Raw genomic sequence first — 72,089 nt, 5'->3', positions numbered from 1 at the left:
CTGGAGTTTGAAATCCTACTGAAAATACCTGTACAGACACTGCTTCTGTTTAAAAAGATGTATAAATATTACCTCTAAAGAGAAGGGGTTAACTTCTAAAAGAAGATATAATTGCCAAACTTTCATGGTTTTAATTTAAATATCATGGCCTTTATAAATTAAGCATAAAGGCTGGGCCCTGCTGTGTAGATGTAGCATTTCATTAGTTAATCAGAGATTAATTAAGAGAAGAATTTAAATAAGAATTAGAAATCACCATGCTGTTTGGAGCAAGATTCATTGTCATCTACTACATGCAGCTGTTTTCTTAAAAAGTATTGCTAGAACATGCAGGTACCTATTATTTCTGTTAAAACAGAATGTTGGTATATGACTGCCCCTAAAGGACACCTTTTTAACAGCAATGAGTTTATTTGTCCTTTTGTTATGAACATTGATCATAAAGCTACATTCAAATGTGCTCTAAACACTAAACAGTTTTGTCAAGTAGCCCAACTTCTGTCAAATAAGCAATTTTATCTAAAAGAAAATGATTTGTTTTATAACTGAAGGATTTTTCAACACTTGCCATAAAACTTCAGGCTGGGCTGCTTTGTGCTGCTTGATCTTGCTAGGACTTTATATTCACAAGCTCAGGAAGTGGTCCATGGGAATCTTGTGAGGTTTAACAAGACTAAGTAGGAATTGCTGCACCTGGGTCATAGCAATATCAGTACCAACATGGGCTGGGGATGAAGAAATGGAGAACAGTCCTGCTGACCAGGATTTGGGGATGCTGGTGGAGGATACACTGGAGGTGACCTGGCAATGTATGCTCACAGCCAAAGAAGCCAGCTGTGTCCTGGGCTGCATCCAGAGCAGTGTGGGCAGCAGGGCCAGGGAGGGGATTCTCCCCTCTGCTCTGCCCTCTGAGATCCCACCTGGAACCCTGCACCCAGCTCTGGGGTCCCAGCACTGGATGGACATGGACCTGATGGAACAAGTCCAGGGGAGGCATGTCACATTGATCAGAGGAATGGAGTACCTATGAGGAAAGGCTGAGAGAATTGGGATTGTTCAGCTTGGAGAGGAAAAGGCTTCAGGGTGACATAATTGTGGCCTTTCAGTGTCTGAAGGGATCTTACAGGAAATACGGAGACAGACTATTTACAAGAGTATGTAGTGATGGAAAATGGCTTCAAACTGAAAGAGTAGGTTTAGATTAGGTATTAGTGGTAATTTTTGTAACTGTGAAGCTGGGGAGGCACAGAGGAACAGGCTGCACAGAGAAATTGTGAGTGCCCCAGCCTTGAAAGTGTTTAAGGCCAGGTGGGATGTAGCTCTGAGTGACTGATTAAATGAAAGGTGTTCCTGCCCATGGCAGAGGGACTGGAAATAGATGATCTTCAAAATTCCTTCCAACACAGGCTATTCTATGTCTCTGTGCTATTTTTTTACTAAGAACAAGGAAACACAAGACCACTACAGACCCCCAGTGTCACTAAGGCAAGATGCCTGCACTTAAAGAGCTGGAGTCATCTCAACACAATTCAGTCATCTAAGGATAGTTATCTCCTCCAAGGATCCTGGATGCAGATAGAGATTCCTTCTATTTAGAGACCTACTTTAGTCTCAACCTGAGACACAAATCTCTGGCTGTAGAAGGACTATCAAGCTTCAGAAGTTTCTAAAGAAGTAGATTTCCTTTTTTTTTTTTCTTGCAGAACATTCTTGGGGCCTTTCTTAGTGTGCAGCCCACAACACAGGCTGGGTATTAGGGATGTGTTTTGGTTCACTGTACTGGAAAGAATGAGCTTAACTAACCAGAGCACAGTAATTAAAAAACAGAAAGGGGAAACAAAAAAGAGCTGGAGAATGTGAAACAGTATCATACAACTCTGTAGGGAAAAATAGTGTCCCTGTTAAAACTAGGCTAATAAATACATCAGCTAAAAAGCAAAAAAGATACTAGGCTTATATGGGATTTCTCTTGAAAGCTTCATGTGTCTGAAAGATTGACTGTTTTTCAACTTCTTTAGTTGTCCTAATATAAAATATTCCCTGTGTAATGTTTTCCTGTGACATCCTTAATCTGAGAATGCTGTTGAGAAGACACTGAAAACATATGCTTCTATAGGGTTTTGAGTTTATTTTTTACTTTTCTCTCTGCTATTTTATGTAATAGCTTTAAATATAACAAGTTTCAAGGAAAGATTTGAATTTCATGAGGATTTAATTTCCTATTTTAGAAACACAGTAATATTAATCTTGGTGTACTCTTATTTAGACCCTTCTGGATTTTTCTGCTTATCTAAAATTGCCTCTCCTTTTACGGCTGAAAAATACACATTCCATTTTAGTAAAGCCATTGTGTCTTGTTGTCATGTGTAAGTGTTCACACCAAGCACCTTGAAATCCTTCTGCTGCTCTCCAAAAATTCCCTTTGCAGAATCAGAGTGGCTGCTTCAAAGGACAATTTTAAGCATGGCATTTCACTTCTAATTTGCATAATTCTGTGTCAGAACCTCTCTTCCTGAATAAAATGAGAGTCTGAGAAGATTAGGTAGTAAGTAAGAAACCTTAATTGGATACCTGACACTAGAGAGTGCAACTGCTCTTTTTGCTATTAAATAGATAGTATGAATTGCTTTAAATATAATTAGGAAAGTATTTCCGTATATAGTCTTCTTTGTAGTGGCATTATGGCAGTAAAGCTATGAGACAGACAAGCTTTACACAAGAATTTAATAACTTTATATTATTAAGCCATAACTGGGGAAAAAGCACACTAATTTTTGAGTCAACATACTCTTTAAAAGTGTTAAAAATTGAAATGGCATGGAAGCCATTTACACCAGTTCAAGCGACCCTGAGAAAGCCAGAGGAAGGGAAATTCATAAAGGGTTACTACCTACATAGAAACCATATCTAGCTCAGGAAATCCCAGAGCTTCAAATGTTTGAAGGCTGGGAGAGCATTCAGGAAAACAAGATATACGTTTGCCCTGTTCTTATAGTTTCCCTTAGGCATTTGCTTTTGGTCACTGCCAGAAACTGGATACTGTGTTAAGCAGACCTTGGTTTGACCTAGAACAGATGCTGTTATGGACATACTTATGTTTTTTTAAGAAATAAACCATAACACGACTTACAGTTTCTTTTTTTATTATTTTTTTATTATTTTTCTAAAAAGACAGACATTTCACAGTCCAAAAACATCTTCCAGGTGACATTTCAGAGAACTTGTCTTTGCAGGCATATAACATTGATAATTCTTCATTCTTTGAAATAATTTACTTTTTTGCTCAATAAATATCTTGTTGATAAAAAGCAATAGATTTAGAAAGGCATGATATTTTTTAGGGAGGCACTGATACATTCTGTTTACTAACAAAGTACTTCAAAGCCTTTAGAATGCATCTTTACCCTAATTTAGCTTGCTGTTTCTCTAAAAAGTTTAGGAGATGAAAGCAGAGCTAATCTGCATCCACTCACCATCCTGGTTATACAGGCAGCACCAATACAATGCCTTCTTGATTAGAAGAGAATCAGGTGCAGAGTGCAAGGAGAAGACATCAATAGGAAAGATGTAGATTTCTATTGTTTCAGTTGGGAATGGACATCCTCTCAAGCCTAATCTATGCAGTGCTATCAGGTGCTAAAATATTCTCTTGGAGGGTACAGCAGCAAACAAACAGGGTCTTCATTGTGCTGCTCCCAAGTCTCTGCTGCTCACTTGTGATCACATGCTGTTACAAGAGGAATGTGGAACAATAACATGACAGCCCTGGTGAACACATTCACAAGATTTACCTGTCAAGAGGACGTGCTGCACTGAAAGGCAGGGATGATAGCTCATTTCCTTGTTTTGTCTTGTTTGCAGAAAACAGCTCCATCTGAGGGGCCTGCAGTGAGGAGAGGGGGAGAGAGAGTAGCCTCTGTTTATTAAGTTGTGACTTGATAATGCTAAGGGAATTTTCAAGCATGTTCTGTTTGATCTGCTGCTTAGGCCAGCTGAGAGCATAAGATGCTTAATGATTGCCTTATAACTCCATACTAGTGTGATGCTACCTGACAAATAAATTGAAAGCCTTCAATTACTGTAAGCTGGAGAAACTAGAACAAAAGCTGAGCTCAGTGATATAAACCATGGGCCTGGCATGAAACCTTCTCCTTTTGAACTATTTACTTACTAAACTAAAACTTCAAGGTGATTCTTTAAAAAAAAATAAAAAATAAAGCCCTGTTTGAGCACAAAAAACTAGATGTTTTAGCACTTACTCTACCTGCAAAAATCAGTAGAGAACCATGAAAAGAATAATTCTTCTTTAGGAACTGGGAGCTACTGTAAACAATAACAGAAATCAATTACTCAGGCCACCAGCCTCCAGAGAACAACTTTGTTAGAGAAGAGACTGAAGGCTTGGGGTTCATTGCCATAATAATTATTAATATCCACCAGTTATATTCTTATACAATTCACCTTTAGACTAGACCTAATAGATTGTGCTGTAGTGCAAGTAAGATAAAACCTGGAATGTCCTACAAGTAGAGACTGAAGAAAAAGATTGTTTCTCCTCAGGCTGGAGAGGAAAGGCTGAGGGGAATGTGGCCAAAGGTTATCACAAAGACAGTGAATAAGGTGCATATGACAAAGCTGAAATGGTCAACCACCAGTTCTGCAGCAACAGAACAGGAGGAAATTTATTGGAACTACTAGAAATGGGTTTAAAAGAGGTAAAACATTTCTTTGCACAGCAGGCAGTAACTTTGTGAGTTTGCTGGAGGCAGTTGAGGCAGTCAATGGCAGCAGGTTAGAAACAGGTCAGTCAAATTCATTGGGAACAGCTCCATAGACAGGTTCTGAAGGGAATAGGCAGACACATCACCTTAGACATCCTTCATGCAACAGCTGTGTCTGTTGGGAGGTGTGATGGGAAAACACCACAGGATGTGGTTGGGCTTGCAGACCTTTCCCCAGGCACCATCTCCTCTTGTCTTGTTGGAGTCAGACTGTGGGCACAGGCCATGCTCAGACCCTGCAGGGTATTTCTCATGTTATGCCATGAGGACTGAACAGGAGCTTTTTCAGTCAGTGAATCTTCCTTCCCCTATTTAAGCCACAAGCCTGAGACTTGTAGGGAAAGGTCAATGTCTGTCAGCCAGCTTTCCTTCATATGCTACCCCCAAAGGAGAATGCACTTATGCTTAAACACCATAAGGAAATGTGTTGATTTTAGTCTTGAAGTTTAGCACTTGTGTACCTGAAGTACCTGGCATTCAATCCTTCTGTGAAACAAAGAGAATCTAAGAATTCACATCTGAAAGATAACAGATAAAACCACAATGAATGAACAAACCAAAACATCATTAATTGCTTCCTATTACAAACAGTCCATCACTTTCCTTAACTGAAGTCTCTTTCCTCTTCTTCCATCTTTGACTTTCTCTTACTAGTGAAGTAAAAGCTTGACCTGATGTTTCTTCTTTTCTCATTCTAGCACAATTACAGGACTGAGGAATGGGGATCTTGACTAAAACATGTAGTATTGTGGAGAACTTCCATGGGATCTCTGGATCTCCATCAGTGAAGAAAGCCCACAGAATTTCTTCTAAAGGCACTCATTGCAGTGTTTGCCATGTGCTTTTGAGGAACTTTCAAGGAAATGCTCTGTCAACTCCACATACTGTTACTAAAGTCCAGAATACACAGAGGATTGCCAAGCTCAGCAGTAACATGGTGTGTCCTTGTTTCCACATTTTGCTTACTCTTCCTGGGTTTTAATGTTATACTGGTATTTAATTCAGACTATTAGGGGCTGAGCTGTCTCTCAAACATACTACATAGGTCATGGATCCACACAGAATCCTGCCTCTGAAAGGGAGTGAGCACCAAATGATTTAAATAATAATGAAAGGAGTCCCAACTGCTCACAACTGTATATACAGGGAACAGTTTCCACCTAGGGTTCTAAATTAGAGCTAGCATAAGCCAAGGCTTGCATTCCTTGTAGAAAAATACAGTCATACTTTTTTTACAAATGTCTGATTCCATTTTTGACATGTAGGAACAAAAAGGATGAGAGAAAATAGTGATTTCTCACATTGTCTGGCTAAGATCTGCTGGATGATAAGCAGAAAGGTGAAAGGAAAAGACATGCATGCCTGCTGTTAAAGAAAAGCCTATTTGCACATAGTGCTCTGGAGAAATTATTGAACATTTCAGGCACACAAAGTACAAGCCCTGTCACTCTGCCAGGGTCAGTGAGACCTGGGCCAATCTATTGAGTCATTTCTAGTTATGCAAGTTAAACGGTTTAGTGGTTGCTTTAATTAGGAACCACATTTTATTTACAAACTCACAAAAAATGGTAGCAAAGAATGTTCCATGCCCATGCTGACCAGCTCCAGCCCTTGTCCTTACCCTCATCCCTCAGGAAGGGTTTCTTTGCCCTCTCCCACCCATGCCTGGCAAGGTGCCAGAAACACATCCCTGAGTGTAATCAACAGGTATCATAGCATAAAAGTGAGATGTAGCACAAAGCATCTCTTCTGTGAGAATCCCATGCAGGACAAGGAAGGCTAAGACATTACTGGCACTGTAAGGAAAACAACAGGAATTTAAATTAAAGAACAGTAAAAAAAAAAATTATTCACATCTTCCTACATCTGTTAACAACATCACTTCAAATGTTTTCATTGTGACATCAATCTTTCCTTCACATAATGTTTTTTTTCTCATTTTTATCTCACAAACATATCCGCACCTTCTTCCATGCTGCTCTTTCTTGCATTCTTTCGTAATCTTTTTGTCCAGTTCCACCTTTACCTGACACATACCCTGGCCAAAGGGACCTTTTCAGAATCTTTCTTCACTAAATTTCTCAAAACTTTGAACTCATCAAACATCTCAAACACTAAAGATTTGAAGAGTGGCAATGGAAGTGACTTTGTGACCTCGGTGCCCAGCCAAGTTGAGGCACTTAGCATTACTGCAGGTGACATGATGAGGGAATCAATTCTAAACAACCAATACCATGGTCAGTCATGTAATTTTGCAGTTTGCAAACATGCCTAATGAATCAGGAGAATGACCCTCCAAGATGTACTGAAATCCAAAGAAAAATACAACAAAATTTGGGCTGCAGCAGGACCAGACATCCTGTTCAGAGAAGTTGCTCTGCTGTGCAGCTTCCTTTCCCCACTTCCTCTTGGCTTCTAGTCCTGTCCTCAGGTCATTAGACCACATCACTTCCCTGTTGTTAGCAGGTTATAAATACTAAGCAAGATGCCTACTGACATGATACTGATAGCAGTTTGATAGCAACAGATCTACATTATCAGCTGTAGCACTTGCCTAAAAGCTAACAGATTTTTTGAGTTCCCCTTGCTACTAAATACCAGCTGCAAATTTGCAACTCCTTTTCTCTAAGCCTTAAAAGTCTTTACCTAATGTAAATATTCACTCAGCCTTGTAATTTTTCCTACATGGCTGAAACAGAGCACAGATCTGACAACCCACAAAGAGTACTCTGCTTTGAAGTACATTTAAAAACCCAGCAGTTAAAAAACCAAGCAGTGCAGCACATTTATCACATGATAATACAGGATTCTTAAACCAAAGCACTGCTGATCAATACTGAAGTACCTAACTCTTAACTTTATTGATTATGTCTGCACAGGCTTAATTCACAGGTTAACTGTCCTGGCTCCCCAGATCTCTTCTTTGCTGAACTTTGACACAGCTTGCACACACTGAAGGGTATCTCCCCATCACATTCTTGATCTTTAAGCCAATCATTACATTCTAAATCTGTGTTGGCTAGTGCTAAAAAATTTGGTGCTGGTTTAGGCAGAGAGAAAATGGTTTCTCAGCTTGAGCTCAGTTTTCAGCACACACCACAAAAAAATATGGTCTTGTTTCCGTCACATAAAAGATGACCAATGAACTGATGCTGTCTGATTTTCTCCTTGTAAAAATCACCTGAATTATTTAGATTCTTCCTAAAAACAGAAGTGATTCTTCTTTAAACTGAGAACAATGATAACATGAACAAAGCTTCCATCAATACACCACGAATTTCAGGAAAAACTCAGTGTATGAAAAGGAGAAAAATGCCAACACTGTAAGAGATTTCAGAGGACACTGAACACAACTTCTATATTTGCAGGAGGAGTCTAATCAGCAAGATATTACCCAGATGGCTGAAGAAGTGAAGCTGCAATTTGTGCATTAAAATCAGGTTCTTGGCAAATTTTTCAAGTTCTTCTCTAAGTACATGCTCTGTAAGCCAGTAAGGATGTTGGCATTGGTTTCAAGTATGGGAGGAGATCTCTGCTGTGCAGAAGTCTGTGGGAGTGAAGGATTTGGGTGAAGAAAAAGGAAAGAGTGGGAATTGTAAATCAGCAGTACATCAGTTTATTTTTCACACCTATGCCAACCAAGGCAAGGAGGGGAAGATACATAAAATTTTTTCCCAGGTCTTAGCCTGCATTCATAAAGGGTATTTGGGGTGAAGCTTCTTCTCTTGGTGTACTGCACAGCTTTCTGGAATAAGTATGCTGGAAAATCATTTGAGAAGGGAAAGAATAAGGACTTGCAGCCTTTCAGACAGCACTCACTACATAGATGTGCTGACTGTATTGGCTTTACTGCCCTTATCACATTTTTGAGACCAAGGGTTTGATATTAGTTTCTGCCAAATGAAAGTTTACCCCAGCATCTACATTTTCACATTTTTTAAGCAGAATTCAGCACCACATTGTAACAACTTCAGAACCACAGCAAAGAATAAAGCAGTTGACACTACACCTACAGATACTTGGGTTCTGGCTTAACTTTGAGTGTGACCATTAAAAAAAAAACAAGATATTGAAAATCTTGAAAATCACACAGGCTGGCTTTGTTAAGGGACATCAGTAATTGAGGCAATAGCACAAGGTCAGTTTGCAAGCCAGTCCTGTACAGCACAGACTCTATTTTTACACATCTTGTGATTCCTTTGCAAACCTTGGTTCAGGATTTCTCCAGTCATGTCTGGGAGAGAAGAGTCCTGTCTGGTGACTCTCCATGCATCACATTCTGTCTGTTCATATCTCCCACCCAAGCAATTTTAGGCATTCTTAGTTTCTGTATCCAATATCTTATTTGAGGTTGGCATATTGAGCTGTTCCATTGAACATAGTTCACGCCTTCCAGGCAATGACCTAAATGGTTTTTAAGATATCAGGTGAATTACAGTTGTCATTTCAGAAACTACCCAAGTTTATAAGTAGATGTTGAAAACAATCTGCAGAGTCATGAGCCTTGTTGTTTCTCTCACAAACTCTACAGATTAAATTACTTATCTGTTTCCTGGAGGTGGAGCAAGACATCTATTCCCAAAAGGCATTTCCCTCCCAAGGCTAAGTGATTTCTTTAGATGTTCTATTTAATGGGTGGAAGAAACTGGACAGAAAGCTGCACCCGCCAGGGACTGGCAGTCCTGAAGAATGGGGAGAGCTTATTGTGTGAAGTAATAGCTGTAGCTCCCCAAGGAGAGTGAAAGATGGAGGGGAAAAGAAGGGAGGGCAAGTGAAGCCCATGGCAGATTAAGATCTTTTTACCTCTTGCTTCTTGTTAGCTGCAGCTGGGTCTCACCCACTCTCCCTCTTGAAACTGTCAGCAAGCCAATGCCTGGCACAACGGCCAAATAATTACTGATGACATGTGAGCAGTATTTTCCAGATTGGCTTTCCTGCCTTTCTGCAAGAAAAATAAACCAAAAGCTGTACCCCAACAAACATGACAGGAAAAATAACAGCACTTGTATGGGACTGATACTGGAAACATGCTGCTCCCCCAGCTGCAGACTGGAGAGAACTGCCACCACCTTCAGCCTTCATCATCTCAGCAAGGAAGGGAAGGATTGAAGGCAGGATGGGAGAAGGGTTCTTTCCAAAGGTCAGTACATCTCTTTTAGTCAAGCTCAGTGCCACACAAGAGCAGGGACAAGGCAGCAATATAGAAACCTCAGGGTATGGCAGTAACTAAGACAGACATAGAACTGCTTGTATTTGATTTAGGAAATAAAAGAACAGTATTGATCACTCCTTTCAATCTGAGTTATGTGACTCATTCTGCCATCTTTTAAAGACTAGTAAACTCATGTCTGACTGTCATGCCAGTGGGTCCTCCCAAATGATAATTCTACAAAAATTTTTCTCAACACTCAATCTCTCCATTTTAAGATGAAAAAATAAAATATAAAATTCCCCTCTATATTAACTGGCCTCAATGATTCATACAGATCTAGCCTATGTAAAATGTTGTCTTATTTTATCTCTTTAAATCAAGACCAGAGGTCCCACTATCTGAAGAGAAATCAGTGTGCACAGACAAGATCTCATTTCTACCCAGAAGACTGCCTCTTTTAATTTTTACATGGAACCTTCATGCTATGATTCTCAGCAGGAGCCATAGAGAATAGATTTCTAACCTTCACCTTCTGAAGCCTGTGAGATTTGTGGACAACACAGACAGAAGTACTCTGGATGGATGGATGGATGGATGTAAGGATGGATGTAAGGATGGATGTAAGGATGGATGGATGAGGTTCATTTGGTGGTCTTATGTCTGTTTTTACAATTTAAAGACATTGTTTCTTTTCCCCTCATACCTACAGATGTTAGATTCAGCAGAGCAGCTCTGAAAAAGACTGTTTTGGTTGTATAGTTAGTCCTCCTGGAAAATATGAGGCCATTAGAATGCCATTTACTAGTCATGATTAGAAGATAAAAAATCCTATGTCATTGTATATGTCAATGAACGAGCACAGGAATTGGGATATGATTAGCCACAGGCAAATTAGCTATTTAATGTGAGATAAAGAAGAAAAAAAATTAAAACTACAAAAACTCAGATTGGGAAAAGATAATACCACAAATGTTAGAAGTTATTGTTACAGTTAGTGATAATTCTGCAAAACTATTCAAAATCCCTTTTTTTGTTTCCCTTAATGCTTCTCACTAGAAAGCGTTTTCAGGATTGTTTTGCATTCTATTGACAAGTTAATTTTCTCATTGATATTTTTGCTAACTTATTATGCAATCAATTATGCTAGAGCCATGCAAGAATAAAAAATCCCATTCAAAGAAAAAATTCCATGTAACTCTCTAGGCCTATGAGATTAATTCAAAATACATTGCATTTGAAAGCCTCAAATTTGGGGTGTAATCCTCCAAATGAGACCAGCAAGCCAAAGTACCTCTGATAACCAGTGGGGTATGTCATGTCAAAAGAGGCCTGGTAAAACTTTATAAAAACCTAGATTTCCTTGGTAAAATGGTGCAAAAGCTGGGCTTGCTCCTACAGAAGCAAGTTATCCAAATATCATACTTTAAGATGATTTAAACCACCCCATTGTCCTTAACACCACAATAGAGCACACACAGCTACTGTTCCTCAGCTGAAGGATAATAACTTCCTGCTGAGGGATGGTGACTCCTCTGGATGTGTTAACTCATTCATTTTCAATCCCATACCCATGTCTGTGAGCAATTCACCTGAGAAGCAACTTACCCAGCTCTGCATCCCTGAAATCTTACCCCAGTCTTTCTCCTGGTTCAAGTCTTTGGCTAATGCTCCTGCTGGATGAGATTACTCTCCATCTAATGGGGCAATTATCTCTGACCAAACTGCTAAGCTGCCTCCAAAGCAGTTTCTGAACCACTACAGTTTGTCCACAAATCTTTTACTGACAAAATATAAATCAGTCTGTGATTATTGATAGACTTCATCTGTACATGGTATTGTAGCAGGATAGGGTTAATATAGCTAAAAAGGACAGCTCTGTGAGACAAGAAGTCAAAATGAGAAGATAACCAAATGCTGTAGTCATGAAAATGCTGTCTTCTTTTTTTTTTTTTTTTTTTTATTTTTGACACGAATTCCACATGTAACTTCTCACAGCATTATGAAAACATAAGCAGATCTGTAAGAAAAAATATTTGCAGAAGCAAGCCTCTATCTGTGTTGCTCATGAGAAGTTTGGAACTTCTTCCTCTGGGATTCATTTCCAAGTGCTTTGACACACATAAACCTGCCCATGCAAGAAAGAAATGTAAAAGAAATGCAAAATGTCTAGTTCCTTCCTTTAGAAAAGAATCTACTTCTGCACTTTGCAAAAAAGCCAGGTCCTGTAGACATGCTGATGTGCACAGCAGCAAGGACATGCACTTGTTACAGTGCTATGTCTTCCACCTTTAGCTCAGGTTATAGAGCTCCTAATTCAAATATCCAGTGTAATCCCCACTGTGTCAACCAGGCCAGCAGTAACTCCCACTCCCTTAAGTACATCTGTTCTGGCAAGTGGATGGTATCTAGACTGTGGAGGTTTCTTCTCATACTTCTCCCCTAACAATGTCTGGAAACTGTTCCATAAATACTCTTCTATGCTAAGTAGTCAGAGTTCAGTTTTTGATTCTTCAACTCTTCAAATAACTGGTCTTTTTTAAATGGATGGTTTCTTTTTTGGCATGCTCCTTGTTTCTCACTGCCCTTTCTTTCAAAAAAGAAAATGTGAATAAGGAGATATATACAGGAATTTGCACTTAAAACAAATCCCAGTCCTTCTGCTCCAGTCACAGTGTCTTTTTTGCATAGTCTTATTAAGGATAGAGGTACTGGGATGAAGGAGCTGTATCTCCAATATAATAGACAGATTTAGATGATTTCTGTATGGTAGCATGAAAGAATCAAAAGAGAATAAATAAATAAACTAATGTACTAAGACGTGTATGGCAGGCTCTATATTCTCAAAGTTAGGTTTGTTTCATCATCTTTTATTTTACTTATGCCTGAAGACTTCTAAAGTTTTACCCTGCAAGCATCACATCTCCTTGCATGAGACAGATTCACCTGAGCTGCAGCAAACTTTAAGTCATAAGATTATATGAAGTTTGAGGTTACACAAGATACTGAAATCTCACTTGGAATTTTATTATGGTTAATAGACTCAAGCACTGTAGAGGGAGGGTTTCTCTCTCACTTCCCACCCTTCCAGTTCTTATTTTCCCCCGTTTTGTAGCACTCAGAAGTTGGATTTCAGGGTGTTAATAGAGCACTGAGCAGAATTTTGGAAGGTGTCCAGCTCTACACCCCACCCAGATGAATACCTGGAAGCACACTGTTAACATGGCTATCCTGCCAGACCAAAATCAAGTGTGGAACAAATGTTGAAAGGATGCCCTCTGAAACTCTGAAACAGGTAGCCATAGGACTGATATAGCTATATTTTGTTTACAGTTTTATACCTCTCTGGTAAATAATTTCATTTTACTCTACAAATCCTTTTGTGATAGGAACAGACATTTTACAAGCAAGTCTTAATGTCATCTGGTTTTAATGTACTTTAGCCTGCTGTTTTCTAAACCAATCTGATATTTTGGCAAAACATAGGAATTGATCAAATTTAGGACATAGGATTCTGCTGGAATATCTGGTATCAGCTGTGCTGCCAAGTATCTGACTAAAAAATATAAAGCATTTTCTTTGTGTGTCAGTACCAGAGGCTGCTGGGGATTTTGTAGAGCATAAAATGCTTTGTGTACATGGTATGTGCTTCAGAAAACTTTCACCAAGCCCAAGGCAGGAACCCAGTGGAACTCTCCAGCCCCTTCTACACACTAGTTTAGAACCAGGGATGGTAGTGCTCTCTTGGGTCCTTGGCTCTAGCTCCAGTATGCTGCAACAGAAGACTCTCTGCTTCTGAAGTCTAAGGTTTGAGTACAGCAAGGTTTGAGTACATACATCCTCATTTATGCCAGAGAAACCCCTAAAATCCCTGGCTCCAAAACCACTGTTCAAGGCTTTCTGATCCTGTACCATGGAGTGAAGAGGCTGAGATTACAGGCTCCCCACCAACCAGCACTGGCCTTATGGATCTGCAGTCAGGCCAATAGTTTCTGTGTGCCCCACCTTCCTTAAAGCCACCCTCCTGCCCCAGGATCCCATGTGTCCTCAGGAAAGCTGTGTGATGCTCAGTGTCATGGCTGAGTGGCAGGAGAGGGGGGCAGGAATTAAGGAGAGTTGTCATGCCAAGCTGCCATCCCAGGGAACACACTGTGCTGTGATGTGGTTTGAAATGTGATTTGGATGGGAACCACAACAAAGAAAACTCACAAACCAGCAGACAAAACCAGCCCAAGGTGTACATCAGTGCTAATTCAGCATCTTCCTTTCCAGTGCAGTCTGTCCCTCACCTGGACCCCTTTGCCCAAAGGAGAACCTGCTGTACCTTCTGTGCTGTGACACAGCAGTGTCAGGGTAATGCTGGACCTGCTCCCAGAGCTGGGCAGAAGACTCACCTTCCTCACTCCTCTTCACCCAAGAGAGGCCAGAGGGTGAGAAATGCCATGCCTTACTCACTGCCTTCCTCTGTTTCTGAGCCAAAGCACAGAGCCTTTCTCCATCAGGGTGGAAGGGTTTGATTTGTCCTCTGTGACAGATGGGGTTATATCTCTGGAGACAAGGTTCCTCCCAGGTCTTCCTCTGTGGCAGCTGGCTCCACAGAGGCCCTGCATCAGCCCCCATGTGTCTGGAACTGAGTCTGACTGTATTGATTTAGTACTCCATTGTCCTGTGGGAAAAGTGCTTAGTGGTAAATACCAGAACATGATCAATAGCACAACATCCAGGGCCTGTATTAGGGCTTCAGTGCCAGCCTTGGGCTCCAGAAACACCACAGGCAGCACCACTGAGAACTGGGCATTGCCTGGTGAATTTGATGAGAAATGGGCCAAGGACACACAGTTTGCCTGTTCCAGGTGCTGAAATGCCATAAGCCATCTGATAGTAACACATAAAGACTCTCTGAAAACTTGAGAGTTCAAAGGCCAATATCTGATTTCATGTACATGATTTTAGAACTTCTGAGGAGACACTGATTTCAGTTCAATTGATCCTGATTTTTAGAACTGTAAGGTCAGGCTCCAGCCTTTTGCTTTTTAAAATGCCAACACTGCTGTCACCAGCTCCAATCCTGGAAACACTGGCAGTTCATGACAGATGTGTCACAGCCTCCTTCTCCTTTCTGGACCCCATTCCCTGCTACCCACTAATCCTCCTACTACAACACAAGTAAATCAGGAGCAGTGTGATATATTCTTGTAAAACAGAATAGATGAGGTTTGAAGAACGTAAACAGCAACGCACTAACCCAGTTCATCGCATGATCCCAGGCTCCAAACAAAAGGGCAAGGGTGGGGCCCACAGACCAGTCCAAGTGTCGGGTGGGTCCATGTTTTACGAAAGATAAGAACATATTCTATTAAAAAAAGTCTTTTGTACAGTTGCTCTGTGCGACCCTGAAGGGGGAAAAAATTATCTTTGTGCACAGACTGCAGTGGAGTGAGGCGGTGCACGCACATACCCCTGCCCTTGCAGTGGTGTTGCCAGGCACTGGGATGTGTACAGTGTTCACAAGTCAGCACTGCCAAGGGAATGTCGATGGAAACTCCACCACCCAACAGCAGCGTGGCAACAGATTTGCCCTATGGTATGTTTTTATCTTGTTGTGGTATTTTTTTAACTTCTGCCTTTGGTTATTTTTGTAAATGACAGTTCTAGGATGCTTTTCCTATGGCCAGGATTTACAAGGACTGGACATTCATGTGAATGAGGACATCCACCATAAGGATTCTGCCACTGAGACAAAGTGGAAGTTTTCTTGCTTTAGGACACTACTGTTGAAGTGACTCATGGTCCTGATCCAGAGTGAGTTTATTTTATGTAGACCTTGTGAGGCCCTCAAATATGAGGTGTCCCCAGTCCCTTGGGGGCAGCAACATGGCCCACCAACCCTGCTGAGCTGGGCTGCAATGCTCCCAATGCCCAGTGCCCTAGTGAAAATATGTGGGAAAAGGAGCAGGGATGCAATGAAGAGCGTGGATTAAATGCTGAGGCCAAGCAATCCAAACAAATCTTGCCATGAATTGCCTAGGGCAGAATTTTTATCAGTTTCAGAGGCAGAGAACAGAGAATTGATTGAGCCACAAGTATAAGCACAATCATAAACATAAGCACCTTGGAAGTGTTATATTTATTTGCTGTTATGTTGTACTCACTGCAGCTGAAATGCTTTAAAGGTAAATTGGATTTGATTTCAGTCCAAAAGAGCCAGACTTAAAATACTGATCTACACCTGTGTTCAGATTCTTCAAATATTTTTGACTGCTCAGATGTAAGAACTTGGGGTCAGCCCATCTTAGGAATCATCACCAAAAAAAAGTAATATTACTGAACAAAAAGAAAATTAACACACTCCTCTGAAATCAAAATGACAAATAAGTTAATTTTTTTTTACTCTCTCTCAGTCTGAATGAAAATTTTATGTGGTTGACTTTCTGCAATCTGTACATAACAGCAATTTGGCCAAGGAATTTATTCCAACCAGATGTTTATTCTTTTCAGGAGGGGTTAATTATGCCTAAACAAAATGTATGTTTCTTAGGAAATAACTTTAAGTGTTTAGGAAGGCAGGTTTGCCTGTTTATGCTAAAGAAAATCAGTCCATCAAATTTAATGACAAGCAATATTGTCCCTAAGAGAAGCTTTGTAATTACCCATCTATCCCTTTCTATTCTTTGTAATTATTCACTTGCAATTATCTCCATCCTGTCTGATGTTTTTCTAAATCCTGCACAAATATAAAGTAAAGCAACAGTCAGATAAATCATGATAGTTCTTTAAATTTCTGCAAGGGTTCCTGCAGTCAGAGAGAGAATGGTGTGGAAGGGGTTACACTTTGTGCTCAAGTTCCTCTTTTTGTCCCAAAGGAGAGGAAAGCAGCAGAATACCTCCAGAGGCTAATGAAACATGGAAACAATTTGTGTACAAGCAAAAAACCAAGGCTTGTCGTCTCTCACTGCCAATAATAATACTTTATTTCCTATTTGTACTGTATAATGTTCAGGATGAAAAACAAGTGATATTACTTGGTAATTCCCAAAGATGTCATTTTGTAGGTAGTGTGCCATCTCTCTTAGCTCACAGTGTGTAGAAATAACTCTTCTTCCACTCAAACAAGGGCTAGGAGCTACCTATTTTGTCTTAACTTGAGCACATAGAAATGTCCTTGATGCAAACTTCAGGAATTTTGGCTTCTTTGAGGAGTAAGACTTAGAAATTAAATTATTATAAGCCAATTTAGACCTCTACATCTGCAAAGGAAGCCCATTTAAACCTCCTTTACTGTTAGTATTTAAAACCTTATTTTTGTCCAAAACTAGAAAAGGTGGAGCACAGCACAGGGCAGGTAGCGTGAAGTTGATTATAGATCAGCACTTATTATCACTGATAGTTTCCTCCAGAAAGAATTGGTGTGAAAAACAGCCCAAGCTTAACCAGGATGCAGCCTCATAGTATTAATGGAAATTTCCCTCTGTTTTCACTAGATCTGGATGTGTGCAGGGAAGCAGCCGAAACTGCCTTCTAGAACAATGCACAAGGATGCTGAATTTAGACCCCCTGCAAATGGCCAGTGGGATAATTATAGCAGGTGTCAAAATCCCTAAGAATAACTGAGAAACAGGACCTCCCAGCCTGCCTGTGGTGTCAGATCAACAGAGATAAAACAACAAACAGGTCCCAGTGGGTCTCCCCAGGCAGGGCAGGCAGGGAGCTGAGCAGGGCTCAGCCTCTCTCTGGGAGTTTGTTTGCTGCTCCCTTTGGAGGAAACCTCCCTGCTGGTGGCATACATCCCCTCAGCAGGGACAGCAGATTAAGAGCCTGCTCTAGGAATGCAAGCTAAGGCAAACAGCATTCCCATAATGTGTTTCCAGAGTCCTGAGCAGCTGACGCTTGCTCCTCTTTACTCAGTGACTGCATATTTTGAGACTGCCTTGGCCCATCTGCACTTAAAGTTCTCATGAAAACCACAGTGGCCTTGCCTCTGACAAAATAAAGTATGAAAATAGCAGTGCCATATAGCCCTACATACACAGAGACAATTGCAAGGATCTGGTACTCTGTTATAGCCAGTTTGAAACTTAGAGAAAACTGGAAAATCGCTGATAATATCTCCTGGCTTGGCTGATCTCACTGAGAACAACCTGTACTATGTCCTGGTCTAGTGCAAGGTGTCCCTGGCAGATGGGTTGGAACTTGGAGGTCCCTTCCCCAAACCATTCTATTATTCTACAATCCCTGGTGCTGTCTGCTGTGTGCCTCATCTGCAGCAGGTTACATTCTTAGATCACATACTGGTAGTGCTTGTACTGTTTCAGAGTGATAATGATGGGGAACCAACTAATTAATACTTGAACACTGTCTAGAAGTGCCAGCTTTTTAAAAAATAGCCCCATGCCATGCAATAATTGCAACCAGGCAAAAAAAGGAGATGCAGCCCCAGCCCTGTCATAGCCTTTTGCATGGAGGTGCCTCACCATCAGACATGCACTGCTGATATGTGGCAAGTGAAAACACAGCTATGTTTTAAATAATTTCCTAACCTTCAGACAGTCCAGGATTTAAATTATGCAAGTGTGACATTGCTTAGTTATATCTGTACAAAGTCAAGAAGTATGGCAATACTGCTTTAGAACTTTTAACAAATACAGGCTTTGGAGATGGAACTTGAGAAGCCAACTGAGTAACCAAGGATGCTTCAGACAAGAACTCCATATTGTCAACTCCTTGCTGCTAAAACCAGGAGACAATCATTAAATAAAATGCCTAGAACATCACATAATATCACTCTGATTTTGGAAGTTTCTTCTTTTTATTCACAGAATCACAGAACAGTTTGGGTTAGAAAGGACATTTGGAGGCCAATTTGTCAAATCCCCTTGCCTTGGTCAGGGACACCTTCAACTAGATCAGGACCCAAGTAGCCTTATAATTCAAATTTAACAGCCACCAATAGCAAATACATATTCTAAAACAATATCAAGTGCACTCATCATGCAAAAGCCCCCTAATGTGTATGTCAGGCTTTCATTAAACTCTGGTGCTCTTCTGGTCATGTCCACAAAAGTTTTCTGGGAAGAGAGAAAGCTCCAAGGGCAAACCCAGCCTTTGCAGCCTCAAACAGGACTAGATACTATGGAAATGAATTGCTAACACTGTTGACCAACTCCATTGTTTAAAGCAGCGCCCTCTCAGACTTCAGCAATAATTCAACAGTGAAATAAACAGTTCTGATCAGATAGCCAAGGAAATTAGATAAAGAACACAATAGCTGTGAAGATAGGAATATTTCATGAAGAGTCATGTATCAGTTTATTCCTGATTTAAGTCCCTTTTGATTACTCTTTGTTAATACTTCACATCTGTATGACAAGTCAGAAAGAAAGGCAAAGATTTTTTCCAACAGAATCTGTTTTCCCCCAAGATGACATGTGCATGTTACCTCCATGACTTTGCACTCAGCCATCCCTGTGACTCTTTCATGTTACTTGCTTTGAAATAATGACTGTGTTTCAGGACACAGCAATTTCCTCAAAGCTTGTTTTTATACTTTAGTGTGCTCCCGGGATACCAAACCATTCAAAAGTGTTCTTTTCCTCTGCGTCTGTTCCCACAGAAGTCCAAGGCAACTCCTTTGAGTCTCAGGACAGTACCTTTGAAATTCCACCCCCATCATCTCTTTGAACACAAGCAGGTTAAACCCAAGCTTAGCACTTATTTTGTACCCTTACACACTAATTTCTTTCAAAGTAAGTCATTTAACTACCAACAGTCCCTGAGCAATAAAAAATCCAAGATGTCTGGATATAATGGAATTAATGGGATCACCACACTCTCTTAATTATATGCTTCCTAAAAATGTTGCTGAGGGTGCCGATGTGGTTGCTGTGGATGAAAGAAGCCACAGGCAGCAGGAGTAAGTGTTCAGTGCTGGGAAAGAAGAAATCTCTATCTCCTTGTCAAATGGGGCTACTGTGGAATTCAGGATGCTCCGTATACACAGCTGGCTATAAAACTCTTCAGATCATCCAGCTCTGCTTCTCCCCTAGAGCAAACAATTCTCTGCATTTCTCGTTGCTCTTATCAAAGGTAAATAGGCTAGATAGTTTGTAGTACTCTAGGGTTTTCTGAGGATATTCTTTAAATACTTGGTCGAGCCAGAGGACCCCATCTAAGGGAGGAGAGGCCATCCTTTTTATAGGTTTGGGGGGATACTTTTCAAATTAACACATTGTGAAAGATCTCTTTTCTTCAGACAGTTTTGAAAGGCAGGTTGATACCAAGCTAAACATACCTATCTAGGTTTATGACCATTGTAAATAATTTGGGTATCTGATTTGTTATCATAAATTCAATATTGAATACATTCAAATTACTAAATTTAGCAAAAGAGGCCAAAACTACTGGTTTTCCTTTGCCTTTTTATGGACATGCCATACTGCTGATGGCCAGGCATTCCCACCCAGTGGCCTACTTTCAATTTGTCACTCTGTGTCTTAGGAAACTATACCTCAAATAGAACAGATAATACCTGTAAAGAATAAAGGCCAAACACCTTAAAAGTTTTACTTTAAAAGTAGCCACAGAAATCTAAAAATCTTTCAAAGATATCTCCTCCAACCCCAACTTGTGTATGAGGATCTTGCAACCTCAGCTTCAAGGATGTGGTATCCCTTTTCAGTTTATCTTACTCTGAGTTCCCTGGATTTGAGGACTTACTACCTTCAGCAATACTAAGTTTTAATCATCATTAATTAACCTGATTTTACCTTTGGATAAGTGTATTAAGGAAATTACCTTAGCTTTTCCCCCAAAGCAGTTCTACAGGAAGAACAATTCAGTTGTGTTTAGGAGAATGTCACTATGGAAAGAGAAGATTTTTCTGAGGTGATGAGCAAGTCTTAAACATTACACAGAAGTCCCAAAAATTCCTTCATATTTAGTCAGCCTCCTTTCTCTCCAGGTGTCCAAAAGTAGATCCTCTTCCTCCTGCAGTTCTAATGCTGCAAGCTAGAGCAAATTGCAAACAGTGAGAAACTATGCAGAATCAGCAAACATCAAACTTGTGTTAGATTACAGTTTCCAAACATAATGATAAATAAATTGCTAATAATCTCTCAGATTTGCTCCATTATAAATATACAGTAAATTCACTGACTGTAGTAAAGTCATTTTGGAAATATCTCACTGCAAATGAGGCAAAGTTTTGACTCTATTTCTTGGGCGTAACACCAATAGAGAATTTGTCTTTGTGTGAGAATCTAAAAACTCTACAGTATTCCTGCTCAGGTTTAATAAATGCAAATTATTTTTAAAAAGCAGTAAAATACTCAAGAACTAAGGTGAAAGTCACTTAGGATTCACTTCTCACTTAAGCTGGAGTAGCAGAAATCAGAATCTGGCCTATTGTGCTTCTTAGCAAGGGGAGAAGCAGAGGAACTCACTTTAGTTACAACTGCAAATACAGCTTTCCCAAATTGCATGGACAGGTTCTGCAGATGAAAATGAGATCTTAAGATAATTTTAAATGACAAGTGGGAACATTAAACAGTGAAAATTATTTTTCACTAATTGTTATAACTAGATATAAGAAAGTTGTGCATATATTTTGCAAGCAGTCCACTATGGGCAAATCCTGCAATCTTGGTTAGGTAAGGTCTGGGCTAAAAGGATTTTTTCAAAAATTCATGCATGTACTTTTCAGAAACGTTTTCCTGATGCTGTTTATTCCTTTAAAAATCCTCAACATTTCGACAGGAACACAGAGCATATCTTGGGTTGCATCATTAGCTTCAGTTTCAGGAATTACTAAAATCCCCTAAGCTACAATTTGTCATGATTCTCATTCTTGGGAAATCCTTTAAAGGAACTGTTAAAGTAATTAAGCTAGTGTCCTCGATTTAATCTTTGAGGCTGCTTAGCCAACATTGAGTCACCAAAGTCTTCTAGGTCAGACAGGAAAAGAATTGACGTCATTGCCAAACGCCACTGCGTAAGTGTCTCTGAAAAAAATGGCAGCCAAGTGCACACAGTTGGGCAATCAGATGCTGTGAATAACAGTCAGCTCTACAGGTGAGCTTTGGGAATTAGGCACTTCAGAGCTGAACCAAGCGTGTCCTTATGCAGATGATAAAATATCTGCAATGCACTTTCTCTGACACAACATATTTAGCAAACTTATCAAGATGTTTCCTCTGTCCAGAAAGTCAACCAGCCTATTAGGAGTGATAATTTGGCACAGAATATGCTCGAGGGACAAATACGATAAGGGATGTTTCATACAAAGGGGCTTCCACTACTAGCCAGTTATGTCAATCTGCAGCTAAAAACAGAGCAGCATAAAAATAAACTTTAACTCTTCACCCTGAGCAATTAAGCTGTTTTCTAACAAAATAAGCACAGCTTCAACAGGCACCAGGAAAGACAGATACAGCTCTGCTGCAACGCTTACTCTTTAAAAGTCAAAACCAAGCATTTAAGCAGGGCATTCTAGATATTTTCCCATTCCATGATTAATATTTCCAGATGAACAAGAGTGGAACCACATAGCTCAAAGAGAGACCCCAGTTTCCTCAGAACCTGAAGACCCTTCAAACCTGAACTGTTCCCGCTCAGACTCATTTTTAGAAAAGTCACAAACAGGAAGCGCATGTGCTGTTGTCCACAGGCAAATGAAGGGAGAATAAAGCTGTGTTTAGGCATACACTAACCTTGAACCTTATCCCAGTGACTTATACCTGCCCCAGCACTAATCAGAAGACTTTTCTCATGACTAGCACACATCCTTGCAGTAATTTGAATGGTTCAGAAATACATCTAGCTCTGGCTGTCCAAAATCCTTATCCTAATCCTCAGTACAGTCACCTTGTATCTCAGAAATCCTTCCCACAGCAGAAATAAAAAACAGCATATATTTGTTCTTTAAATATGTTAATGGTTCTTGTCTTCAATTTATCTCTAAGAGCTTTATCTATCCAGCTATAAAACTGCCACTGTTAGAGTCATCCTAAACTCCCCCAAAAAAGCCAAGATCCAACCCAAAGCCCATGTAACTTGTGGCTGTCACAAAAGTCTTCAATTTGTTGTCCACTTCAGTTCTTCCTACAAGAACAGTGACACAGCATCCAGTAACAATCTCAATTCTTCAGCCTTCTTTTGCAGACAATATAAAGTAGCCAAAATTTAATTATGGCCCTACAGCATCTATCCACAACAAGAAAACTTCCCCTGCCAGTACCTAGAGGAGTTGTGACTCTAAAAAGACCTAGCACAAACACGCATCTTCCATGATATAAGAAACTTTACCAAGCCCTATCTTGAACCCAAGATTTTAAAATTTTGTATTTTCAAACATGCCTTAAGTTATTCTCACTTGTCAGACTGAACTTTCATCCTAGCACTGCAGGGCTTGTGGGATCCAGCAGTGAAAGTCTTCACCTTTGTGGCACAGGGTTAAGGCATAATCATAGCAGAGTGCCTCTGTGTAGCTTGCAGCATAAACAATGATACAAAATGCATACTTCAAAGCATATAGCTCTATTAACTCTGCCATCATCCTTACAAACATAATCAGCCTACAGTTGCACCTCGAGGTTAGAGTTTGTGCCCAGGACAGACCTGTTTTTATCACCAGACATGCAGAGTTACAGTAGGGTGAAAACTAAGCCAAAAAAGGGTGAATGAGTGCTGAGTTCTGGCAGAAGCAAGTTTGCTGTGCCGTACCTTTCAGTACAGTTAGAGTAGGGCACAACAAGAGATGAAAAGATTGCTTTATCACTGAATTTTACAATACCTGGAGGTCCCTGATGAGGGCAGGCACCAAGACAGATGCCTGAAATGGATAAGATGCAGACTGGTGTTGAAACAACCAGCACTGACAGGGTTGGGCTTAATGAGCTATAAAAGTGGGGCTAGAATTGGCTGAACAGAAGGTGGTATGCAAAGCCCAGCAAAGGCTGAAAGCAGTAGCAAGAGGCTCCAAATTTCTTAATATGGATGGTGTCAATAAGTCACAAGCCTAAGTTAAGCATAGCATTGAAGAGGGAACTCTAAATCCAGGACATTAGGAATTAAAAATATAAAAAGGTTGCAGGATCCTACAGAGATGGACTACAATCACCTTAGATACAAACATAAAACTACCCAGAATATATTTACCATTAGGATTGAGATAGCAGATTGCCTATTGACCCACATACATTTCTGCAATTTACTGTCTACATTTGTAATTAGAAACTATGCAGCTTTTTACAGGATCCAGAAAAAACAAAAAACAAACAAACAAACAAACAAAAAAAACAAATTTAAAAAAAAGCAACACCACCACCACAAAAAAAAAAAAAAAAACTAAAAAAACCACACACACACACACACACAAAAAACCAAAAAAACCAAAAAAACAAAAAAAACCCCAAAGCCAGAAACAAACAATTAATAAAAGGTTCATTATTGGCCCCAATATCCTGGGCCCTACCTCTTTCACTCTAATTCTTTAGTTCCAATTGTGCCATAGAGATTTTTAGCAGTAACAGAACCAAGTGTGGAGTAATTAATACTGGTGTCTCAAACTCTTTTCCTAGCTCTGCACATTTTGCAAGATCTAGCAATAAAGCCAGCTCTTCTTGCCCCCTACTCTGAAGGAAAACTCTTTCCCCATACAAGGCTGGCCTTGCCCATACAACAGTGACTCACTAACAAGAACCTATTTGCCTCTTCCTGCCCTGGCCCTTATCCTCATTGTTCCAGTCTTGCTCTTCATTCCAAATGCAGAAATTGTTCTCAGAATGGGATAAGGTTTTTTATGAGGAGGACTGAATAAGACCGTAGATCACAGCAGGGAAACGTTTCCATGTTGATTTTGCCTCTCCCCTAATTTCCATTCTTAGTTTCCTGTTTCTCTTCCCCTCTCCTCTGGCCCACCAGTGCTCTTCTCTTCTCCAGCTCTGCAGCATTCTCATCACACAATGTTGATGCAGTGTGCATGGTAAAGTAGCTGGGTGAATTAGGCTCCTAGATGCTTCACCACATGGGTTCAGCAGCAGCTGATTTGCTCCTCTCTTCACTTCTTTCTTTGCTTTACCCACTTCTCTCCTCTTTTTCTAAGTATGGGAAACCACAGGGCAGCAGCTGCCCCAGCTACATGTGACCAGCAATTTGCCCAGGGGATGCTCAGACTGGTTAGGACAATCAGAACACCAAAACACATCCTCAGAGTTACATTTCTGTGGGAATGATGACTAATATTTTTGGCACAGGCAAGAAGCTCAGTGACCAGAGGAGCTTGGAGTCAACTCTGGCAGCCCTGGTGCTGCAGAGACTGGGCATGCTAAGCTAATCTGCCCCCCCAGGAAAAACATGGAACGGTTTATCTAAGTCTGCATGTCCCCACCATGCTGTACTGAGGATTTTTGGGAAGAGGGTGCAATGTTGCAGAAGGCACAAGGATTTTTTGTCAGTGGAAGGCAGTGCTGGGTACAAGAGAGGCTGGAAGTGCAGGAGCAGGATCCACAAGCAATCACACACATACATGCAGGGATGACAGTTGGATAAGGTCAAACTGTGTGTCAAATCATAGAAAAGAAGTGAGGACTTAGTCTGGCAAATTTTCATTTCCCTGTTAGGAAAACTTGATTAGGGGGATAATCAAGAACATAAGTGGCTGACACTGGGGTTTCTCTTCCCCATCTTGATGGGGCATCTTGAGCAACCATGGACAGGTTTCCCTATGCCACACAGCAGCAAACTTAAGTGATACAGGAGAACAATCTTGATTTTCTAATGAGTGGTGAGATAAACACTGCGAGGTACTCAGATAGAATTGCAGGGGATGCTGTTGCCATAAATCATCTGGTCATATTTACCTCAGTGTATGAGAACATTATGTAACTATCTCTAAAAAATAATATACAACTGCATCAGAATTTTCAACCAAAGAATTCCCTGAAGCTTTTGCAGTTTTGGTGAAGGAATGATTCAAAATACTTAAGGTTTTGTTTCAAATATGACAGCTGGAAAACAATGAATCATAAAGCACATGAAATATGTGTCTCTAGTGATATTCCTCAGTACTACCAATTGATTCTTTTACAATACAGATGTCTGATAAATTGTTGTTTATGTGGACTTGTGCTCTGATAATACAAACAGACTTTTGTCCAGTTGCCCTTAATATTCAGTTCAGGTTGAAAGCATTGTAAAATCCAGGCACAGTGAGTACTGGCTCCCTTTTTTCTAGTTTGCACCAGGAAACTGGAAGGCAAAGATGGGTGAAGTGATAATAAAGGCATCTTGTGAGTAGGTGCCACAGAGCTGGTAAAGCCCAGCAGAGAGAGCAGCTGAGATTTATGTTCAAAGCCTCAGTAACTCCCCACCTTAACCTTTAGAAAACCAGATCTGAAAATACTGTGTAAACAAAGCAAACAAAAGACAAATTCTGATGCAGCCAACTTAGTCTCTAAAAATAAACAGGCATTAGCACTTAGTCTCATCTTTAATTAGATGAAATAGTATTCTTCCTACAAATAGGTAAGAATGACATTTAAGATACAGGAGTATTTGGCAGAAAAGATGTTCTGATTTTCTAGAATACTCTCCTAGATTTGGACAAAGAAATGGCCAAAGAGAAACAAGCCCTTTTCAATGAAGCTCATCATAGGTCTGGAGAAAAATGTCCAGTGGGGAGAGCATGAGGGAGCTGGGGTTGTTTAGCCTGGAGAAAAGGAGGCTGGGGGAGTGTTGGAGTGAGGGGAACAGACCATGACCTTATTGCTCTCTACAGCTACCTGAGAGAAGGCTGTAGAGAAAAGGGTCTAAGTTTCTTTTCCCAAGCAGCAAGAGACGGGTCAAGGGTAAATGGCCTCAGGCTGCACCAGGGAAGGTTTAGATTGGATATTAGGAAACATTTCTTCACAGAAGAGGTTGCCAAATATTGGAAAAGGCTGTGCAGGCAAGTGGATGAGGCACCATCCTTAGAAGTGCTTAAGAAATGTGTAAATGTGACACTTAGGGACGGAGTTTAGTGGTGGACTTGGCTGTGAGGTATACAAAAGGACCTACACGGTCCTATAATTCCGTGATTCATTGATTTTGAGCCTTCCAAGCACAGCTGCCAAGCCAGAGTGTCTGACGCTGGCTCCCCCTTGGTGGCTGTGCATGTCAATCCACAATGCCCCAGCTCGTCTGCCACCTCGTCAAGCACCTTATTTACATGCCAATGATTTCCACCCTCTTCAATCACTGATAACAAGGCTGTCTGGTGACAGAAAGTGATGGCCACTTAAAAGATCGATCTATATTTTTCACCATAAATGTCCAATGTCATTTTAAAGCACTGCAGAAGGGGAGGGATAAGTGGGAGTTATGAAAGGACTAGCAATAGCTGTAAAATTTGGGCTAGTCTGTCTCTACTACAGCACATAAAATAGCAGTGAGTGTGAGCAATGAGTGGGCTACCAAGTGCTATGAGTGAAATCTCTTCTGCTCAAATTTTCTCATTTCCATATGTCTTAAAAGTAATAAATTTGCTTTCAAGAGATTCCACAGCTTCTACTTTTGATTTCCATCTATTCTTTTAATTGTTAAACAAGGAATATAGGCAAATGCATTATCTCCTCCTCACCCTTGTACTTGATCAAAAACACAGTCACCCTGAAGAGGTTTTCAGATCATTCTGATGGTCACTTGGCCAATCACATCAGCAATTACTTCTACTTCATAACTTGGAAGGTTAGCTTGGCCTTCCTGCTTCAACTAACATGCAAGCTCTCTTCTTAGGGAAGCAAGAACAGGCTTGTCCAAAGGACAAGAATGACCTTGTATGTTTAGCAGCCCTTCCTTTCTTCTCCTCCATCTTTCCCCCATTAACACTGCACTTTACAGTGGCAGACAGAAATCTGAATTGTGAACTGCTTAGCTCCTGGGAAGAGTTTGTATCAGATGAGCTGAGCAGTGTTTACCTCTAATTAAAACTTTTACTACAAGGGAGTGTCTAGGCTCACTTTGGATTTGCTCTTCAGAACTGCAGCATGTCAACATTTCCTCCAGAAAGAATTTTTCCACTTGAGAGTCTCCAGAAACTGCCATAAAAAGCTATTATTTAAGCACACATTTTATACAAAACATCAGTACTATTTTCAAATTTTTCTTTACATCTTGGAAATAGATATAACAACCATAACAAAATAGCAACTCTTCCAAAATCAGCTGAACAAATGCACAAACCTATTTTTATAGGTTTTGAAGCACTGAAATTTCCATTTTTCAACTTATGATATTTTAAATGTTTACATATTTTCAAATGGTCACTTTTGTTCAGGTATTTGTAGGAGCCACTGGCAAAATTTGAACGAGCAGGCAAGCTTATAAAAGCAACAATTTGCAAGTCAGTTCCTGGTTAAGAAACTAAAGCAGAACAGAGTGTTTCTGGAGGAAAACTCCCATTTTTTGGTCCCTGTCATTTACTGTCATGCTAGAGGAATTCCTCTCACTGTGGAAAGCCTCTGCTTGTCTGGAAGAGAACATTATGTACAGTCAGGATACTGCATCCTGGATTGTCATACCTTTCCCAGACCTGCCAGCTTGGCTGCCAGCCTGAGGTAATAGGAGGTGCTCAACTGATTGCTAAAAACAAGCAGTACTTTTGGGTCTTTACTGGCTGGTAGATGAAGTACAGTATGTGCTGGAAATTACATTTCTTATTCAAAAGGAGAAACTGTCCAAGCAGGGAATGCAAGGTCAGCACAGATGGCAATTAGGCAGAATCAGGTTTCGCTCACAGACCTCCAGGTTTCTGACTTTTCATGAATGTTTTTCCAGTGTCACCTGAAGCATCTGACACTGACAATTTTAAAAGGTACTAATTAGCAATAACATTGATTCAGGAACCCATAAGAATCCCAGCTTTACAGCAGAGAGTAGGTAAGCCTGTCAAAGATCTAAATAAAGTAGATGAATGAATGCAACCGTCTGTCACATGTGCATTGTGTGTAGCAAAGGTAAATTTAAGTTGAGCTAAGGATGTTTTAAGAGCAAGTGTGCAAAGCTGAGCTTCTGAATAGGTATTATGTCCTATCAAGGACTCATTGTTTAGCAGATCCTATATCTAACAATGCTCATTGTGAAGGCTCCAAAGATCAGTGCATTAAATACCAGTTTTTCAGACCCCTTCACATTTTCAGTGTCTTCCAGTGCTCCAACCACTTGGATATTCCTGCTACACTCATACCTGTATGTGGTCTATTGGCTGTCTCTATGCTGTTCTGGGAACAGAAGAAACAGCTTAGACCAATGGGTTCAATCCTTCAAGAATTTTATCCCACCCCATTCCAAAGAAATCTTCTTTTTGGAATACTGGAAAGCTACTGCGCGCATGAAAAACAAAATCTGGATTTCATGAATGGTTCCATCTGGATGGCTATTTCCAACAAAGACCAGGAGTAACAGCACAGTGTAAGGCCATGGGTTAGCATGCATTTACGGGTTCTGACTCTGTGCAGCTGGTGGGAGGATATGGCCTTCTCTAGGAGGAGAAATTCCGGTTCATTGTGCTGTGTGGAGGAAGTGGCTTTATGCAATGCTGTCACGAGCACAGGGAGACCAGAAATGCTTCCCTGCTGACAACCTAAGCATGTGAAAATGCTGTGATCTGATTACTAAAACGAGTGGAAGGTGGATGGCAGAACCAACATCGGAGCTGCATCATGGTGCAGGAGTGTCAGCTGAGAGATCTGCACACCTCTACTGCACAGAAGGTGAGACCTAGCTCTGGACTTGTAAAACCAGTGTCATGAATTGCTGACAACATTTAATTGTCATTAATTCCAAGAGGAGCTCTGTTCGTGGGGCAGATCTCACACAAGTGGTAATGGTGGGGTATGGGTAGCTCTCTCAGCCATTAAGGGTGATTAAAATAAGGATCTGCATTTTCTTTCTGGCACAGCCTCCAGCAAGAAACCCATTGGGGGCAGGTTGGAGGAGGAGGAGGAGGAGGAGGAAGGCAAAGTGAAAGGGGAGTAAAGGGTGTGTGTAAGGGGAGGAGATCTTTGAAACCTCTGCACAGAGGTCAGGGGGATGCCTTTGTGGCTCTGGCAGCTCTCCAGACCTCTGCAAAGGAACAGGGAGTCTGCTGGATTTCAAAGATAACCAAAACTACTACTTCTTTTGCTGGCAAAGGCAAAAGATTACTATAAATGTCCCTCACTCTTGAAAAATAATAGTAAATAAATGCCATACAGAAAGATTTCTCTGGACTTGTCTCCCAGACTAGTTGGTTTTGGGTTTGAATCTCAGATTTTCCAAATATGAATCCCTGCTCCATCTTTGTGCCACATCATACTGTTGCAGGGCGTGCAATTAGCCACCAGCACCTTAGCAAGGGAAACAATGCAGTCCAGTTTGTCACTCGATAGCAAACCAGCTTGCTGGCAGTTTGAGCCTACTCAGCTCAGCTGGGTTTCTGAGCAGTGCATGCTGCATTCAGTATACCTTTCCAAATACAGTTCAACCAAAACCTATACAATTTACACACATCTAATGCTCCTCTATAACAGTGAATTAAATAGTACAAAATCTTGCATGTGCTGGATTTACTGTTTTCAAGCATCTTCAGAGTCCAAGAGCAGCCAGGGTTTGATCTACACAAGGATAGGATGAAGTTCAAAAGGCACATCTGCAAAGCACTGTAAGTCAGTGCAGAATGTGGCCACATAGTTGTGAAATCAGTCATGTTAAAGCACAATTAAAGTTAAGGATGCTTTCTTCACCTTTGTGTTCTACTGTTGTTGTCACTGTGTATAGTTATATAATTCACAAAACTCCTTCCATTTAGAAAAATTTCCCATTCCAGAAAATTAATGTAGCAGAGTTACTGTCAATTCCTCCTATCCCCACTCCCAGCAGCCTTATATTAATGTGAAGAAGGAAAAAAAGAAAAAAGTTTGAACTTTTCTGTGTACAAACATAGCAATCCCCAGCATACAAATGTTTCCAAACAGATTTTACTTTCAGATTATAGCTGGTGAGAGATTTGACTCATATTGACCCCAAGGTGAAATAACATTAAAGCTCAGCACCAGTTTTGAACTGCAATTTAAAATTAAATGGCAGTCCTTCAGAGCTTCTCAGCTCTGCAAATCAGCCATGGGTTTTCCAGCTTGAGTCAGCTTAGAATGGTTCTGACTGTGATTTAAATTTTGGCAGCACAGAAATGCTATCCACTATGTCTTGCTGCAGCATTCAGTGGCCCTGAATTTCTGGCACTCTCATTTTTCCCTCAAAATTGTAGAGTTTTTATCTGATTAGCTCTAAGTGATCTTGATAACAACTCAGATCTAGTTATTTCTTGAATCTATTGCTTGGAGATCAAACATTACATCACAAGGACTCTATCTGTTCCAAATGAAGCCAAGGAAAAAACTTCCATTGCCTTCAGGATAAGGCCATAAATCTTTGAAAACTGAGTGTCCTATTTCCAAATTAAAACATAATTATCTTTATAGTCACATATTTAAAGACTGTTGCATTTTGCATCTTGCATGAGATTCTGTAGCTGGGTTACAAATACTAAAAAACTTTGATGCTCTGAGGGAGAGTAATTTTCTGGGAGCTCCCATCATTATCTATCAGACCAGTACACAAAACATACAATGGAAGTGATACTGCCCTGATGGCAAACAATGTCTTTGGAAAGCTTCAAACAATTTCTTTGTAAACAACTGATCAGGGTAATTACATTTTCTAATCAGAAACTGTGCTGTGACATTGTTTCAGGTAACACATGAATCATGCTAAAGGGTTTTCCTCTGCTAGAGCTGGCTACCTTATCTAAGCAAGCTCCAGTCTAAAGATGGAGGCCTAAGCCTGATGAAGTATTGTACTGGCACTGCAGGTAGTGGCACCACCACCTGCCCCCAAGACTCCTCCAATCCACTGCTGCTGTTGGGCAGACAGCTCGCCAGGTAATTAGAAAACCTGAGGAAACAGCAGAGCTCTGCCTAATGCCCCATGATCCCAACTCATTTTCTTTAAAAGATGAGGTGTTAGATGGGACAACCTATCTGAATGATGCTGAGTCCAGGTGAGAGAGCTGCAGCTCCATTTAGCAGAAGGCAAACACGGCTTTGATGACTTTGCACTTGCTAATGAACACAAATGACCTAAAACACAATGAGTTTGTCTCCCACAATATCTCAGCCAAGTTGCAATATAGTAACGTGGCTGTCAAACCCTCACCACTTCATGGGATTGTGTTAACAAACTAGTCCCATGATATTTCACAAATCATGTGTGATCTTGCAGAAGAAGCAGCCCTAGTTTTCTGGCTTGCTTGGTTTTGTTTTCACCAGCAATTTCAAAAGGAAAACTGCAATATGGCCTGCCCCTGCAGTATTCTTTTATTCTTCAGTCTCTTGTCATAGATGCGATCTGCACACTGCTTAATTTTTGTTATCATTTCCTTGGATATCTACCAGCTATGATTGTCATGATTAAATCAGTATTAACTTAATTACAAAGGGCTTTACTCAAGATAAACAGCAAAGAAGTGATCCAGAACAGTGAGAACTGCACTGCTGAGTGAGAGCGTCTGGCAAAGGTCTTTTAGACACTCCAAGCCATCTTTTTTTCCTCACATAAGTTTTTGTTTTGTTTTGTTTTTTAATCCATATGTGTTGTTTTTGTCAAATCCCAGAAATTAGATCAGTCTGTCACCTCTGAGTCTGATCCCTGAGCCTTGTCAATGCCTTTGGCCATCTTTGCTGCTGTCAGAAGCTGCATTTTCAATTCCACTCCAAAGTCAATGCCGTGGTGGTCTGCCATGAGTCAGGCACTGAGGCTTTCTCAAGCTTCCTTCTCACAGTGCCATGAACAAAGGACATCTGGATTTCATGCCCTTCCCATGTTTATCTCCTGCTCCAAGGTATTTCTTCTATTCTGCAGGATGAGTACATGGTCATTCAAACAGTTATGATGGAAGGAACTATTGTGCCTTTGCTTGCCTCTCTTATTTGACCATGCAAAAATTAAGTTATAATTTAGACACTGAATCTGAGCAGAGCTCACACAGAGAGTATGTATAGCATGACTATCTGTCCATTTCTAATTAGGATAGTGATCATGTACTGCTGACACAAGAGATGGCAATCTAGCTTTTTTTAAGTCTTCCAAAGATCTCAAATATTTCTTGAGAATTCTGCATAGAAAATATATAAAATAACATTCAAAGAGGCAGCAAGGGACCAGTTTGGGATTTCAAGTGAAAAGCCAAGCATTTAACACAAATTACACAAGATTTGCTTAAAAGTTGAGGACCTAAATTAAGTTTTTAAGAGATTGTGGACTATATACTCAGTTGCTTGATACACAGTTTATGGCTACTATCTATTGGCCAGGGACAAGCCTGGCAGAATTTCCATCAGGTGTGTAAATGTCCTGGTTTTCCTCAAAGTCTTGCCTTCTCAATAGACTCCTTTAGCATTCTTCTGAATGCTATCAGCAGAAAAGGAGACATGGAATTCAGTATAAAATTCAGTCCTCTGAGGTTCTTTTTCTTCTACCTGTGATAAGAAGAACATACTCCCAGATAATGAACATTTCTAAATTTCTTATATACATGTGTCCAGAAGTTTCTCTTGCTTTCCAGTAGGAGAAAATGCTGCTATTACACTCTCTCTCACTTTTAAGAGCAGAAATAGGGTCCTGATTATGACATGCCATACCATCACAGAATCATAGAATGGTCTGGATTGAAAGACCCCTTCTATATCTTTAGTTCCAGCTCCCCTTGCCCCATACCACCAGGCCTTGAACATTTCCAGGGATGGGGCACTGACATTTCTGTGGAATAAAGATCAGGGGGAACTAATATGTCATATCCTAATTTCTTGTATGCCAATATTCCTCAAGTTTTGGTTAGCTTTTTCTTTTTTTTTTTTTTTTTTTTATTTTTTTATTTTTTTTTGTATTTCATTTGTAAATTTTCCCTAACTATTGAATAATTTCTCCAGATCCTTGAAAATAGCTTAATTATGTTAGTGTCCTTTCTGTCTATTGTTTTTTTCTTCATTTTGGCCAGTGATAAAATCATTTGCAGTCCTCTCTGCTGCTTTTTGGCTGAACACAGGGTAGTGTGCTCATTTGAGAGAGTGACTTACCCTCATCTGTGAGGGACATGACAAATCCTGTCTGAGACAGGATAGGCAGTAAAAAGTGTTATAAAGCACAGAGATTCTGTAGTGCAGAGCCAAATTTAAGGGGCGCAAGCTAGCTAATTGTCCATGGGCTTCTGACAAAAGTCAGAAAGTTAGAACTCAGGGACAGACAGATAGGAAAGACCTTCATGTGAAGGAAAGGATAGTGGATTTGCTGATATACACCATACAGCCTTTCTGGCTGACTGAAACTTCATAAAGTTCATCGGAACAGATGCAAGGTCCTTGACATGGGACAGAAGAAGCCCCTGCAGCAATGCAAGCTGGAGACTGCCTGGGAGGGCAGGCAGCTCTGCAGAGCAGCTCCTGAGGTGGAGAACTGGCAGAAGATGAGTCAGCAGTGCGCCCTTGAGGCAATGAAAGCTACAGCACGCCAGGCTGCTCAGCAGAGAGCAGCCAGCAGCTCCCCTTCCAGCGAGGCCAGTGCTCTGTCCTGTCCACTCCTGACAAAGGCAGTCATGGGTTAGACCAAGTCCAGAGGAGGATAACCAGGGCTGTGGGGCATGACGTGCAAGCAGGGCTGAGGAAAATGAGGGTGCCTGTCTGGAGAAGGAAAGGCTGGGGAGGAGAGGAATATGACTGATCTTCAGCTTAAAGGACAACAGGGAGTCAGACTTGTCTTAGAGATGTGCAGCCAAAGGGCTATAGGCAGTGCCCACAACTTGCATCCAAGGAAATTTTCAGCATGGATAAGAAGAAGAAAAATTGTGGTAAGAGTGGTTAAACCCAGCTAGAGAGGTGGGGGAATCTCCACCCTCAGATGCTTTCAAAACCTGATGAGGCAAGGCCATGAATGACCTCATCTAGCTTTTAAATCAGACTTGTCAGGAGCAAAGGGTGGGACTGGATGACCTTCAGGGGTCCTTTCCAATCTAAATTATTCTGTGGTTCTATAAATAAGGTAGAGGTTGCAAGAAAAAGGAGCTAAATCAGATTGAGGAGGGGCACAAGCCTTTCCTGTGTTGAGAGGAGAGAACAAGCCTGCAGGCTCTTGCTACTGCTGACCTCTTTAAGAGCTGGGTGATTGAAAATCACTCCTGGATGCAGTAGAGCGTGTGTTCCTGGCACAGCTCTTGCATTGAGACATTCCCGAGTTTCTCCAAGCAGTGGCCTTATCTGGGTGGGGTGCTGTCACTCAGGCATTTTTTCCTTCAATTTTGCCTCACCCCTTGCCATCACAGTGTGTTAAACAGAGCCTGTTAAAAGGACTGACCAGACTTCCACACTTCAGGAACAGGAATGTGATTTTTGCAATAATGTTAATATTGTTTCATATAATTTCTTGGGAACTTCTACCTTTTCTTCTAGCTTCTACCTTTGAGGAAAGAAGTGTTGCTCTGGTAAAATGACCAGTGACACACAAATTCCACTTCTAACCTCAACTAGAACACTGGTCAGCAAGAAAAAACAAATGGACTTGCATTAAAAGTATTTTCCCCTCTTTCTATTAGCTAAAAATGGTTTTAATTATTCAGAAAGTCAAAAGCTGTAGTTACAGCATTTTATGTGTTGGGTAATTAAACTGGTGGAATGTATGCTGTAATTTCTAATAAAAAAGGATGTTTTCACACATTTTCATATTTGAAAAGCTTTATTCCTTTGTCAGTCACTCACCCCAAACATACAACTCTTTGTATGCCTACTGGCTCATAGAAGTTTTATACTAATTTTAAAAAAATTGAATTTTTCAGACTAGCCAGTTAGAGACAAAAATAATTTTCCTTTGATCATACCCACCCAAACCACCGACCAAACTGCCAAAAAAGTGTTAGAGTTTAGATTTTCTTGCTGAAAGCAAGGAACATGTAAACCAATCAGCAACCTTGCACACAGTAATTCTAATAATGTAATTTCTCTTTTGTTTGAGCTGTTCCCTGTTGACGTTTCATAGGCTTAGGGCATATGAGAAGAGTCACAACATATGGTAACGATAATAAGAATAAGTCATTATGCATAAATTCAAGAGACTTTTTAGGATCCTACATGTTTCACCAGCAGTGTGTCACTCCATTCTTTCAAGACCCCAAATTTTCACTTTTCAAAGAAGCTCCTAATTTTTACCTCTCCATCGTTTTGTGTTAGTGTCACATTTCCTTATATTCAGAATTTGACTCTGACATGTCACAATTAGTAATTTTCACTTCTAGGAAAAATGACGAAAGAAACATCTATGCTATAAAATTATCATCAGGCCCAAGAACAGACTGACAATGAGAAACTCCATTCTCCTGATCCTCATTCAGAATTCCATACCATTGCCTTTTTGCCCAGGTGGAGCTCAAACTCCAAGCCCTCATATTGTGCTTATGATGAGCCAGACTCAAGAAATCTCCCAGGGTCTGTAATATCACACCTGATCTGTCCAGCCTGTGGGAAAAGAAGCTCAGATCACATCACAGTGAAAGTGGGATCCACCTTTCCCTGGAGCCAAGCCTAGTGTGACCATGGGTGTGTGCTGCACAGATTATTGACAAGCTCAATCTCAGTCAGACTCATGGAAACAGGCTGGCAATGAAAGCAGACTCAAGATCCAAATCTCACACATGATTGTGAAATGTGCCCTCTGCTTAGCAGATGACCATATTTTGACCCTAATTAAAATATTCTATGCTCAGTTTTGTTTTCAGAATTTTGATTTTGGGTCACCTGTTTAACTAGTCCTTACATATAGTGAAGTGACAACTCTTTAAAATACATTAAAGTGAGCACTTTCAGATAGAAAATTGTCATCTTCATTTTCAAGGGGACACAATTTTAGGCATATTTTTAGCCATTAAACCAGGGATCTCAAAAGGCATGCACAGGTTACCTGAGACAAGTTGTGGTAAGAAAAGACTGATTATAGTAGCTCACATATCCCTAGCTCTTGTCCAAGTAGTCCAACAAATCACAAAGATTTGAGCACATGCTGCCATATCCCAGACCTTTTACAATGCATGGCAAAACTCCCAGTGATTTCAATAGGAGTAGGTTTTAACGCAAAGTTGGCAAGCTTGGAAGAAAATAAAGCAAAAGTATTTTTAAATCTTCATGTTAGAACAACAACAAAAAAACATCTTAGAGAGTCTATATCAAAAGTGAAAACTGAGGCTGGAACTTAACTCCAGCTTCATGCATGCTTCTAACCTTTATGCCAGTATACTGACCAGTTTCTTTAAATACAATAGAAACTCTGTCACTTTGAAGATAAGCCCTCACAGTTAGCTTAAAACAATAATTCTGTACTTTCTTTCCTGTTTCTAGATTTATTTTAAGTATTAGTATAAAATGTCAGAGTCTGATAGCAGCCAGATCAGTTTGTATAAAAAATCGACTGCCTGTTTGTAGTATATTACAGGCTATATTTGACACAGGAAAGCACTTAATCATGAATGCTATCAGCACACCACACCCATCTTTGTAAGTGCCTTATAAGCTAGATTTATCACTGTGAACTCGGACTGGATAGAGACAAGTAAAAATGAATAAAGCAACCCCCTTCTGCAGAGGTAGGGTTAAAGGTGTTTTAGCCCAATATCACCATCAGACTACAGTTTGGGAGCTGTGCTAGAATCTATCAATGTCACAGAAGCATCAGGAGAAACTTTGGATTGATGTCCACAGCATTATTTCCACTGGAGTCATCAGGCTCAGATAAGCAGATAAAAGTGAGGCGAATCTGCCTCAAATACATGATCACACAGGTTTTGCCCATTTTGGTATTTTAAATCCCTCAGCTCATATTTGTGCTGCAGGACTGACAATCCTTTAAAAAATTGAATTAAAACCAGAAACAGCTTTTCCACACATTAAATTTGATTTTATTTCACTTGCCTAACTTTGTGTCTCTATTGTAGCTTTTGAGCTAAAATGTGCCACTTCTTGGATGTGTGGACTTCAGAAACATACTGAAAAATGTACATGCTATGAAGGAGACAGGACCTTTCTTCTTTTGTCTGTTGTCTCATGCAGAGAATACTGCTCACTGCCCCTGTAGCTGGCCACTCTGGTTCTGTGCCTATCACTGTGCAAAGCTTTTCCAAGCTCACATATGGATCTATCAGTGGAGAGGGAGCCAAGTCAGGGAGGCCAAACAAACCTCAGCCATTCCCCCAGCTCACTTCTGTCCTTCTTGTCTCCCCAGCTCCTAACAGCAGTGTTTCCCAGAGAAGAGGAAGATCTGGGTGGCTGTAGGGACTGCCTCTTCTCTGCACTGCTGTGTTTCCTTGCCTACCTCTTGCCTGCAGCCACTGTGCCCCACACCAGCTAGCCCATAGGAAAAGGAAGATGGAGGAGTGCAGCAAAAGGTTCATGGGGCTGGGGCTAGACCAGAAATGTCCTTCTCTCCTTGACAGAACACATAAAGAAACCAAAATCTTTGCCAACCAAACAAGCAAAAAGTGCTTCCTAAAACCCCCAGTGTTTTCAAAAGCTAACTGGAGAGTAAGATGTGAATGTCACTGGGGGATATGTTGTGGCCATTCACATTTTTAACACTCACTCACTACTAAATATAGCCAGAAAGAAGCCCCTTTGTCTGTTAATGCCATTTGTTCACAGCAGCCCAGTTAGGAATCACATTATAAAATCTTAGTCCTTGGACATTGTCTTGATTGTCAAGAGGAATTTTGGCTGGGTTTTATTAGCATATTAGTTAAACCTAGCTCAATTTCTTTTTGTTATACAGGAAAAGAAAGATTTTTTGCCTTATATATCCTCCCAGTTCAAACAATACTTACTGGAATATCACTAAACCCTCAAATACATTGCAAGTTAATGCATCCTTGGGACTGTTACTAATTTATGAATCTCCTGATCACAGAAGGTACTGAAGTTACTGATGTGCATGCTGGTCTATATTTCAACAGTTCAAGAGAAATATTCATGAAAATACTTCTTAGGTAGAACACTGTCTGTGTAACAACGTGGAGAAAACACCCTGGATTTTCCAAGGGTTGGTTTTATACCTCATCTGACAGATGCCACCTCCTTCAACAGATGGTGCCCAGGTGCAGTAGTGAAGGAATTTTCCATGGAGACTCAGAGGGCAGCATGCCAACTGCTGTGCTGAATCACCAACACTTCCCAAAGTGCCCACGAGATCCCAGGTGGCCCAGCCCTGCCAACTTGGGATGAGGTAATATGGCTGCAAACTAAATAAAGACAGAAACCATTAAGCTGAATTTAAAGAGATATGGCAGAGTGATGTATTTTGGTTGTCAATAGACAAAGATCATTTTCCTTCAGTGATCAGGCAGAACAGACACAGTTATTCATTAAATAACTCCTTTTTGGATGCTACTAATTTTTTTTATTAAATTAGTAGTCCCATAAGATATGCATTCAACTGCATAATGCTGTACGTGAAAGAAATAATTGGGTAAACCTATTGAAGACTTTAAGCACTGGAAAACAAGATGACACAAGAAAGTGTGTCTTTTATTCATCACTCTAGCCCTAGCTTTTTAGTTCAATATGCCAGCCAGCACTCTGGACCTCCGATTTATTCATTACACATAGTCACCTGCAGTTACCAGATCTAAGGTCAAAAGAAGGTACAAGAATGAAAAAAACCATCTATTAATGAGATACCATTGGTATTCAGAGCCTTAAATTACATGAGGCATTAAATTAACAAAGGAAAAATCAGCAAAAGAAAGATGTGTAGAGCAATCAAGATCCCAAATCAACTCATTCCAGGTAGGTGAGACTAACAAGTAGACTCAGAAAGAGCTACTGAATTTCTACATTCTAAATTCTGGAAAGTATAATGGTTAAAACTGAAATAATCTCATAGAAAGCTCAAACAGAGGTTAAATATAAAGATTATGAAATCACAGAACCACAGAATGATTTGTATTGGAAGGGACCCTAAAGATCACCTCTTTCCAGCCCCTCTGCCATGGACAGGGACACATCCCATTAGAGCAGATTGCTCAGAGCCCCATCTAACCTGGTCTTGAGCACTTCCAGGAATATGGCACCCACAACTTCTCTGGACAACCTGTTCCTGTGCCTCATCTCACTCACAGTAAAGAATTTCTTTCCAATATAATTTAAACCTATATTCTTTCAGTTTGAAAACATTGCCCTTGTCCTGTCACTACATGCCCTTGTAAAAAGCTTCTCTATTTATGTCTTTCTTGTAGGTTTCCTTTAGGTACTGGAAGTTTGCAAGTTGGAGGATTCCATGATACACTTCACCTTTCAGTAATGTGTGCGTTTTCTCAAAATATTGTTTAAGAAAATAACACATATATGATGCATTATATTTTATAATAGATAAAAACAATAGGCAGAGAAACAATTGAATATAAAGGCAGTACTTGAGCATGGAAAAGATTAAATTTCTACTAAACTAATGGCAAATTAATGGATATCAAATTAAATGGCATATATTCCATACAGGTAGCATTAGAAAGAAGTATTAATTAATCTTTGCTCATTAAATTGCTGAGCCAGCTTAGCCACTGTTCATCCATGGTTTCCTATGCCTGGCATCCTGCCTGTGAGCTGCTTTTCAGGATTCCCTGGACAGATTTATCCTTATGGGTACTGCTGTGACCTATAATCTATGACACAGGTACAGAAATAGCAAATAAATTATTTTGTCTAATAATCACTTCTAAAGCTACATAAATTGATTAGCCCTCTTGGGTGTTTTTAATTTTTTGTTGGTTTTTTTTTTTTACTTGAAGTGAGCTTGCATCATCTATTTGTCTATTCTCTTTTGGTGTATGAAGTGGATCAAATGAAAAAATGCCTCTATTTTCATTATGGCTTCACAGTTCCCCTGGAGAAACAGACTCCACCTGGAAAGGGGCTTTACAACACAATACCAGGGAAACCAGGGGCCTGAAATGAAGACCTAAGAAGTTCTGAATCTATGTTTGTGTGTTGCTGTTATTATCTTCCATGTCCTTGCCAGGCAATATTCCAAATGCCCCTGCCCTGAGCACTTAGTGTATAATTCGAGGGGTGGAGCAATTATGAAGGAGAAAAGGAGAAAATCAGAAAGATGTCAGAGGACATTCCCATAGCACAGGCACTGAGTCTGGCTCCAAAACCCTCATATGAGCCAAATGCACATCCCTACCTCAATGCTGATGCTCTGTTGCCCTGCTCAGTGCTACAGACTCTGGTGCTTACTCCAGAACCTGTATTAGCTGCCCCAGGGTCTACCCAAGGAATTTGTTCTTTGTGTGAAGGTGCCCAGCATCCAAAACAAGACTCCTTGTTTCTGTTGCTCTGGCACACACACTTTATCAAGCCAATGTTTTAAAGCTCTCCCAGCAGGAGCAATGCACTGACCTGCAGGAGAAGCCCATGATCACTCAGCAGCCCACAACTGCAAGAAGGAAAGTGCTGGAAGAGTTTCCTTTCCAAAGTCACCCATCTAGGCTTTCTCCTCCCTGGAAACCTGGAGGTAGTGGCCACTGCTTCACACATATCTCCCAAACCTCCTCCTCATGGAAACAGCCTGGGTTCTGGGGAACAGACACACCCACCAGCATCCCCAGAGAGAGCCAACAAGGAGAGTGTGTGGTGGATGCAGGCTGCACTCTGCACTCTGCAGCTGTGACCTGTCTGGGCTGGGGCAGCTGCTGTGGGGTGTGAGCGCACAGCTCCTTTCAGCCTTTCCCTTGTGCTGGGCACATTCACACAGCCCTGTGCTCAGCACTGCAGGTGTCAGCAGGGCCACTAAGGTGCCAACACTCCCAGCTTCTATTTCTATAATAAGGACTTGTAGCTGGATGTTGTGCTTGGTGCCATGCTTTTTCTGGATCTGGATAAATACAGAGGAAATGGGAGATGATGTCTAACCCCACAAAGCAGTGATGTGTCTCACAGAAGGTTGGAGCATTGTGGTGAAAGCCTCCATGCAGAAGAAATACTCTGCATATAGTGGTCTCTGTGTTGTCCTGAAATGTTATCAGCACAGGTTAAGGATCAGAGAAGGAAAAATTAAGTACAACTGACTATGAGAATTTTAAAGGTGGAAGTAGATCCTTTTAGAGCTACACAAAGAGTTCAACTCTCTTGGCCAGCATCAGAATGCTTGAATAAAAAAATGGCTTCTAGATCCATCATAGGGTACCTAATGCTGTTAGTATACAGAACTGGCCACCACTGCACCCCACAGGTATATGGCCAAGAAATATAGTATTCCAGTTGTCAGTGCAGTGCTAGCAAAGGCAGAGGTGGCTCATAATGTGTTGTGCCTTGAGGATTGCTGACACTGCCCCAGCTGCAGAAATCATACAATCATTTAGTTTGGAAGACCCTACAGATCTTGTGAAACCATCTCCCTAACACTGCCACATCTACCATTAAATCCCTTCCATTTGATTTCTCAACATTCTTTACAGTATTATTATTATTATTAGTTCAGCTTAGTCACAGAGTCTTCCAGGGACAAACAAACCCAAATTCCTGATGTTAAAAAAACAAACAAACTAAAGAAACACAAGCAGAGAAGGAAAAAAAGTCAAGAGGAAAATGTGTCCTTTGTGCACTGCAATGCAGTCAAAGCAAAACACACCCATGCTTCCCTCCACTTTGCAGTTCACTTTTAATTTGTGCTGCGTGTGAAAGCTGTCTCACTGCTGGACTGGACACAGGGATGTGCCAGAGATTCCCTCTTGCTCCCATGGGCGGGATGTGAAGAATTCCTCTCTTCATAGCTGACATTCCTGCTGCACTGAGACAATAACATACAATTCTTGTCCAAACAATCCTAGATAGACACTGTGATTTTTTTTCTAATTATATAAATATGAGAATGTCCATTGGATATGAAGCTTCCTGGCCAAAACCTGTATTAAAAACAGAATATCCCACGCTCACCATCTGTAATTAAGTGACATATTTAGAGTGTTCTTATTCTGACTTCACAAGATTAATTATTCAAGACTGGGAATGGGATTCAAATTCACACATAGCTATTGAAATAAATGTTACTCCTGGGAGATGCAGGCGTCAGTAATATGGTCAACTGCTCATTTCCCCTAATAGCAACTGGCACAAGCAATAAAGTCTGTGGTGGTGTGTGTTGTACCCAAGCATAAGCCAGGTGCTTTATCATAAAGCCATAACACTTTACCAGCAGCTTTAGAATTAAGTGTCATTTTGTCTGACATGTTTGTGCTGCAGAGAGGGGGTTTGTGGTTGTTTGGGGGCTTTTTCAAGTTATTAGTTGGAAATACAAGCATGAGTCAAAACTGAATACAGGTCACAAACTGTCAAAGTTCTGCTTCTGATCTGAAGACATTACTATAGCTAGCTGAAAGCAAATTTCCCTGTTATCACTGTCATCACTCTTAGGTAAGGAGATGGCTCTGATCTTCACTTCAAGTTCTGTGTTTTAGCAACCCACAAAAATTGAGATGTTTATGTTTGTGGTTCCAGAGCAAACCAAAATAAAAAAGAAGCCTTAACTGCAAAATTAGGGTTTGGTGGTTGAACAAATTTCCCACTGCCTTGCCAGGCTGAGGTTGTCAATATCAGTGATTAATGTCCATCTGGGTTCTGAGACTGTTTTTAATCAGGGGCAACATCAGAACTCTGCATGCACCAAAGAAGCACTGGGGTGTCAGACCTGTTTCGTTGTGTGAAGTTGCCACCCCTGATTAGGTTATGCTTTATTACACTCTAAAGATCTCAGAAAGATTCTTCCCATACCTTTGCTTAGCTTGCTCCTTTCTGTGCAGATTGCCCCAATAGAAAACCCTTTCGTGTCTCAAGACTAATTAAAAGCATCAGCTTTTCATTATGTGGTATTTATATATTTTATTCATATATTTATTTATATATTTTTTTAAATTTTATTGTTGTTTTTTCTTTGCCCTGGAATCTGTTGGAGGAAATTTGGAACGACATCATAGCAGATCCAATGTAGCTTGAACTCTGTACAGAGAAAGGTTATGTTGCCTTTCAAAAGTAGACCTATGGAAAACAACAGGATTAATTGCTTAAAAAACTAAATTTTTCTTTAAGTAGTTTAGTGATACTGCAGTTCATGAGTGAGGGGTTCTGACTCCTCTACAGAGTTACTCGTTTATGGAGCAGACAGAGCTCTGTTGATCATGACACACTCTGGAAATATTCCTTAAAATATTCCATGAGGACATATCTCAGGGTTACGTAGCACTGATTCAGTGTTTCTGATTTTGAATGCTCAAAATCCAACAATTTCAGTCCCTCCACAAGGTCTTGGTTTCTACAGTGGAATAGGAATAATTTGAAACTGCAGAAAAGTTTAGTGGTAATCAGACCACTAAGTTTTTCATTCCATTTTTCCAGTTCCCATAGAAGGGACAAAACTCTCCCAAAATTGACTCTGCGTACAGCCACTTGTCCACAAAGTAATTTGGATTCTGGGTGACTGGAAATACATCAACAGATGTTATGCAGAGATAAGAGTTCTATCTTCTGCAAGGAACTGTAAGCAAAGTATCCATGGATAAGCTCTGGGAGCTATTGTACTATAAATATACAGATTTATAAGTGCACACTTACAGGCACTAGAATATATAAAAGGGTATTGGTGCATAGTACAAACTAATTTTCACAGAGCAGAGATCATTTGTGTTCAGAATCTTTCTAGGCAAATCACTGGCTTTCAGCCAGTACATTTTTTTTCAACACAAGAAAAAATGAAATCACTTACTGGAACAAACCTACTGATTCATTTTTGGTGACTTTCACCACTCAGACCAATGTCCAGGCAACAAATGACTCCTTTTCCTGAGCTGGTCAGGTCTGTGAGATGCCAGACAAAGCCAGATTTTGCAGAGCTGTGCGGGAAGGGGAAGTTCAACCTACAACAAGTAGGTGAGGAGCTCGCTGGGAACTGGGGCTGGACCCTGCCAAATGAGAGGCTTTTTATTTATCTAATCTCTCATCAAAATACAAAATTTTGGATACAATGCACACACACACACACACACACCAAAGATAAACTGATTTTTTTAACTAACATTTACTTACCTAGTATAAAAAAAAATTGAATTCTCCATTTTTCCCCTTTTTTCTTTTTTTTTCCTTTTTTCCTTTTTTTAAAGGAAAACAAAATCAAAGACTAGAGTGCAATGTAAGGAGTATACAATACTATATAGTAAGCACACATTACAGAAAACTTGGATGTGGGTTTTAAAAGCACAGGAATTGCAGTTTTACACCCCACAGAAGGCACAGCTGCTATACCATGACTGCAAATGAGTTTGGGCCACTTGGTGCTGCCAGTCATGATTTCAAGAGTCAATATATAAAATCTCTGCTTTGTCTCACTGTGTAATGAAAAAAAAGACTTCTCTGGTATTTTTGCCATTCTTCACCCTCCTTCCTAGTAAATGTCCTGGTAATGTTACACAAAGTATGGATTTGATGTGGTAACCAAATATCTATGAAAGAAAAAATTTGTATTGCTGATTTTATTTGGATTCAGAATTAGGCAGCTAAGGTGTTGCAAACAATCCTATTTGGCCACTAAAATTACATTATACTGAGAACAATTGCTCATCAACATGCAAATGTTAAAACAAAAGTGTCAAATCCATTTTTTCTTAAACACAGAATTAATGCGTATTAGGATCCTCTAGTGACCACATGCAATAGGGAGAAGGGATTCATGGCCACATGCCACTTATATTTCTTGCAGTTTCTCCTTTATTTCTTGCAGTGTCTGTATGTTCACATTTGATTTTGAGGCCCTAGTTAACACTGTTTTGACTAAAAATCATCTTGTGTTTGCTCTCTAGGTACAAACCCCTTTACATTAAAACATGGTGCATCTAATAAAGAAGGACTGTCAGATCTTGTCTCTCACTTTTTATTTAAAGCGTTTTGCTTTTATTGCTGTTCAAGAGCACAGAATACATTCTTGCTGCAAATATCTCAAGACTACATGGGGCTTCTTTTGCAGATTGTAGGTTTGCAGATTTTGTGAGCTCCTTCATGTCTTACTTGTTTATGAGCCTGCAAGCAAGAGCAGGTCAGGCAAGGTTCCAGGTGCTTCATTCACAACACTGTCTTTCTAATGGAAATGTGGAGAAATGCATCAGCAAGAATGCTGAAGAAAATCTAGATTTCTTTGTTCAGGCTCTGATGCACTCATTTAGTGTTGACAGTAGCTTTAATGCTGGGTGTTTCTCCAAATACGTTCCATCTCTTGACCAGAATAGTGCTCCCATGAATGATCTCTCTTAAAGAGATGGTGGTGGGTCTATGGGAGCAAGCAGCTCCTACACACACTTTCTCTCAGTGGTCAAAAACCAGGAAACAAGGAGCAGCCACATTATGTTTCCAACCACAGCACTTGCTGCTTGCTATCACTACAACCATTACATGACTCAGTGCTGACTCCAGGTTGCTCTATAGATGGGATCACAGAGGCATCAGGGGGTGTTTCACTGAGAGGCACTGATTGCACTGTTGATAATGAAGATCTGACCACTACTTTCAACACAACAGGGAAAAACAGATAAACCCTGTTTTGAAATGGAAATCAAATTCTTGTGATCACCTGAACATTTCTTCAGCATCCACTTTCTCCTTTTGCAAGACTTTTTTTCACATATCCCCTTTACACAAGCATTTTGAAGACAGCTTTACCTGCATTTTGTTTTAGATCCATGTCATGCTTGCTGCTCCCCCTTCTCTGGTGCATGTGTGTGTGCTTTTGTTACTTGTATTGTATAAGGTGCCTTGGGATATTCGCATCCTGTGCATTGTGTGGCATTGTGTTGAATAGGAGGTACAGAAATTAAAAGCAGGTCTCCTCCTACCCACATATGCCTTTTCTTTGCAGGTTTTCCTGGAAGTTTTGTGTGGGGAGGGAAGGGAAGAGGTAAAATATGACTTGGCTGAGACTGCCGGATGCTGAATCAGCTGTGATTGCCTCACGTTTTCCTTTCTTTTAAAATAAGGGGTACAGTTTTTGAAAATGCCCATCTGACTTCTCTCCAGGCCCTACCCAGCCCATCTCTTCTCAGTAAGTCAGTTTTCAAAAATGGTGCATGTGCCTCTAAATCACATGGGCCTCTGGATAACATCTTCATAATGCCTTTCTCCTAGGTCTGGAAATACGATGCTCTGGGATTGCAAGGACCTGCTGCAGCTGCTGCAGGTTACCACAGTGCTCATTATCAGCCACACAGTTTTCCCCTCCCAGAGGTGTTCTTTGCAAAAAAAACAGATGAAGTAGCCATACTCATTAACTCAAAAAGATGCACCACCACCTAAACCCCAAACCACAAAACATCTTAGAGAATAATTTTGTTCTGCTGCACTGTTCTGGTTAAAGGAGCCAATGCCTGAAGTGCTGGCTCCTTGTTGCTTGCACCTGCACACACTGGCACAGATGAGGCTGGTCAGCCATGGTGTGGCAATGCAACAGTCAGTGAACAGGGAAGAACTTCAGAAGAAATCAAACAAGAAGCATGACATCAAAATCGTAGGAGCCCCTGAGATCCACATTTTCAGAGGGCTTACACATCCTGTTGCAGACAGATGAAATTAGGCATTGATTAGAGGTTAATAGCAGCTCTATGGGGGTGTGTCATCCATTTTTAGCACAGGTCACTATTTTGCTTTCACAGTATCTTATCTTCATAAAGAAAGGAGGAGTTTGATGCCTTTTACCTACAGGAAAAACAGCCACTCAGCATCCAGCCACATACACGGTGTTCATCTTTCCCGAGGCTGCTTCCCTGCTGAGCACTCTCTCACAGATAAAAGTTCATCCAGTCTTGCTTGCTACTGTGACTGAATGCTTGAAACCCCGGCAACAGAGCAGAGGAAAATAGGGTTAATGAGGGTTGTGCCCTCCAAGCTGTGCAAGAGACAGGACTGGCACCTGCCAAGCAATGCCTTTGTATTCAAAGGTGACAAATGTAATTGCCAATTGCTTTTTTTCTTTTTTTTTTTCTCCTTTGTAGAAATGTTTATATTTTCACCTGATAACACTGGAGGTCCTGAGAGCCGGTTTTATACGCTTTCCTAAAGGTTATTAATTCTTCCTACACTGTTCCCAGTTAGACAGGGTACCTTATAATATAACTTCCTCATTAACATCAAGAGCTGTGATTATACAGTTGTGTTACCAAGGGCTTCAAAGACATGAAGCCTAAATATAATCTTTACAGTACCTTGTTACAATACAAAGCACATCCTCTAATACATTTTTTTTGTTTGCATAAAATGCAGCACAATAATGGTTCACTTGACCTTTGCCCCTTTGTATAGTTCATTTTAACATTGTTTGAGGAGCACAGAGCTTGCATTTTGCAGGGCACAGGTGCTCTGCCCCACGCTGGAGGCTGAGGCTCAGCCAGGCAGTGTGGTGCACCACTGCTCCCCGCCAGCAGCTGAACTCAGGGGATTGCTTTTGTGGTCCACCAGGAATTTCCTGTGATAGAATATCAGAAACCTACTGGTGACTAGTAGGAGGTGACTTCACAGGGCAAAAGTTCTCTCCCTACAATAAACATTCTCAGCACCGTGGTGGAGATTTCCTACCAGACCTGACAGCCGCCAGCGACTTGTCATCCCGGCAGAGAATGGCTCAGGGAAGGGATAGCTGCTCTTCCCAAGCACTTGCCACTCTAAAAGTGAAGCTGCACCCTCACTGCCCTTTTATTAATGCCTCCTGAGAAAAGGGAGAAATCAAACTACCCGTGCTAATTTTAAAAATCCCCTTAATGTTGAATGAAAATACTTTTGTAAATATACAAATTTACAGTCAAAGACAGAACACGCTGGTATCTATATAAATGTACAGTCCATAATTACCATATATCTTGGCGTCTATAGGTACCATGACACACATACTGTCAATACATACCATATATCCTGGCACCTGTAGGTACCATGACACACACATGATCAGAAAACTGGCATAACAAACACTGTACTCCCTCCATACAGGGCTGCTGGGGAAAAAAAATCACAGGGATATTTATCCACTAGATCTCTTGCAGGGCACTGTCATTTGAAGGATCCAAGTAGTAAATCTGAGCCTGACACAAATCCCTTGGCTAGCACTACTAAAAGGACTGTCTGGGGCACTAGATTTGTTTGGCTGGCTGAAATATCGTGCAACTGGGCAGGCTGCAGTGAAGTTTAGAGACTGAAATAGCTTTGGGGAAACAATACATTAATTTCCTGTGGAAAATACATCTATTAAAATGGAGACTAGCCTTGGTTGAGTCCAACATGGTAAAAAAGTGTGCTGTAAAGCCTAGAAGAAAATACACTTCTGTGTTGGCTTGGAAATAAGAAAGTGCTGAAAAGTAATATTATTCTCAGAATCAGGACTGTGCAAGGGTCAACTTGGTAGAGGAGTGAGGTAGAGCAAAGGTTTCCAGAAGGTATCTTTAAACTGTTTCACCAACTTCTCTACATGACTGAGCATTTAGGAACAAAGCCTGTGGCCGTGGTCTTCATTGTGCACTTTCTGAGGAGAAAAATGGACAAAATTTGACTCAAAGCAATGCTGATTTATTTTGTTTCTAAAATCTCATCATCAGCTGGTGGCCATTTTCACAGGTGAGTCTTCATAAGGGCTGAATAGAACTTACCCATCTCACATCTCACTTGGATCTGCAACTTGCAAATCAAGAAGGAAGGACAAAAAGGCAGTAAGAAATCTGTAGGAATGCTCAGCAACACTGGAGATGTTTGGTGCTGCATTCCCTGTGTGCTGTTCCTGAAGTGCTTCTGTACTCATTGGCACTTGCACATAAATCACTGCCCAGCCTGGTCAGAGCAGACTGTGCCTGTTGCAGAGGTGTGGAGACTAGGGGTCAGCACTTCAGCTCTGCTAAGCATTGTAGTGTAGGAGGGACCAAGCCCTGGTTTTAAGAGTTGTTTCTTCTATATGATCAGATAAACTTTTATTTTTTCCCCAGCCATGTACAAAGTACAAACCAGTATGATTCCCATGAGAGCTCTGACCATTCCCTTGTGGAAGGAATAATTTGAAGAAATAACATCCCATTCCCTTGTGGAAGGAATAATTTGAAGAAATAACATCCACTTTACCCCACAGTCTGGGAGGCAAGACCAGTGAAGTCACCAAACTTTTAGTGGGAAATAGATGTTTGTGCTGAAGGAAGACTAAATCCATCTGTCAGGTGCTTTTTTTTTTTTGTGATCAAGGCTGATATTTTTAGTCTCAGTGATTGGATTTCCAGTCAGTCACTATGTACTCAGGAAGAAGAAACCAGTTTGGTTAGCTTTTTTTCTGTTTCTCAGCAAGTAGAACACTGTATTCCATTTCTGTGGACCGTGACATCCCATGGCACATTAAAAGCCTTATTCAAACCACAAGACAGCCATATTTTACACTCAGCAGGAGACTGTAGGAAAAAGTATAAGGCCAGGGTTATTCTGACTCTGGACAGTTTGTCAAACTTGAAATTAGGAAGAAAGTTTAGGACATTCTCTACCAGTTCATGTGATCCTGAAAAAAATAAGTAGAAGATTGCCTCAGTCGAGAATTTCTTTATATTACAAGAGACTGCATAGAGGAAGATTTGTACTCAGGAGGAGTGGAGTCTGCTCTTGTGCTTTTGTTTTAAGTCTCCATCTATTGTGAAAGTATCACAAAACTGTGGAAACACCAAGGGCAGTTCTGAAATAAGCAGGATTTTATTTTCTGGTCTACATCTGAACAAAGCAATGAACAGTAAAATCTCAGCTGAGTTCTTAAACCAGGTTCATGATATCTGGAAACTCATTTCTAACCTGGGTTCTATTTCATGTGCTGATCCATAGTTTTATCTCAAAAAAAAGAAATTAATCAGATAGTTGGAGAGCCTGAGAAGCCCTTATTAGCCTGCTCAGAATTTTGCATTCTATTCTGATTGATCTTTTCAAAGAGATGATGTCAGGAATTTCAGGAATCACTTTTGCCTTCTGAAACAATAATCTGCATTTACTGAACTCTACAGCAAAACTCCCAGGCGTCATTCATCATATATATGTGGAGTACATCATATTTCCCATGGCTATCTAGTCTATTAGACTGGAGAGGGGTCTTCTATATCAGACATATATCAGCAGCAGAAATACACTGCTCCTACTTTTTGTCATCCTCAAATTGGTCAGAATAGCACATTACCTGATCTTAGGGTGAAAATTATCTTTTTCTCAAGGATATTTAGAATATTATGGTATAAACAGTGACTGCACATCACATTTGGTTATGGAAATGAACATGAAAATGCTGTGCATTTTTATTGTATCTGATTTTCCAAGGCCACTTGTTTCCATATTTTACTACTTGGTCCTCTTTTCCCATCCAGAAGATTAAATGTCAGCATACATTCAATCTTTTAACTTGCAAACAAAAGGAATAAATTTATTCCCACCAAACTGTAACTTCACAAGCAGGTCAGTGGGGCTGCTCAGAGAATGATGTAGTTTAATGCAATTCTAAGCCTCTTGAAATCTGGTCCAAACACATCATGCTTAATGAATACTTTCCACCATCATTTAAATCTATTAAGAAAAAGAAAAGGTGTCTTTACAAGAGACCTTTGCTTTTTTGTATTGTAATACTTCTTTTCCTGGCAATCTTAAAGGGTTCACCACCACTTCATTATTTCAGTGTAATAGAGTATTCATCTTACCCTTGCTGACTTAGAGATATCCTCAAGGATTGCTGCTTTTAACACCAGGAAATGTAAAGGTAATATAATGGCACCTTTCCCATTCACTAACCACTATCTTTCAAACCCCTCCTTTCCTTCCCCCCAAAGCTGTTGCTTCATTAATCTCCACGCGTGACTGAAAGCGTTAAAAGCTTTCACGGGTAATTCGTTACTCCCCCACCCAAAAAAAAAAAAAAAAAAAAAAAAAAAAAAAAAAAAAAAAAAAAAAGGATTTCTGGGGGGTCATTTTAAAGGGCTCGTTCTGCTGTGGTGCAAAACACGTTTTGAAGCATTGCTCTCGGCGGAGCGGACGCGGCGCTCGCCCGGCGCTCCGAGCCCGGCGTGCCCGGGGGAACATCTCCCCCCAGCGGCTGCCGAGCCGTCTCCTCCTCCCCAGGGCTTGGATCTTCGTTCTGGGGAGGAAAAAGAACCCAAACAAACCCACTTCAGCCCTAATAATTTCTTATAAGGCGGTGGAGGTGATGGGTGTAGCTCTCGCTGTATAACTGCATCTCCCTGCCGATAGCCAGCGGTGCTGCTGTGCTCGCCCTGCAGATCCCACCGCGACCCGCAAAGATATTCCAAGAGAATTGAACTCAAATTCAGCCCTGTGAATTGAATCTTTTCACGCTGCTTCGTATCTGTGTCCACTCTGCACATTTCTGCTCTTGCCATTTCCAAACAAGAGCAGCAGATTTTGTTAACCAGCGTCAGAAACACACTTGCCCACTTTATCCACCCATGGCACAAATCCTACAGTGAAGAACAAACAACATTATCTGCAAACTGGAGACTGCTTCTGCCTTCCTTACTCCTGGCCCTTGCTGCTGTGGGAGACATCCAGCTCAGCCACAGCCCTCTCAGGCCAGCTGGCTACTCCACATCATTCTACTGGTGTTTTAGTAATAAACATATTTTGGTGGCTAGATCCCGTGGCAGATGCCAGGAATTACCAGCTGGTCTCTTTGTCAAGCAGTAAAACCTGTTGACTCTGCTAGCCTCATGTACTGCTCACTTAGCTCCCTTCTTGCTTCCCACCGAGTCACCCAGGCAGGTGCATTCTCACAGTTCCAGCCAGAGAGGAAAACAAGCTGGTTCCTCTCATAAAGCAGACTATTAGCATCAAAAGAAATATATATATTTTAGGCAATTTTAAATTGGTCTATATCTGCAACATCAGTTTAAGCAAAACGTTGTTTATTATTGTCTCAGTGATCAATAAAAGTACCCACCAAGTCTTGCATGGCATAAGTTAGGAAGAAGGATAAATGTTCCTTTCACAGAAATTTAGGAAATTATCTTGTTGAGGAGAATCTTCTAGGCAGATAGCAGCTACAAATTAGAACTTGTATTCTCTGTATGGATTTGTGCTTTATGTCTCTGCTATGACACTGACCAACAAAATGTCTCCCTTGTTTAGAAGTAGCAAGTGACAAAAACCAACATAGCAGCATGTAACTGGAGGCAAAACTGGAACAAGGCAGCATGTAAAAATTCAACTTACAGAGCTGAATTTGTGTTAAATACACTTGTAAAATTTTCAAAAATTTTAAGACTGTTAATATGAAAGCAGAAGATTACAGTTCTATATTTTCCAACAACAAAGGGTATTAGGCTTGTATAAATCACAGCACAGCTGAAAGAGTAGTTCTTACTGTTGTTAGAAGCAGTATCATTACTGTAAAATGCTTGGGGGAAAAATGTTTCTGTTTTACTTTTGATGGGGTATTTTGTGGATCTGATTTCATCCTTCCCCTCTCCAGTGAGTATCTCTGTATGTGTGTGTGTTTCCAACAGCACCAAGGGCGGCAGAAATGTGCCCTCCTCTGTGGCTTAGGAACAGCACCTCTGCTAAAGCCTGGATGCTCCAGCTGAGGTCTGGGAGCTTGTTTGCTGCCTGGTGAAGTGTTGTATGGTGAGAGGAAAAGAGCTCACTTTTAGGCTCCAACCTATGGGGAGAATGTGAGCCTCCACTCCCAGTCTTCTGTTTGTCTTCATGGGGCTTGTAGGACCTTTCCCTCTTTAATGCTTCTACTCTTCCATAAAGCAGAGCTGAAACAGCTCAAAATGTTTCAAAAGGTCAAGGGGTGCCAAATGCATGCACACATAGGTGAGCACGTGCTGCTGCATAACATTTTTCCTTGGGAAATCAGATTAAAACACAGGAAAACTTGACTGTATCATTCTCTGAACCTGATTAAGGGAATCAGCTTCTGACTGTAAGTGGATATTATAAGAAGCTGTCATATTCTAGGAATGCCAGCTGGCATTATTGTTAACTCCCAAAGCATATTTCCCCTCCTTCCCAGGCAGGCCTGCAGCTGAGAGCTCTGCTATCTAGTGAAGTAGTGGCAAATCAGCATGGCCAGCTCTTGATCTGCCTCTGCCTTCCAAACTCTGAGCAGTGGAATACTAGTTATCAACCTCACAGAAATTGTACAAACTGACAAGCATCCAGGTCAAAGTTTTACTTTAAAACTCTTTAAGATTATATGCAAGGATGAGGTATTTTCAGCCACCAGGCTGAAGTTTGATGAAATCAGTGGTTTATGTACACTATGATTTCTACCAGAACAAAGTAGCAGCCAGGGAGTAGCTTGCTGATTGGATTTTGATTATCAGTCAAGGGACAACAAACTACAGTATTTTCATAGTAAATTTGTTTTCAGATTGGATGTGAAAAAAACTCAAAGATACATAATCTAATTGATCTGAACAAATTGGTACAAATAGATTAATCAGAATAGAAATGTGCCAGGAGTCAGGATGACCTGTGTCCTGTGAGACTTAGTAATTTCTCTCATTTCTCTCCATGTCATAACAACTTTTTCATTCATAATAGACCTGTGACCTATTTGTTTTAGTGGGCACTTTCTGTTCATGTTAATAATTTTAATAAATTGATCAGACATACAAAAAGAAATTCATTCCTTCTTGAATGACCATAAAAGTTCCATCATTTTAGTAACACAGTATAATATAGCTTAATTCATGAGCCTGTGCTTCACTATGATGTCTTTATTTGGACTCCCTTTTATTTGACAAGCTTTTATAGGAAAGTGGAACTAGGAGTTTTCAAAAATTCCTTTTCAAAAAGGAGTCAGTTAACACTCTAGGCAGAAACTCTCACAAACTCCTCCTTCTGATAAGGAGCACTAGCAGACAGAGACACAGAGTTTTTAGTGTAGAATTATGTATTTCCTGGTGGCTTTAAAAGAAAAAAAAAATCACTACAAACACAACAATCTCAACATTGTAAATTCTTCTACCTGAGGTTCCATCAATTGATATTCTTAGAACACAGCTGTGTAAAATACAAGGGAATACAAGGGACACATCCTGAGTCACAAGAAGAAAAAATATGATCAAATAGGTACACTAAGCTTTAACTTTCATTTAACTTCAACTTCAGCCATGAATGAAATTAGGAAATGCCATTTTGCTTCCTATTTGCAAGTGTATGATGAATTCAATTGCATTATCAATAAAACACAGGCAAAATCCAAGTGAAGTGGTGGCAAAGATTATTATATAAAAGGAAATATAAGTGGCCTGACTCCTTGGATAGCCAGAAGTAGCACTAAAGCTCTGGCAATTTTGGGTGCAATACAATCAGAAGAGCCACAGAGGTACCTGCCTTACTTGTTAGTTCCTACATGACTGCATCCAGAATCCTGACAGAGGTTTGTGAGTCTGAAAGATCACTCTCTGTTTTAGCATGATGGCAGTTGGTCTTATGAGTATGCAGAACTAGGCCAGTGACTGTCCTGATTGGGTCTGACACTGCACAAAGAAAGGAAAGCCAATTTTTTCCCCCATTCCCATATGCCAGCTGATAGTGGGGTCTTGCAGGTGAGTTCTGTCAGAGAACTCTTCCAAAACCCTGTGTTAGGCCAGGAGGCAGGTCAACCCTTCAGCTCCCAATCCTGCCACAAAGCATTTCAACCCAGAGCTGCAGGGCAGGAAAGACACAGCCTACTCTCCACCCAGGTCACAGCAGTGGAGAAAACATGGGAGCTCCTGCCTGGGTCACAGGACTCTCTGAGTGCCACTATCTCCAGGCTGGTACAATGCTGAGGACTAGAGCCAGCACATTAAATAGGTTTCAGGGAGACTTTTGAGCACAGGGAATTGCTCTGATTTCCCTTGTTGGTTTAACCTCAGCCAGCAGCCAAGCCCCATGCAGCCACTCACTCGCTGCCCCAGCCAGTGGGATTGGGGAAAGATTTGGAAGGGTAAAACAGAACTCATGGGTTGAGATAAAGACATTAATAGAGAAAGCAAAAGCATACACAGAAGCAAAGCAAAACAATGAATTTATTCCTTGTTTCCCACAGGCAGACAGGTGTTCAACCATCTCCAGGAGAGTGGGACCCCATTACATAATAGTGACTTGGGAAGCCAAATACCATCACTTCAAATGCCTCCCCACTTACTCCTTCTTCCCTCCACTTTATACACTGAACATGATGCCACATGGTCTGGAATATCCCTTTGGTCAGCTGGGGTCACCTGTCCTGGCTGTGTCTCCGCCCAGCCTCCCATGCATTCCCAGTCTCCTCACCAGCAGAAAAGGGAGTAACAAAAACATCTCTGTATTATCATCACTGTGTTTAGCACAAATCCAAAACAGATCCTCATACCAGCCACTGTAAAAAAAATTAACTCTATCCCAACCAAAACCAGTGCACCTTGGCTCTGCCTGCACATGCTCCCAATGTCTGCACTGATGAAGCTCCCCACCAAATGTCATTTTGGATCAGACATATGGACCTGGATCTACCCTTGGGCACCTTCTTTGGTACTTTGGTACTACTGCTACCAGTGCAAGAGCACAGGACTGACAAAGACTGAGGCTCTGAGTAGGTTTTCCAGAGGTGCTGTCTACCAGTACATAGAGATGGAGCTCTAACAGATGACCTGATATTTTTGTGCCTACCTTTTTGATACTAGAGAACCTTATTTTCCCCCTTTGCTCTGAACAAAGGCAGGAATCCTGCACTTGGGGTGTGAAATAATGAAAACAATTGGCTTAGTCTGACCAATTAACAAAACTTCCATTACCTACCCCTCCCCAAAAAATGGGTAATTATTATATAAAGAATTCCTTGTAAACTCAGGGATCACATTCAAGGCTTTCAGAATCCCCAGTATTTTTCTTTCAATATGAATAATTTGAAGTCTATTACTTACTCCTCATCAAAACCATGTTTACTTGTTCAGTAGCTCTTGTTCAGATTAATTCATTAATTAAAATTAAGTTTAGAAGTCAGGTTTTGTGAATTTTAAAAATAATTAGTCAAAGTGACTATGCAAATGAACAGCCCTATAATCTTGTTTGTGAGAGACACCAAAGATGGCTGCAAGCACAAGTGAGAAAACACAACTTTCACTTCAGGCAAACAGCACTGGGTGATGATTCTGAGACATGGAATTGGACCATGAGTTTTCAGAGAAAAAAATCTTCACTGAATGTATGTGTTCTAACAGGTTTTTTATTGTCATTTCTAGTGTCACAACACTGTGAAGGGGAATTTGCCTTGGGAATATGTTAGCCTTCTCTCCAGAAGCTTGTCCTATCAACAATAGTTAGCTGAGGAAAAATCAGCAGATTTTAAAATACAGAACACTTTTTAATGGGCTGATTAGAAACATGCCACAGATACAGAATCAGAGCCATATGTAAAGTTCTGAGTGAGATATAAAAGATTATCTGAAGGAAAAAAAGCTGGTCTTTTCCGTTCAACAACACAGGGCTTGTGCAAGTTCCTAGTTATTTCATTCAGGAAGAATCAAAGTTTCCTTCCAGGCACAGAAAAACATTGAGCTCTGACTCTTTGTGTAGTCAAAGACAGTGCTAGTAGCAAACAGTCATGTTGTATCAACCTTATTTCCAATACTTCATTTAAATGTCGAGACATTTAAAAGACAAATATTTCTCCAGTTCCAAGGACTGCTCCAAGAGGGCTTTTTTAGGGCTTCAGTACAGGGATTTGTGTGAAATCCATTAGCATAGGCACTGAGACCCTCTGTAGTCTACTTTTGGAGTCAACATGGGAGATAACTCCTTTGGTTCAGGTTGGGGGAGCTGTTTTCCTAAATTGATATGTCTACTCCTTTTCATAAAGGTTAAAAGCAATTTTCATCAATATGTTATACTCTTGAAATGCATACATAACCAAAGAAAGCATTCTGTAGGAGTCTTTTAGCTAGATTTTACTCTTCCTCTTTAATATGCAGTTTGCTAAGGCCCAGAATGCAGAGCATTTCCAGCAGGGTCTGCAATCATGATGGAGCAGGTAGTGCTTTCCAGGTGGCAGCCTAATTGTAAGATGCTACTTCTGGTCAGCAGAAAACTACAGAAAGAAAATTCTGCAACTCAGAGAATACCCAACTACATTTGATTTTGGATTCCTTAACACAGAATGATCAAAAATAATACAAATACTGCAGTCAGCCATGATTGTATTAAGGAAAAGTCAAAAAGCACGATGTTCTGAACTTCAGCCACCTCAGATTGCTCAGCACAGCTGGCATGAACAGCTCCCAGGAGACTACAAGCAAAACCCTCTACATCAGGCATGAACAAGCCTGCAAGCTAGCTGAACTCCATCTTCAGAAGAGTAGAAACAATGAAAACAAAGGCCAAAAATGACGACGATATAAACTAACTATTCACTTCGAAGTTTAAACCTTCCAGACCTAGAAGAGAGTGAATAGCTACTGAACCAGAGCACAGCGAATCCCCACAGGAATAAATAGGTCTGGTCACTAGGTGTCAGCCTTGCCTCTACCAGGAGGACACCGGACCTTCTCCCTGCCCTCACCATGCAGATGCAACTCTCAGCGCTACAAATTAGTAGGGAGAGGATAATTAGGGGAGAGGAGCAGATGGAGAAGGATGTTTGTGCGGGGTGCTTCTGTACTGTCTACTATCTACTATTACTATTCTGTACTATCATATCTGTTACCCTCAGGTCTGGACGCTGGAAACAAAGGTTTCATGCTGAGGAGATGTGAGTGGGTGTCACCTGCAGAGACGGCAGAGAAATTATGCTCTCTAACAATGAAAATATCAGCAGGGCATTAGCAATGAATGAGTAAGTGTTTTGCAAGCCTCACAGTATTTACTGTTTATCCTAGAGCACCAGTTTCTGGAATACTGCCATCACATGAAAATGCTGGCTCCCGCTTCTTAAATTTGCTTCTAGTCTTGCTGGATACAGGAACAATACTTGGAAACAAGATTCCTGCAGAGCTGAAAACTCTAAGGACAACAAAGAAAACCTAAAATGTATATTTTTTAAATAATTTCTTGACTACTTACAGCTCATAACAGTATAGTCAGCAAAAACAAAGAGTAATTAAACATGCAGCAGAGTTTCACCAGTCTTGAAGAACGCTTATATGTTTCTGACTTTGGAAACTCTTCAGGTGGATTTTCATGTTTTGATTCTTATGTTCCAAGGTCTCCAAAATTATTTTTATTTTGGTCCCAGCCTGCTATAGTATCATGGGTGTGTGCCAGTGCCCATGGTGATCTGCTGCCACTGCAGTTTCCCCATATGCCAGAAGCAAAGCCATCCAGCTCAGTCAAGAACAACTGGAATTGGAACAACATGCAGTTTTCACAAGATGCAGCAAAAATTACTTGAGAGGATTTTACCTCCCATTTTCTTCTTAGGTTCTCTTAATGGACAGATATGTTTTCCCACATCAAACACAAAGTGAGAGCACCCCAGTGCTTCAATCCTCTCAGAGACATACAAATGAATGCAGAAAAACTGACACAGGTAGAATTTTACTACACAATCACACATCCTCACTATGGTAAATCATTTCATGATCATCCCACAGCAAGCATCTGTCTTTAATGATTAACTTGGAAAGCCTGGAGCCTTCCAAAAACAACAGAATCCAACAACAAACATTTTACCTAGAAGTCAGGGCAGCAGCAACATCACACCACCCTAGTCCAACATAAAACCAGTAGAATAATATTTTGTCTGGAACAGTTTCAAGCCTAGTACATGGCCCATACTCAGACTGCCTGCTGCAATAACTGCAATGGCCCTGCCAAGAAAAAAAAAAAAATTTAAAAAAGGAAAAACAAAAAAGAAAAACAGGAGATAAACTAATGCCTGTGCACAAAAAATCAAGCACATCAGCACCACATCTGCGTTTTATATGAACATCACAAACCATCACCGTAGCTGTAGGAGATACCCTATGAAACATAATGGATGCATCTTCTCAGATAGCAGTGAGGCATCTGTAAAGCATCTCAGCCACTTTCTCTAGCCATTACAAGCAGCACCTGTGAAGCAGACATCTCAAGAGAGGCACTATCCTGCTCTCCCATTTTTCCTTTTGCAAATGGAGGTGAGTTTAATTTCTGTGCTTCACTCATAAACATATACATTAGAACTAGCACGAACAGCAGCATGTATCATGCAATGGCCAAAGGAGGCAGGCAGGCAAATTTTGAGTGGAAATATCAGTGCAGGGCTGGGAACTGGAAGTCATCCACCTTGAAAGTCAGAGGCTGCCAGGTGGAGATGTCACCAATTTCTGTATCCTGAAGAAACTGCTGTCTCCAATAGTTTTAAAATATTGTCTTTGCCAGCATCTCACCTCTTGTAGCACCAATATATCCTCTAGATTGCTTTTTTCACTAAATAATTTTAAAATCATGCTTATTTTCAAATACAAATACAATCACATCAGGTTTTACAAGTTCCCAATGGCAAGCTAAGCATTACACTCTGGCAATATGTGGATCCTCTGGAGAAATTCTGACCATTAACTTCAAGTATCTTGAGTCACTGAAAACAAAGAGTGGCATTCAGCTCCAGATGCTGACGTTTTGGGGGCATACAAGAGTGCTATGTTAGAACTCCTGTAACAGTCAGTGGAGTCTAATGTCACTGAATTGCTTGCATGTCTGCTCCAAGCTCAACATGGCTTTTCTCTAGGCCCTAGATTGTATCAATCCCATTACTACAAAAGCAGCGAGTCTCCTATGAGAGGAGCTTGAAGTGCTACTTGCATGTGAGCAATGTAAATTTAGACAAACAAAATCAACACAATACCTCACTATAATAATTTTATAAGGAGCATGGATGCCAATTTTTGAATCATTGAACCACAGGTACATTCAACCAAAAAATGCATCTCCCTTGTAAGATATCAAGTGAATTTATTTTCTTAATTTAAGGTACTCCACACAAAACACATCAGCATCACAAAAAACCCTAGAGAACTAGTTTACTATGAATTTACACATCTACTTATTTTTCATAGGCCACTCTATGTCTACAAACTTCTAGCTATCACTACCTGCCCAAGGAACAAAAAAAGTCAGATTTTCAGGCTAGATATGGACTAATCTGCCCATATTTGTAGACTAAAGCCCAGATAGGATAATGCTACCATGAGACAGATTGATTCTAACAGAGGATGAATAAAAGTACAAGGAGAGATCTGGACATTGGGCCATTGAATGCAAAATTGTCATCCTTTCATACTGGTATCTATTATGTGCAATTCTGATTTAAGTGCACAGCCAGTCTTCTAGGAGTGTTCATTGACTGATAAACACCAAATCCATTGCACAAAGGGCCCTCCAAGTTGCTTGGCATGCGGCTTGGAATCTACAAGGTTAACAAGTAAACAACGTTGCTGTTGACATTTTTAACAACAAAAGCAACACCAGTCCAGGAAACTCAAGCCAACCCCCCCCAACCCCCCCATATAAACAGATGCAGGAATGATCAACACTTTTCCTGCTCCAGAGGCACATAAAACAACCAGATTTTCAAACCCAGAGTAGGCCAGACAGGATGACACTGTGAGAATGATTGAGCCCTGTAGTTCCCACCACTACAACGGGAAAGGTGAGAAGAGACCTTGGGAAGATGCAGATGCTTCAGAAGGAATATTAAGCACAGGAGACAGAATACATCTGAGGATAGTTTGCTTTGCTGAGAAACCTACTTCTTTAGACAATGCCATATATTTCTGCTACAAAAAACCAAGATGAGCCACCTGGGTGGGAGATAAAGGAGTTTTAAAAAGCTCACAGTTTTCCTCTAATGGGCAAAAATCCTGTCACACTTGGACCTCTCCTTTCATAGACTAAACCATAACCTTAAACCAAAGTGCAGACTGTGAGTTATGCAAAACTATTCTTGTCTAATCACATTTTAAGAAAATTTTAAAACATAAAGCTGCATATAGAATATTAAACTGTACATTTTAGATATACAATGTTCCTTATTTTAGATATACATATACATAACAGTTAAATATTTAAAATATGGGATTTGTGCAACAATTTAAAATTGCTTGCAGAACTTGTGAGTGTTAAACAGTTCAAAATTAGTTTTGCATTAGCATTTAAGGTTTTAATATAGAATAGAAAACAGAAATAATGGTGGAAAATTATAAAATAGCAATGAGAAGCTATCTTTGCAATTGATCACTTTTATATGACTTCCTGGAGGACTAACATCAATTATGCTTTTATGTCAAAACAATGCTGGCACACTGCCAGTGAAGATTCAGATTAGGGCCACTGATTTAATTTATTCCTTTGGAAATCAGTACAGTCAACTTTTGACTGTTAAACACAAATTCTATATGAATTATAGTGAAGCCATATTATCACTGTTGTACATGAGAGAAAACATATATTTTAATCTACTTCATTTTGAGTCTGCATTCAGTTACCTGTAAGTATAGCATTGACTAGCTGCAGTCAGTAGAATCTGCTCCTAAGAAACAGGTGATTATCACAGCATGAAACCAAGTATGCACTTGTTCACAGACTGTTGTTTACATTGCAGTCTCACATCTGTAATCAGTTTTATCAAGCAATCATTCAGAAGTATGATGTTGCTGATAAAAATGGACATGGCTTCAGGATTTTGTGACACAAATAAGAGCTCCTTTTCCTCAGCTACCCTACAATACCTTTCCACCTACAGTAGATTGGGTACTTCTTGCTGTGTCACACATTGTACATGAAAATCCCCTGTAAAAACAGGATATCCAAGACAATCCTTTATCTTATAACACGAAAACGTGGTCCATGTACCTAAGTAATGAGAATGGCTTAGATGCCAGCATTGGCTTAGTCCTGCACCAGTAAGCCTGACACATAAACAACAGTCCTTTGGGACACTGTTTATTATGGATTTATTAGAAAACTTGTCAATAACTTACTTGTGCTTTTGATAATTCTGTATTTGGTTGCTAGGAGACTTGTGTTTCTGATGAGATAAAATGAACAGGAAATCCTCTATAGCCTTGTGACTTTTTGCACTAGTAAATAAAAATTCAAACAAATGATACAAAGCACTGGCTACTGTTAAGAGAAGCGAGAAAAAAAAAAGACAAGCATTGCATATTTTAAATAAAGGAACATATAGCCCTTTTTTGCCCTCTCCAATTATAAGATGATAAAAGATCACCTATATAAAATAGAATGACCGGATTTTGTGGAACGTGGCTGTTTTGGCTCCAAGGTATTTGTAGCGTTCTAGTATCAGAGCCAGGATACAGCTGCCTTGTGACTAAGACATCGTTCACTGAATAAGTGCTATCCAACGCCTCAACGTCACCAGACATCTGTTTCCTGTTTTCATTCTTTCTTTCACTGTTATCATTTTATCCAAGTTACCCTTTCACCTGAAAACCATTTAGAAACCTACAGAAACCAGCGTGTGCATGCGTGTGTGTATCAAAGAAGTTGATTCAGAAAAAAAGTTGCTGAGAGCAATTTGTTCATTTTAATACAAAGAGCAGAAATGGAAACAAACTTGCCTTCCCCCGTCTTCTCCTCCCCAAAATACACAATGATACATAAACACTTTTGTCTTCTGGTCTTCACTAATATGACTAACTTCCTTCTTCACTTCCAGTTAAGTAGCTTTCCTGTTGAGTACCACCACCTCCACAAAATACAATTGTGAATTGATTCATAAAAACAGAAACATTATGGCACAAATAAGGGAAGGCAATAAATACTCTTCCCCCTCTCCAACTCCTTCCCAAATGGAGGCAGTAGTAATATTGTTATTGTAAAGTTATTGTAATAACAAAAACCTGAAAAAAAAGGAAAAGAAAAAAGTATTGCTTGTCATTTAAGGTTCCAAACCAACAATCATCAGGATGCAGAACAGGATACATCTAAAGTGAGAAAGTTATTTACTTCACATTCAAGTTAACACCAACTGTACTTTTTTTGGCACACAGTATTATTCTCAATGTGCCAAAAAAGTGTTGGGCACCTTTCAAAATATGAATGTTAATGCTACTAAAACAAAATTCCTGCTATTCATAGTCCAATTTTATATTGCTGTTATTCTGCTGTTTCACCTATACTTAAACCCTGAATCTGGGAATGACCATTACTGATAGCATTTAGCACACATTAACAAGGAACAATAGAAGTTGAAGAGTAAGTTGTCAAATTTTAATGATTTTGTGTTCTTAATCTCTTGATTACAGATTACTTAATCAGAATGAGAAACTTCTTTTATTTTGTTCTGCAATTACATATGGTCATATTAATTGATAACGCAGGTTGTTGAGTGAAGGAAAAATCTGGGCTGGCTGACAAACACCAAAAAAACCTCATCCACTTCATTTTATTGCCTGAAAGAAAAAGAAGATTCTTCTTAAATCCTCCCCCATTGAGGTATACCAGCAAAATACAGATGTCATGCAGGAGAAAGAGGAGATTCCAGCACACAGAGGGCTTTCCCTATGAGATGGTTTGGGATGGTTTGGCAGCTACAGGAAACTAAATGCTAAGTAGCATTTCCAAAGGCACATTAAAATTGGAAAGCAAGATGACTTCTCATCTTCTGGTCTCCTGGACTGTTTCCTGCATTCTTATAATCAAATTATGACTGTTTTAAAGCCAAATTCAACTTCCATTAAACCACATAATAATGAAGTAGCTCAAGACTCCAAGAAGTCAGAGCACATTACCTCTCCCATCCTTCTTTACTGTCTGGTTCACTGTCTCAAATGCCCAATCCTAAGCTTCCACACAAAACCTACAATACTCTTGCATAGTAATAATGCAGTATTCTGGCAAGAATGATAAAACAGGCCTTTGTTGAAAAATATTTTTCAAGACTTAAGTTGGTGTAATCAAAATACTGTTTCCCATAAACACAATTTGTTCATAACTTTTTGCAACATCTAAATTCATTTGTCCACTGTAACACACGCAATCTGTGATCAAGCTGAAAATTGATTTTTAATTGTGTACTTTGTTCATCACCTCCCCATCCTTCATAATCACATCCCCATCCTGGATTCTGGATTCTTTTATGCATTTTTATTAATAAGATTACATTTGTCTCAAGACAAGTGTTAAATTCCTTTTGAATAATAAGAGCCACTGAATTAATCCAGTTATCTTCCCCACAGCCCCAAATTTAGATAGAAAGTTATTTTAAACTGCACACTGTCTTCCTCAATTACAGATGAAGAAAATCAAGATCTCTCAAGCTCTAGTGCTATTGATAGCAATGCAAAATCCAAAACATAGCTATGGAACTGAAGAGGTTAATGCAATTTTTAGTACATTTTAATTTTTTTTATTTTTCTCCAACAAAAAATATCTCTTACAGCTATTCAAAACACATTTTCTAGAACTTATCCTTATGCAATATGACTGTAAAATTAATTTTAATTTTGCACAGTCATGTTTCTGATTTTAAATTGAGGGGGGGAAATATAAACTAATAATTAGGTCAAATGACTCTTTGGAATTATGCTCTGAAACAAATACAACACCAAAACCTTTTGTTTGAAAAAATAACTGGCAAACCACTGGAAGAGAAAGTGCCCAGACCCACATTTTATGTCAGACTCCACATTGTTTTCAAATGTTAAGACTTCTGATACACTCTATTATGACAATAAAAAAGTTGAGAGCTACACCAGAAGACTACATGAAGAAAAAATGTTTTTGCTAGTATAACAGGAGTCTTAAAAACAAACAAACACACACTACTTCTATCCATTATTTCATACCAGATGTTTCCTGTACACCTGCAATTGTGTCCAGTCCTGAATTCATGAGCTGTAGTATTTCAACAGACTCTCATCAGTTGGTTTTAGAATTTTCTTGTCTGCCAGGTTTACGATCCATCCTGGAGCAAGACCAAAAAATATCTGTCTAGGATCCTTGCGTGCACTTAACATCTTAAAGAGTTCATCCTTAGTTATGTCTGGTAAGACATAGCCATATTTCTTGGCAAGTTCCAGCCTGGCTTCTGCAACCTTAGATGGATCTGCCAGGTAGCCCCGATTCCTGGGATCTGTGTAGTAACGGACGAGATCTTCAGGTGGGAGCATTCGCTTTGGGATAGGTTTGCCACGGAGGAAAAACACTACTGGCTTGCATAAGATTTCTGTGGGCAAACATGAGAGAAGATTAGTGACTGCACCTCATAACAAAGACTTGAAGATAGTAAAAGAAACCTTCTTATTTTGTACTAAATTAATTATTGCATTCATATAAAACAGTACAAAGCAAAAAATTGAGTCTCAAGAAGAATATTCTTGTTCAGAATGAGAGAGTGGTTTGCAAATTTCACTTAACCACACAACTCTGTTTTAACCGATATAGTGCTAATCTGGAGGAGTTGCTACCTCTAATACATTTAGAATCCCTACTTAGGAAAGATAACCATAACTAAGATTATTTAAATGACTGTTTCCAGGCTTGAAGCAATGTATTTGCACAGCTATTTACAGTGTACCAACTAATGTCAAATTTAGTGCCTCTGTAAGTATTTTACATAAAGTATCAATGGCATATGCACCTATTTAGTCCTTTGTAGGACTATATTTCTCCCTCAAATTTGACTGATTTTGACAAATTATATTCCAGAACCTTTAAACCTTATCATTTTCATTATTTTGTGGAATGAAAAAAAGAAATCCCAGAAGTTGTATCACTCCAGGGTAACATATTTTGCACACTAAAAATGTCTATTCCTCTTCTTCTCATTCACACATGAAAGCTGCATTATTGTCAATAAAAACTGCATGAATGAATGTTAGGCAGGATGCAGCCTCAAGTAAAGCAAAGCCTCATTCTTCAGTGAAAGTGTTCTGAAAACAATAGCCATTTTAACTGGAATGATTCTGAGCTTCTGTAACTTACTTCCTCACTTTAAGTGGAAAAGCATTTTAAATTAAAAATATAAACATCCACAATGTTATTTAAATCTATTTTTTTCCTGAGTTTTCTTAGTGCTATAAAACATGGGAAACAGAAGAAAAAAAAAATCAGTGAAACAATATTTTTAGTTCCTCTATTTACAAAGCTATTCAGATTTCCTTAACTGGTTGATTGGTGTATGACAACTAACACTGGAAGGACTAAACAGGTGAATGGCTAGGAAAGGCAAAATTGATGATACATTATCATTCATCATTGGGGGCTGCAACTAGGTGATCTTTAAGGTCCCTCCCAACCCAAAGTATTCTAATATTCCATAATGTAACTGTTTTTGAAGCTCATAGAAGCTGGTGACATTCTACTAAGAACTATGTTTGAAACTTTGATTTGGATCATTTAAACTTTGCACGCTCAAAAAAAAAAAAGAAAAAAAAAAAAGCAGAAATTAGAAGAAGTTCTTACCCAAGCTCCTTGGGTCATAGAATGATGTTGTTACTACACCTCCATTTTTTTCTATGGCTGCAATTGCCAATTCAGATGCCCTCTGCACTTCAATATTTACTTTTGCTGCAAAAATATCAGCACCCTGTAAATTTCAACACATATTACAGTAACATTAAAATGAGTATTATAAGACATACATTTATTCGTCTCTGAAAACTTATAAGGAACATTAAATCCCACAAAATATTATGAATTTTCTGTTCCTTGCACGAAGACAGGTAACCAAATTGCTCTCAGTCACACGGATTAGATTAAAAAAACCTCTCAATTTCCAAAATATTCATATTTTTTTCAGTACATTTTAGTTTTCTATTGTTAAATACTTCTTCAGCCTTTTGTTATGTACTCCTTAACTCTCATTTCTGCAGTCCCTCGGGTATGAAGACATCCTCCCGAATTTTCTTTTTTTGCTGACACACAGTGCCCTCTAGTGGATTTATGATCCACAAAAATCCCACAGCAACCTAATCTGGAGAATCCAGGATGCTTACAAACCATGGGAATGACAGCCTGAAAGCCTGAAGTACCAAGTGTGCTGTCTGCATACCTCCTCCACCAGCTGGACACCGTAATCCCTCTTGAGAGGCTGCACTGTCACACCTCTGGCATTAGTGAGCTGAGTCAAGTCAATCGGCTGCGTGGGGTCAACTCTGCCCAAATCAATCAGGTACTGCAGCCTCTGAAGACTCAGAGGTTGGTACTGATGTCTGAGGCTGGGGAGAGAAAGAAAAAAACAAAAACAAACAACCCAAAAAACAATGAGAAATTTACAAAACTGAAGTTTTGATAGTAACTGGTAAACTGAGATATTCTAGTTTTTATCTGTTTCTAAAACAAAAATAATACTAAGATATTACAGTGTCAACATTTCTTGGAAAACCAACAAGACTGTAAATTACCACAGTTCCAAGTGAATCCACCTTGGGTGCTTTATTGACAGACAGTCAAACACCTAAACATCTCCCACACAAACTTAGTCAAAGACTATCAGCAAAATTCTGTACATGTACAGCTTACATACAACAATGTTTTCTGATCCATTACTACTCAACATCTCAGAAGGTACTGAAAGGAATCTCCCTCAAAACATCAAGGAACAGAAATATTGAAAAAATATGCATTATCCCATATTCCCCAAAGGGAGCTGGAATCTTGTCAACAGCCACTGGCTTTCATTTTTCCTCAAGTTCTAACTTTATAAAGCAATCTCTAGCAGTTTTCCAATGCCAGAGTCAATTCCTGTCTATGCACACCACTTATGCTGAAAGCCAAAACTCTCCTACAATCTGTTTGACAACTGCCATTGGAAGTCTGAGTGGCAGCTCAAAAACTGGGAAGCAGCTGATCTCTGTTACTGGCAAGCCAGGTACAAAAGACAAGTAACAAGAATTTGTGCTGTCAGACAGCCCTTTATAGACAAAAAGTCCAAGAAGTGGAGGCAGAAGGAATGAGGTGAAGATAAACAGGCAGAGACATTGTTCAGTGTGCTCTCCCCTGCCCCAACAGCATCACTTGAGTGCACTTAGAGTGGTCACCACAGGAACATTGACATTGAAATTTGGCAAACAACATTGAAAATACAGAATACTTTTTTTTTGTTTTCACATGATGCCAGATGTTGTTAAAAATAGCAAGATCCTAATAATCTCTTCTCGCAGCAAGAGGCTGGATTTTTGCTGATGGTTATTCATGAACTTGTGACCACTACTAACATAAGAAGCTGAGTGTCTGCATTCTGCAGCATCACCTTTGCAGGACTGTGGATTTACACTCTGCCTTCAACTACTGAAAGTGCTTCTTGTTTACTCTTACAATAATTTAGCAAACAGGAGGAAATAACAGTACCTGGAAATACAATTTGAGTCACATTTCAAAATTTAAGATTCAGAGGAAACACTTTAACAACTGGGATAAGTCTGTAAGTTCTACAGTATGCATTGAGAATGGAAATATAAAAGTGCTCAGCTCTTTGATAAAGCAGTATCAGGAAATGAAATATGACATCAAGTCTAACAATTCACAAATACACATTAGTCTTTTTCATCCTTGAACTGTCTGCTCAGTGTAGCAGGCTTTTGTTACTACTGCCTGTAGCAGCCTTGCATGAACACAGAAGTTTGCAAGACCAAAAAGCAACAAAATGGTTGCTGACCTAGGTAACACAAATGCTACCTGATTAAACAAACAACAACAAAATTTAAAAAATTAATCAAATTTTTTTAATTATCAACCTAAGTGAAGGAAATTTGGAAAATGCTGACATTGCTGACATATATCTCTCCAGGTAAGAACAGTGACTGGAGAAAACACATATTAGAAGAATAACCTTAAACATTAAAAAGGTGGAATGAGGACACGACACTAACAAGGACAATATGAAAAAAGGACAGAAGTATTAAATAAGGCAAAATGCCCAAGGAGAACAATGGTACAAGGTGATTTAATGCCTCATTCAGCAGACTTGGTATTAAAGATCTTGTTAGGATCCTAGATGGAACAGGCAGGGCACAGATGGAGGGCAATGTCAGAAGGCTCAAAAGGCAGAACCATGAAGACAAGCAGAATTGTTTGGCTGGCAGCAGATCAGAGCTTCTGGTGAATAAAGTGAGGAGAAACAACAAAACAGGGCTTTGGAATACACTTCCATGCCTGACATTCTCACTCCAGCCACTGGGACTGTTCCCAGTCAGTTACTGGGTTATGAGGCAAAAAAAAAAAAATACAAGCAGGAATAAAGGAATAGTTTCAGAGGAAAAATTCATTCAGCTGGAAGAAGAAGGGTCATCTGCTACACATGAAGGATTATGAGGAGAAGAAAGTCAATAAACAGATGTGTAACACAGGAAATAATTAATTAAAATAATAATCTCACAAGAAATGGGAGATTCTTCTGGTAAAGCAGCTAACCACCTGAGAGGAATTTGGGAAGCTGAACTTCTTCAGTCAGGCCTGTTTTGGCATGTTAGATTCCTGATTCAGGAAAAAGATCAAGAATAGCAGACAATGATTAATTTCCAAATAAACACTTAGAAACTTACCTATGTCCCTCATTAAATCCATATTTTGGTATGGCCAAGTAAAATGGAGTTTGGCCACCCTCAAAGCCTAATCTGGGGCGATTCCCTCTTTGTCTTTCTCCTTTGTGACCTCGGCCACACTTCCGACCTCCGTATCTTCCACGGCCACGTCTTTTTTCCTTCAAAACAATCAATGACACATTTAGACAACTATTGCAGAGACCAGTACCTATAAAATATTACATTTCAGAGATATAAACAATGGAGCAAAATGCTGATTCTTGAGGAAAAATTAAGTAGTGGAAAAATAGAAAAGTAGTTAATGTGAATTTTGCAGAGCACAGCTTCAGGCTGGCACCACAGTGTGAGGACAGGTCAGCTTCCTTTGGCACAAAATCTTAATATTCTGTACTATTTAGTAGGTTTAGGGAGTCTTCAGCATTTTTAGGAGTGCTGCTTGCTATTCCCTTCTCTGTTCTTGTGCTTTCAGCCTTTGAACCTCATCTCCCTGTTCACTAATATTCTCCCCAAACCACAAGGGCTTCTCCCTGGTTTCTTCTCGTAATTTCTGTAGCACTCTATAAGGAGACAAATCACAGGCGTGTTTTCGAGAAACAGTAACGCGAATGTCAGCTGGTATCACATTCCTTTTCGTTGTACGACTTCTAATCTTCCATTCCCAAACATATTATTCCATCCCATAAACATCTGGTGTTAAAAACCTTTTACGATTCCCCCCCAGGCCCAGCAAAGGCCCGGAGGTTCAGACATCACCCCTCATTATCCAGCTCTCTGTGGGGATGCCACACACACCGGCCACAAGGCACGCAAAGGGCCGGCACACACAGCAGTGCCACCACTCCTCTGCCCTTCCACGCCTGCTCTGGCCAGGCCGCTCTCCAGGCCGTGCCAGGATCACGTCCTTCTAACAACCCCGGGGCAAACCACGCCGGGACCACGCTGCCGGGCACAGTGCTGCCGCCAGGCTGCAGGCACTCACCCGCTTTTTGGAGCCGGGGTTGGGCCTTAAGTTGGCCAGGCTGACCCTGGGCAGCGAGCGCAGTAGCTCCAGCCCCCGGTTCACGCCGTTCCAGCTCATGGCCGCTCCTGCCAAGGGCGCCCGCGGGGATCGCGCCCGGCCCGGCGCTTTACGGCAGCGCCGCAAACCGCAGCGGCCGCGCCTTCGCAGCAGTGTCGCGCAGCCGCCGGGCGGCCGCGTGCTGTGGCGGGGCCGGGGCTCGCAGTTCAATGGCTGCGGAAGGGGCGCTCGTTACGCTTCGTTTTCCAGCACTTGCTGTGCTATTACTGAGACCTCAGCCAAGTGTTTCCAAGCCGAGTCCTTAAACCATCTAAGGCCGAGTGGCCGGAGGTGCACACACCTTGCCCAGCTGCGCCCCGTGCAGGCACTGGGAGCATCCACTGGGGCTGGAGACCCCCGTGCCTTAACCCCAGACACCAACCGAGCCTCACACGGGCTCACCCGGGGCATCGGGGAGAGAACCGGAAGGGTAAAAGGCAGAAAACTCGTGCGTTGAGATAAAGACGCATCACTAGGGAAAGCAAAAGCTGTGTATAAAAGCAAAACAAGGAATTAATT

At 40.3% G+C, this 72,089-nt stretch overlaps 1 protein-coding gene across 1 annotated transcript; it reads right to left on the bottom strand.

The window, feature by feature from the left end:
• Positions 1-63,529: 63,529 nt before the first annotated feature.
• On the bottom strand, positions 63,530-71,655 carry MRPL15 (mitochondrial ribosomal protein L15). The gene is made up of 5 exons (XM_079299873.1): positions 71,493-71,655; positions 70,514-70,671; positions 68,023-68,188; positions 67,434-67,557; positions 63,530-66,195 (listed from the first exon to the last, which is right to left on the bottom strand). Exons 1-5 carry the CDS (start codon positions 71,589-71,591, stop codon positions 65,858-65,860), a joined length of 885 nt encoding a protein of 294 aa, XP_079155999.1. The 5' UTR covers positions 71,592-71,655; the 3' UTR covers positions 63,530-65,857.
• Positions 71,656-72,089: the final 434 nt, after the last annotated feature.

The sequence above is a fragment of the Erithacus rubecula genome (genome assembly GCF_903797595.1).
Source record: "Erithacus rubecula genome assembly, chromosome: 3".
Lineage (NCBI taxonomy): Eukaryota > Metazoa > Chordata > Aves > Passeriformes > Muscicapidae > Erithacus > Erithacus rubecula.
The sequence above is the reverse complement of the archived record's forward strand: the minus strand, read 5'-3'. Positions and strand labels throughout refer to the sequence as shown.

Coding starts and splice junctions, on each gene's coding strand:
- MRPL15 (XM_079299873.1), bottom strand. CDS start 71,591: ATGAGCTGGAACGGCGTGAACCGGGGGCTGGAGCTACTGCGCTCGCTG. Junction 70,672..71,492: donor ACCCCGGCTCCAAAAAGCGG/GTGAGTGCCTGC, acceptor ATTGTTTTGAAG/GAAAAAAGACGTGGCCGTGG. Junction 68,189..70,513: donor GGATTTAATGAGGGACATAG/GTAAGTTTCTAA, acceptor TTCTCTCCCCAG/CCTCAGACATCAGTACCAAC.